The sequence below is a fragment of the Macaca nemestrina genome, chromosome 6 (genome assembly GCF_043159975.1).
Source record: "Macaca nemestrina isolate mMacNem1 chromosome 6, mMacNem.hap1, whole genome shotgun sequence".
NCBI lineage: Eukaryota > Metazoa > Chordata > Mammalia > Primates > Cercopithecidae > Macaca > Macaca nemestrina.
The window spans coordinates 38,540,195-38,610,819 of NC_092130.1; the positions used below are offsets into that span (position 1 = coordinate 38,540,195).

The 70,625-nt window shown below is 50.9% G+C and overlaps 1 protein-coding gene across 4 annotated transcripts; it reads left to right on the forward strand.

Annotated features, from left to right (window-relative positions):
• The first annotated feature begins 27,350 nt into the window (after window positions 1–27,350).
• On the forward strand, window positions 27,351–55,838 carry LOC105466972 (protocadherin 1). Of its 4 annotated transcripts, XM_011716227.3 has the most exons (6): window positions 35,703–36,440; window positions 36,526–37,388; window positions 40,495–42,690; window positions 48,791–49,010; window positions 49,964–50,002; window positions 51,782–51,910. In XM_011716227.3, exons 1-5 carry the CDS (start codon window positions 36,269–36,271, stop codon window positions 49,987–49,989), a joined length of 3,477 nt encoding a protein of 1,158 aa, XP_011714529.1. In that variant the 5' UTR covers window positions 35,703–36,268; the 3' UTR covers window positions 49,990–50,002; window positions 51,782–51,910. The 4 variants fall into 4 exon arrangements, with proteins under 4 accessions (XP_011714527.1, XP_024644004.1, XP_011714526.1 ...); XM_011716225.3 differs by lacking the exons at window positions 35,703–36,440; window positions 49,964–50,002 and adding an exon at window positions 27,351–27,533 and having other exon boundaries at window positions 51,782–55,838; XM_011716224.3 differs by lacking the exon at window positions 49,964–50,002 and having other exon boundaries at window positions 35,702–36,440; window positions 51,782–55,838.
• Window positions 55,839–70,625: the final 14,787 nt, after the last annotated feature.

The window sequence follows — 70,625 nt, forward strand, 5'->3', positions numbered from 1 at the left end:
CACCCAGAACTTTTTCATCTTGCAAAACTGAAACTATACCCATTAAACAACCCCCCTTTTCCTCCTACCCCTGGAACCTGATAACCACCATTCTACTTTCTGTCTCTATGAGTCAGACTACTCTAGGTACTTCATATAAGTGGAATCATATAGTAGTTGTCTTTTAGCGACTGGCTTATTTCACTAATGTCCTCAAGTTTCACCCATGTTTTAGCATGTGTTTGAATTTCCTTTCTTTTTAGGGGTGAATAATATTCCATTGTATGGATATATCACATTTTCTTTACCTATTCAGCTATCAATGAACATTTGAGTCTCTTCCGCTTTTGGCTATTGTTGAATAATGCTGTTATGAACACGGGGGTACAAATATGTCCTCAAGGCCCTGCTTTCAATTATTTTGGATATATATCCAGAAGTAAAATTACTGGATCATATGGTAATTCAATTTTTAACTTTTTGAGGAACCGCCATACTATTTTCCATAGCAGCTGTACCATTTCATCCTCCCACAAAAGCTCCAGTTTTCCACATCCTCACTTTTTTTCTTCCTTCCTTCCTTCTTCTTTTTTTTTTTTTTTTTTTTTGAGATGGAGTCTTACTCAGCCTCCCAGGCTGGAGTACAGTGGCCCATTCTTGGCTCACTACAACCACTGTCTCCCGGGTTCCAATGATTCTCCCATCTCAGCCTCCCGAGTAGCTGGTACCCGCCATCATGCCTGACTAACTTTTGTATTTTGGTAGAGACGGGGTTTCACCATGTTAGCTAGGCTGGTCTTGAACTCCTGACTTCAGGTGATCCACCTGCCTCGGCCTCCCAAAGTGCTAGGATTGCAGGTGTGAGCCACAGCGCCCAGCCTCTTTCTTTCTCTCTATTTTTAGTGGGGTATAGTGTGTGGTGATATTGCACTGTGGTTTTGATCTGCACAGGAATCTGCCTTTTTAAGTGAACTTTTTATTTTGGAAAAATTTTAGATTTACAGAAAAGTTACAAAGATAGTACAGAGAGTTCCTGCACATCTTTCATTTGGTTTCCATTTCCCCTAATGTTATCATCTTACATTACAATGGCACTTTGACAAAACTTGGAATCTGTTTTGTACTAAGCACGTGCGTGCGCACACACACACGTGCACATCACTTATACTCATTATTTATTTATTTATTTGAGACAGGCTTTTATTCTGTTATCCAGGCTGGAGTGCAGTGGTGTGATCTCAGCTCACTGCAACCTCCACCTGCCAGGCTCAAGTGATCCTCCTGCCTCAGCCTCCTGAGTAGTTGGGACTACATGCGCATGCTACCACACCCAGCTAGTTTTTTGTATTTTTCTGTAGAGACGGAGTTTTGCCATGTTGCCCAGGCTGGTCTTGAACTCCTGGGCTCAAGGGATCCACCCACCTTGGCCTCCCAAAGTGCTGGGATTACTGGCATGAGCCACTGCACCTGGCCGTGATTCTTACTTGCACTACAGTTTGAGAGTCACTAATCTAGGGGTCAGGAAAGTCCCTCCAGGGAAATACATTTCAGCTGTTACTTGAAAGACGAACATGAGTGAGTAAAAGGAACAGTGTGTGATCCAGGCAAAGGAAACAAACTGTGCCAAAGCCTGGGGGTAATAAAGAACTTGGAACATTTAAGGATAATCATAATAGCAGTAATAGTAATTTATTGACACTTACCATATGCCAAGCACTGGTAAGCACTTTAGAACATTATTTTACTTAATTTTTCACAACAATCCTATAAAGTGGAAAATATGATCATTTCTATTTTATAGATGAGGCAACAGAATTGAAAGAAGTAACTTGCCCAAGGCCACACAACTGTAATGTGGCAAAAGCAAATTTGAACTTAGGTCTTTCTTTCCTGATTCCTTTTCTCCCACTAGGCACCAGTAAATTTTATTCACCTGCTTGCAGCAAGAAGCAAACCCTTAAATATGTGGCTTTTCCTCCTTCTGGTCTACTCTTCCCACTCTCTTTTCCAGACTTCTCATCCTTCAGAGTTCAGAGAGGCCTTCCCATTCCAAAGCTATTCCTTAATGTTATTCTTTCTCATTGCATTGAAGACAAATTAATGAATAAATATAAATAAACAGCCTTAGCAACAATTTGCAATTATATACTCATTCATGCATTTATTTATTTAATGCCTATCTTTCCTGTTGTACTGTAAACTTCATGAAGGCAAGAATCCAATCGGTCTGGTTCACTTAGTACCAGGAGATGCTTACTAAGTATTTGGGGTTTTTTGTTTTTTTGTTTTTTTTTTTTTTTGAGATGGAATCTTACTCTGTCGCCCAGGCTGGAGTGCAGTGGCACCATCTGAGCTTACAGCAATTTCTGCCTCCTGGGTTCAAGCAATTCTCCCTGCTTCAGGCTCCCAAGCAGCTGGGATTACAGGTACCCGCCACCATGCCCGGCTAATTTTTGTATTTTTTAGTAGAGATGGGGTTTCGCCATGTTGGCCAGGCTAGTCTTGAACTCCTGACCTCAGGTGATCCACCCACCTCTGCCTCCCAAAGTGCTGGGATTACAGGCGTGAGCCACCGTGCCTGGCCTAAGTATTTGTTGAATAAATGAAGAAAGATAGGAACTCAAACATGTTTTGGATGTTGAATGAGTGACTTTTATTTTTGAGACAGAAGAAAATCAAATGGGTTGTTGAATATCATTTAAGATATGAACCATAGGTTCCCTTTTTCTCTAGCAAAAACCTCAACATTGCTGTGCACGGTGGCTTATGCCTGTAATCCCAGCACTTTGGGAGGCCAAGGCAGGCAATTGCTTGAGCTCAGGAGTCTGAGAAAGCCTGGGCAATGTGGCGAAACTCCATCCTTAGAAAAACAAAGCAAAACAAAAACAATTAGTGGGGTGTGATGGCACAGGCCTGTAGTCCCAGCTCCTCTGGAGGCTGAGGTGGCAGGATCACTTGAGCCAGGGAGGTGGAGGCTACAGTTAGACGAGATCATGCCACTGCACTCCAGCCTGGGTGACAGAGGGAGACCTTGTCTGAAAACAAACAAAAATCCTCAACCTCGTTTAGCCAACTGTCATACCCCATAGAAAGTGACAGTGGTTTTGATTCCCTGAAGAGACTGACCTGAGTCTGACTGACCTGAGCAACATCTCTTTGTTGAGAAGTTCAGATCTGAAGACAGGGGTGGGAAGTCTCTATTCCTGATGCAAAAGGACAAGAGTATCATCAAGAAGAAAATACCATCCTAACAACTTCAGAAAGTCAACTGGCTGCAAGGAGGGAAGGGGGCAAGTGACCTCCCCAGGTCTTTTTCTGCTCTGGGGTTCTGCTTTCCAGCATAGCACCAGAGTGTTAGCAGAGTGACCGCGCTGTAAGTGAAGGCTAACTGCTCCCTACTTCCCCTGGCTCCCCCAGTGTTAAATTAGCTTTATGTCAATACCACATCAGCAGCTGGGATGAATTATTGAAGCTCATTCATTGCAGTGAGTCCAGGTTCCACTTGCTTTATGAAATGGAGGTGAATGTGACCATATTATTTCTATTTGTCTTGTTACAGTCAGTATATCTTCAGTCTGTTGTTAATATGAAGGGACTCAGCCCTGGCAGGCAGATAATCCCAGCCTCTGCTTCTCATGAGAGCTACAGAGATAAGCATAGTGGGAGTGTCAGGGCACATGAAGTGGGAGGGGAGGAGTGCAGGCACACATCTGCTGGCTCCAAACTCACAGGGGTCTTAGTTATCACAATTTACATGGTAGTCCCCAACACCTGTTCATATACACAAAAGTACAAACAGTCAACACACACGTACACACATATATGCATATATACATTCAGTCTTAAAGGCACACTCACCAGGAGCCCAAGAACAAAAAATGTGGAGGGTGCCAACATTTTAAAGAATTATTTTCTCAAAGATTGTGCATATTTTAAAGCCTTCTCCTCCCCCCATCTTCAGCACCAGTCCTTCTCTAGAAGTGCTGGCTAGCTTGCCCCTGACTCTTGGCAGAGATGGCTGACCTGGAATGTCTAAGTTCATGAACAGAGAATCCACTTGTAGGAGGCTCCTGTGTGCATGTGAGAGAGCAGTCTTTCTACTCTGCTCCCCTCCAACTCCCTCCTGAACTGATGTATGCCTGACTTTCAAGATATATTTCTGTTGCTTGGCCCAGATACCAAAATTATCAGTTGTAGCTCTGCATCTATCCATATACACCTGCATTGACATTCACAGTCACAAACACACAGTCACACTCCTACACGCTCATGCTCACATACACTGCATACCCAGAGCCACGCCTCCTAGCCATATGGCTTGGTTTGAAGGCTAATAAGAAGGCCTCCTGACCCTATCTGCTGGTCACATGCCTCCCAAAGATTCCACTATTAAATATTTATCATTTTGGGAGTACTCAGTTAAGAATTAAGACGTCCAATCAAGGCAACACATCATAAAGTTATCATTGAACATTTTGGCAGGAGTTCACTTCTACCTAGGAAGCTTCTTTCTCCTTGACTAGCTGACTCTTACTCATTCTTCAGGTCTGATCCAGCCTCCCCTGCTCACCCCCAACCTCTTACTATTGAGGGATGGTAAGTTCCCCCATTATCCATGCTCATTACTGTCTGTCATTTTCCTTCCATGCACTGATTAAACCTGTAATTAAATGATTATTTGTGTGATCACATTTATATAGTTTGTGGCCCCAGTGGAAAGAGAGCTCCAGTTGGTTAGGAGTTGCCTTTTTCTCTGTTCTTCACTATACCCCCAGTGCTAGCACAATGCCTGGCACATAATTTATGTTAAATAAAACTTAAGTGGCTAGGTGCGGTGGTTCACACTTGTAATCCCAGCACTTTGGGAGGCCAAGGCAGGTGGATCACCTGAGGTTGGGAGTTCGAGACCAGCCTGACCAACGTGGAGAAACCCCATCTCTACTAAAAATACAAAATTAGCCAGGCGTGGTGGCACATGCCTGTAATCCCAGCTACTAGGGAGGCTGAGGCAGGAGAATTGCTTGAACCTGAGAGGCCTAGGTTGCGGTGAGCCGAGATTGCACCGTTGCACTCCAGCCTGGGCAACAAGAGAGAAACTCCATCTCAAAAAAAAAAAAATTAATTAAAAAAAAAATGAAGTTGGATGGTTTGGGGAAAGGACCTTAGAGAAGAAGGAAAACAGAAAGAAAATGTCAGAAGAGATGGTTCCAAATCCTTCTGATCTTGGGCCTCTGAATATCACCAGTATCTCCCTTTCTCACCTGCCAGGGTGACACCATGTAACTCTCCTGGGGCATGTTAAGATGCCCAGCAGAGGCCGGGTGTGGTGGCTCAAGCCTGTAATCCCAGCATTTTGGGAGGCCGAGGTGGGCGGATCACTTGAGGTCAGGAGTTCGAGACCAGCCTGGTCAACATGGTGAAACCGCCTCTACTAAAAATACAAAAATTAGCCAGGAATGGTGGCATGCACCTGTAGTCCCAGTTACTTGGGAAGCTGAGGCACGAGAATCGGTTGAACCCAGGAGGTGGAGGTTGAAGTGAGCCAACATCACGCCACTGTACTCCAGTCTGGGTGACACAATGAGACTCTGTCTCAAAAAAAAAGATGCCCCCCCCCAAAAAAAGATGCCCAGTAGAACTACACAGGGACAGCACTAGGACTGAAGCAGACAGAAACTTCTCAGCTGGAGGAAACAGGCTCAATGGGCATCCTGGCCTGGCCTGGCTCTGCACTTTTCCAGAATGTGACTAAGAGCTCATAGTTCTAGACCAAGCTTTGTGTGAGGAACCTTCTATTCCAGATGTTTTCTGGTAATTAAGATGGGAGATGTTTGTTTCCGAGAACATATGGTATTGATAATAATAACAAAAATACTATCAGTTACCATTTATAGAACGCTTACTATACGCCAGGCACTGGGCTAAGCACTTTATATATAGTTACACATAATTAATTAATCCTTAGAACCATCTTGAGAGAAAAATGTACTACTATTTCCATTTTGAGAATAAGTAATTTGCCCAACATCACACAACTAGGAAGCAACTGAACCAGGACAGAACTCTGAGGCCAAGCTTTTAACCAGCAGGATAGGCTGCCTTCTATTTAAGCCCCGAGATGCCAGACCACCTCATACTCACTCAACAGATATAAAGTGGTGCCCTTTATTTTATTTATTTATTTATTTTTTTTGTTTGAGACATAGTTTCACTCTGTCGCTCAGGTTAGAGTGCAGTGGCACAGTCTCGGCTCACTGCAAGCTCCGCCTCCTGGGTTCACACCATTCTCCTGCCTCAGCCTCCCGAGTACCTGGACTACAGGCGCCCGCCACCATACCTGGCTCATTTTTTGTATTTTTAGTAGAGACGGGGTTTCACCGTGTTAGCCAGGATGGTCTCCATCTCCTGACTTCGTGATTCACCAGCCTCAGCCTCCTAAAGTGCTGGGATTACAGGCGTGAGCCACCGCGCCCGGCCAAGTGGTGCCCTTTAATGAACTTGGGATTTATTTGCCATCTTAGAAGCTGCCACTATTTCCTTGTCTTAGAACCACCAGGACCCGGCTCCTGATTCCTGGAGTCACAGAAAAGAGGGGCCAAAACATCTGGATTTACAAGAGGAAGCAAATACAGGCAGCTGGAAGGCACCTGATCCTTGGCCTTCTACAGCAAAATACCCCTGGGTCCCTGGCCCTCCTGCTCGGAAGATGGGACCACTTTGAATCTTTTCCCTCTGTATTTCTCTTCTCCCAGTGGTGATCCTGTGGGCTCATTTGTGAATGATGATGGTCTTGAGGCAGCTGACAAGTAAGCCACAAAGGGCCACATAAACCATAACCAGCCAGTGTGAGAGAGAAGCTGCCACTGAAGGTGGGCCCTATTTACTTGGGGCTGCACTCGTGGCCTTATGTACAGCCACTTGCAGGAAGTGAGAGCTTCAAGCTTTTGACATTGGGTCGTGGTGTCTTCTGTTCCCCTCTCTTCCCTGTGTACTGACTTCAGCTTTGTCCCTTTAATGATTCTGAGTCTGACTTCCATGGCTTCGATTAGGTCTGGAATCATTTTAAGACTACTATGGGGTGGGTGTGGTGGCTCCAACCTGTAATCCCAGCACTTTGGGAGACCAAGGCCAGCAGATCACCTGAGGTTGGAAGTTTGAGACCAGGCTGACCAACATGGAGAAACCCCATTTCTACTAAAAATACAAAATTAGCCAGCGTAGTGGCGCATGCCTGTAATCCCAGCTACTCAAGAGGCTGAGGCAGGATAATTGCTTGAACCTGGAAGGCAGAGGTTGCAGTGAGCCGAGATCATGCCATTGCACTCCAGCCTGGGCAACAACAGCAAAACTCCATCTCAAAAAAAAAAAATGGTCCCAGACTCATGCCACTTAAACTTGGTCTGATACTTCCTGGCTCATCCTTTCAGACTGCATTTATTGTGGTGTTCTCTCTCCAGTCTGTGGACTCCTAAAGGGCAGGTTTGTATTGAATATGGTCAATTGGCATGCATCCTCTATTCTTATTTTCTTCTAGTGTGTTACAGGGACTGGGGAGCTGGAAAACATTTCCTTGACTCCCTTACAATTAGGCACACTTGTATGACTGGAAGACAGAAAGGAGGAAGATGCCTTCTTTCTGCTATTTTGGACTTTCTGTTGGCAAGCAGGATCCTGGAGACATGGGGTTCTCCTGCAACAGCCATTCAGCTTCCTGATCTCTGCTTTCTAATTCCTGGATGGCAGATCTCCGACAATGTGTTCTTTAACTCAACAGTTACAGTGGTGGCCTTTCGATTCCCCATCTTACTAATCATGGCAAACATTCGTTCTCCTGTTGCAGTTTTGGGAAGTCCATTCCACAACTCCTTTCAATGATTGTGTAAGTACTAATTCTCTACATTAAGTTCTCCTCAGTTCAAAATACCTAGAGTAGTTTCTGTTTTCCTGCACTGAACCAGGCCGTCAAATAGTTGTGAAATGACTCCTTGGAGAAATGAAGAAAAAAAAGTCAGTGTTGTGTTGGAGAGAGAAGATTTCTTTTCTCATCCACTTCTAGGTTCATTGCCAAGATTCCAATAATGTAAAACAGATTAAGAAGAGAAAAGCATGCAAATGTATTTAATATAAGATTTACATGACACAGGAGCCTTCATAAGGAAATGAAGACTCCCCCAAAACAGGAAAACTTGTGTATTTATTTAGGCTTGGGTTTGAGGAAGAGTAGAAGTGGTCACTCATGCAGAAGCATGATAGGACAAAAGGGGTGTGATCTAATGGTAATAAACTGGGGGTGGGGGACTTAGCAAGTCCTGTTCAGCTTCTTCTGTCTTCAAAAACAAGGAAGTCCCTTTTCTTCAGTATAGGGAGGGTATCTCTGGAATGAGGATTTCATGACCTACTTCAGGAAAGAAAGTAGGAAGAAGGTCAGAGAGTGACCTTCCCAAATTTTTTTCCTTTATTTTTTTTGAGATGGAGTTGCACTCTGTCACCCAGGCTGGAGTGCAGTGGTGTGATCTCAGCTCACTGCAACCTCTGCCTCCTGGGTTCAAGTAATTCTCCTGCCTCAGCCTCCCAAGTAGCTGGGATTACAGGTGCCTGCCACCATGCCCAGCTAATTTGTGTGTGTGTGTGTGTGTGTGTATTTTTAGTAGAGATGGGGTTTAACCATGTTGGCCAAGCTGGTCTTGAACTGACCTCAGGTGATCCACCAGCTTCAGCCTCCCAAAGTGCTGGGATTACAGGCATGAGCCACTGTGCCTGGCCAAACTTCCCAGGTTTTATGGCCTGCTTCAGGGAAGAAGGGAGAGGGAAAGGTGAGAGTGGCTCTCCTGCCTCTGCTGTTTTTTCAGATGCCAAGTTGCCATATTTTGCAGTACTGTGTCCTGAACCCCATCATTCTCCTGTCTGAAACTTTCCCAAGAAGTTTCACAGCCCAAAAATTGAGTTGGAACATTATTGCATAACCCATTGAACCATCTCTCAGTTCCAGGAATAACTCAGTCCAGTCAAATAGTTAATAGTTGTCTCTTATTCCAGTTGTTAGGTGGTATTGCAGGTGGGCTTCTACCAAAGTTAGGCCTCTATGTAGTGTAATCAATCAGGCATTTCATAAGAGGCATTTCTAGACAAGCAATAGAAAAACAAACATTAACAATTAGAGCAATCCATAAACTTGGTTTTTGAGTCCGGAAGACAGCCAGTCAAAAAAATTTCTAGAGTTGAGCTCAAAGCATCTTGAGATGGTGGAATGAGGACAGGCAGTGACAAGTTGATAGATTTTCCTGGTTTGCAGTTTGCATGAGGTGTTCTGATGAACTTTCTGAGTAGCCCATACAGCAACAGGTACAAAAATTATTCATATATGGCTGTTGTGATTTCTCTAAAGTCTATATGAAGTTGTCCAACTTTAGCTTGTAGGGCTTTGGGAAAAGGGCAGTTTTAATTTTTAGTGATTCTCAATCACAAGGTGGGAGAAAAATTGGAAATTGTTTGGACAGTGATAACCAGATATTGGAGGAAACTAGAAGAATTTAAGATTCGGTCCAGATTATAGGTAGATAACAGAACCTCAGGGCCAGGCACGGTGGCTCACGCCTGTAATCCCAGCACTTTGGGAAGCCGAGGTAGCTGGATCATGAGGTCGGGAGATGGAGACCATCCTGGTTAACACGATGAAACCCCGTCTCTACTAAAAAATACAAAAAAATTAGCCAGGCATGGTGGCAGGCACCTGTAGTCCCAGCTATTCGGGAGGCTGAGGCAGAAGAATGGCCTGAACCCAGGAGGTGGAGCTTGCAGTGAGCCAAGATCGTGCCACTGCACTCCAGCCCAGGCGACAGAGCGAGACTGTCTCAAAAAACAACGTCTGGGCGCGGTGGCTCACGCCTGTAATCCCAGCACTTTGGGAGGCCAAGGTGGGTGGATCACCTGAGGTCAGGAGATTGAGACCAGCCTGGCCAACATCGTGAAACCCCATCTCTACTAAAAATACAAAAAACAGCCGGGCATGGTGGAGGGTGCCTGTAGTCCCAGCTATTCAGGAGCCTGAGGCAGAATTGCCTGAACCCATGAGGCGGAGGTTGCAGTGAGCCGAGATTGCCCCACTGCACTCCAGTCTGGGCGACAGAGCGAGACTCCCTCTTAAAACAACAACAACACAAAACAAAACCTCAAAAACATGAACAGGACTAGAATTCAGTAACAGATACACTTTAGTTTTCTTCTGAAATGTAATTTTTAAACCTACAGTCACCTCTGTTTCTACCAAAGATGATCAAAATAAGATGAATTTGTTTGCAAAATAGGCCCAATCTCATTAAACTTAACCTTATTATTTGCATAAGTGCAGCAAAACACTGATTGCCCTATAGGCTCATTTAAGTTTGCTTTGCTGGAATTTTTCATAAGGAATCTCAAATTGGACTTTTAAAACCCCACTCAAGTCTAGGAAGCCAAACCAAGGACTTGTCATCATACTTTACCTATAATACCTACAGATTTGGGTGAATTCCTCTCTCTCTCTCTCTTTTTTTTTTTTTTTTTGAGAGGAAGTCTCGCTTTTGTTGTCCAGGCTGAAGTGCAATGGCACAATGGCATGATGGCACGATCTCGGCTCACTGCAACCTCCACCTCCCAAGTTTAAGCAATTATTCTTCCTCAGCCTCCCTAGTAGCTGGGATTACAGGCAACTGCCACCATGCCTGGCTAATTTTTGTATTTTTAGTAGAGATGGGGTTTCACCATGTTTGCCAGGCTGGTCTCAAACTCCTGACCTCAGGCGATCTGCCCGCCTCGGCCTCCCAAAGTGCCAGGATTACAGGTGTGTGCCCCTGGCTGAATTCCTCTCTTCTTGAAGACCCCAAAATACCCCGAGTTTCCAGGGCCTCTCAAAAAGTGGCATTACTTACTTACCTGTAAGGCATCCATATAGGGGAACTATGTAAGGGAACCATGTATGCAGACTACCAAGCCAGGTTTTTCTAAGAGGCTTTACTAGATCAATAAAGTCAGCCTTAGTTCCTTAAAGTATTTGGGTTATATCCGAAAATAGGCATTCCAGTCAAAGCCTTGGTAACATAGCCAATATTTCCAATGTGTTCTGCTACAAGGGGAACAGATTCTTTTTAAACTTATGCAAATAACTATATTGCCATTAAAAAAGGATATTCACTAATAGTTTCTGAATTCTAGAGGAATCAGGAAAGGATACTAATAGTTTCCGAATTCTGGAGGAATCAGGTAAGGAGAAAAAGTAATGATTTTAATTCTGTTTATGAAAGTATACTTTACCAAGTGGCTGTAAGCTATAGATAGCTTAAAAGTGAAAAAAAAAAAAAAGTTTTCTTAAATATGGAAAACAAAACATTAAAGAACCAGCAATGTTTCAGACAAAAAGTCATCCCCCAAATCATCCTCATTAGTTTATTCAGTCCTGTGTAATCAAATCTTGTTGTCTTTGATCTTGCTTAGCAGTTTCATGAATTTATCAGTTTCTTCATTAGAGTTTTGGAAATTCTTACCCAGTGCAATGGTGTGATTTTTAAGTTATCAGAAACTTGAACCTGCATTCTATTCCAGAGTACTTGTCAAGATCTTTTTCATGACTGTGCTTGAAGAAGAAGCAATTTTAGACAATAGTTGATTGCAAATACTTTCAGACAAGAATAAAAGTAAAACAACTGTTTGTGAACAACAACAACAAAAAAAACTGGCCATGGTTAAAAATATGAGAGTTCATTATAATAATAACAAACTTGATGAAGATTTTTTTTTTTTTTTTTTTTTTTTTTGGAGACAGAGTCTCGCTCTGTCACCCAGGCTGGAGTGCAGTGGCACGATCTCTGCTCACTGCAAGCTCTGCCTCCCGGGTTCACGCCATTCTCCTGCCTCAGCCTCCCGAGTAGCTGGGACTACAGGCGCCCGCCACCACACCCAGCTAATTTTTTATATTTTTAATAGAGACAGGGTTTCACCGTGTTAGCCAGGATGGTCTCCATCTCCTGACCTCGTGATCCGCCAGCCTCAGCCTCCCAAAGTGCTGGATTACAGGTGTTAGCCACCGCGCCTGGCCTGATGAAGAAATTTGATTATTCCTGTGGGATAAAACATTTTAACATAACTAAAATTATGACTGAAAACATTATATGAGAACATATCAAATTTTTAAGAATTTTATACAGTTTCTGGAACACACATTAATAATATACCCATACAGATAAAATTCAAAGAACGTTAAACATCATTTCTTAGTTGACAGTGTTTCCCATGCAAATTTAACATGTCAAATAAGCCAAATAGGCCGGGCGCGGTGGCTCAAGCCCATAATCCCAGCACTTTGGGAGGCCGAGACAGGCAGATCACGAGGTCAGGAGATCGAGACCATCCTGGCTAGCCCGGTGAAACCCCGTCTCTACTTAAAAATACAAAAAACTAGCCGGGCAAGGTGGCGGGCGCCTGTAGTCCCAGTTACTTGGGAGGCTGAGGCAGGAGAATGGCGTAAACTCGGGAGGCAGAGCTTGCAGTGAGCTGAGATCCAGCCACTGCACTCCAGCCCGGGTGACAGAGTGAGACTCTGTCTCAAAAAAAAATAAAAAATAAAAAATAAGCCAAATTATGGCTCACGTCTGTAATTCTAGCACTTTGGGAGGCCGAGGCAGGGGGATCACGAGGTCAGGAGATGGAGACCTTTCTGGCAAGCAAGGTGAAACCCCATCTCTACTAAAAATACAAAAAATTAGCTGGACGAGGTGGCGGGCGCTTCTAGTCCCAGCTATTCAGGAGTCTGTGGCAGAAGAATGGTGTGAACCTGGGAAGCACAGCTTGCAATGACCCAAGATCGTGCCACTGCTCTCTAGCCTGGGTGACACAGCGAGACTCCGTCTCAAAAAACAAAACAAAACAAAAACAAACAAACAAACAAAACACAAATAAGCCAAATTAGTGTAATATCTCTCTTTTTATAAGGAGAGAAAATAAATTATTTTGAGATATTCCAGAGGCCCTCTAGAAGCTCCCAAATTTAGATTGAGGTCAAAAAGATTTAATTTAGAATTTGATTTGGGAAAGTTTGTCAACAATATCAAAAGTTGTAAAACTATTGATTAAATCAGGTTATTTGTTATCTATTTAATGAAAGTGGCAATAAAATATTTTAAAGGCAAGTACAGAAGGTTACATAGTTTTAAAAACAAATCCTTAGTTCTTTTAATAGAGAGAACTCCATTTTCTTAAGTAATCGAAGACCTAGTAGAGCCCATGTGAAGCACCAAAAATTATTTTGATAGCTCACAAAACCTTTGTTTTCTATACCAATTACTTAAAAGGTAAAGAAAAAAACTTTTCATAATCTCTTATCAAAAGCAAACCAATATACCCCCCATCAAAAAAACTTTGTCTTTAACAGAAGAGACCAAATTCTGGTTTTGCATCAGTGTACTATTAATGCTAAGGCTAATTTTAAAAATTTCTTCTGAATACATCTATCCAGCCTCAGATAGCTTTGATCATACCAGATAAGACTCCTTTCCTAAGATTTCCTTCCTCAAACCCATTACAATCTTTTAAAAATATCCATCAAGCCGGCTGTGGTGGCTCATGCCTGTAATCCCAGCACTCTGGGAGGCTGAGGTGGGTAGATCACAAGGTCAGGAGTTTGAGACCAACCTGGCCAACATGGTGAAACCCCATCTGTACTAAAAAAACACAAAATGAGCCGGGTGTGGTGGCACACACCTGTAGTCCCAGCTACTCGGGAGGCTGAGGGAGGAGAATCACTTGTACCCAGGAGGTGGAGGTTGCAGTGAACTGAGATCATGCCACTGCACTCCAGCCTGGATGACAGAGTGAGACTCCATCTCAAAAAAAAAAAAAGTATATATATAAGATATATATGTATATATCTTTTATATATATATATATGTAAATATCCATCGACATTTCTTTCCCTACATTTTTCTCTTTCTCATTCTGGGAAGATCAGTTATTCTACTTTAGGACAGAATTAATTACTCGTTTTTCCCCTAACAGAAAAACATATTCTCCTGCCTTATAATTTTCCTTACCGAAAATGTATCTTATTTTCCTTGCATTATTTGCATAGAGTTTTTACGCTTTTAATTTCTAATAGTTTTAATTCCATATATTAATTTGAATTTTAAATTTTAGTATCCTCAATTTCTAGTGAAAACTAAGAAGTAAGCAATTGTGAACTGTCACTCCGGAGCTGGAGTGCAATGGTACTATCTCAGCTCACTGCAACCTCTGCCTCCCGGGTTCAAGCGATGCTTCTGCCTCGGCCTCCCGAGTAGCTGGAATTACAGGTGCCTGCCACCAAGCCCAGCTAATTTTTTGTGTTTTTAGTAGAGACAGGGTTTCACTATATTGGCCAGGCTGGTCTTGAATTCCTGACCTCGTGATCCACCTGTCTCAGCCTCCCAAAGTGCTGGGATTACAGGCGTGAGCCACCACGCCCGGCCGACTTGGGTAAATTTTCAAGAAATAAGATTCGTTTTTAAATTGTTGGTAAAAGAAAATCAGAAATGTCGACTGGGCGGGGTGGCTCACGCCTGTAATCCCAGCACTTTGGGAGGTCGAGGCCGGTGGATCACGACAGTCAGCACATCGAGACCATCCCGGCTAACACGGTGAAACCCCGTCTCTACTAAAAATACAAAAAATTAGCCGGGCGTGGTGGCGGGCGCCTGTAGTCCCAGCTACTCTGGAGGCTGAGGCAGGAGAATGGTGTGAACTGGGAGGTGGAGCTTGTAGTGAGCCGAGATCGCGCCACTGCACTCCAGCAGCCTGGGCTACAGAGCGAGACTCTGTCTCAAAAAAAAAAAAAAAAGAAAATCAGAAATGTCTTCAGAACTGTTAGCATTAAATATAATGCAGACACACATTTTTTTCCACTTGGGTTTACTAGTCAAACAAGCTTATGTTATCTCCACTTATATATTTAACTTTTAGTTTCTTTGCTTCTATGGTATTTTTGATACTTGCCTAATTTGTCAACAAGAAAAATAACTTAAGATGGTGGCTAGCTTTGTTTAATGTCTCATGAAATTTTCATGAGCAATTTAATTCAAGCATAATTGTTAAGAACAAGTGAATTAAATGAGATATAAGTGGGATAAAAGCTTATAAATAATCTTTTCCAACAACAATTATGTTTTATAAAACATTTCCAGTTAAAAATAGTTCCAAAATTTTTTTGGCAACTTCAAAGCTTAAAGTTATACTAAATTAAATTGAGTAACAAACATTTATCAAACGGGTCATTTCTATGTAAGAGATAATGCTGAAACATTAATCACTGAACATGAGTTTATCTACTTTTGCTTCTTATTTCAAAAGAACTAAATATATTTGGGTGTCAGTAAAAATGTCCTATGCCACATTGAAAAATTGTATTATGGAGATGCATATATTTCTAGAAATTATGAAATGGTGTTAATCTACACAATGTTGGTATGTGACAGTTCACAATTGCTTACTTCTTAGTTTTCACTAGAAATTGAGGATACTAAAATTTAAAATTCAAATTAATATATGGAATTAAAACTATTAGAAATTAAAAGCGTAAAAACTCTATGCAAATAATGCAAGGAAAATAAGATACATTTTCGGTAAGGAAAATTATAAGGCAGGAGAATATGTTTTTCTGTTAGGGGAAAAACGAGTAATTAATTCTGTCCTAAAGTAGAATAACTGATCTTCCCAGAATGAGAAAGAGAAAAATGTAGGGAAAGAAATGTCGATGGATATTTACATATATATATATATATAAAAGATATATACATATATAGGGAAGGGAAGGGAAGGGAAGGGAAGGGGAGTAAGAGTGAAACTCTGTCAAGAAAGAAAAGGGAAGGGAGGGGAAGGGAGGGGAGGGGAGGGGAGGGAAGGGAAGGGAAGGGAAGGGGAGAAAGAAAGAAAGGGAGAGAGAGAGAAAGAGAGAGAAAGAAAGAAAGAAAGAAAAAGAGAGAGGAAGGAAGGAAGGAAGAGAAAGAGAAAGAAAGAAAGAAAAAAAAAGAAAGAAAAAAGAAAGAAAGAGAAAGGAAGGAGGGAAAGGAAGGAAGGAAGGAAGGAAGGAAGGAAGGAAGGAAGGAAGGAAGGAAGGAAGGGAGAGAGGGAAGGAAGAAAATTTACCCAAGTCACGTAAACTCAAAAAAGCTTGGGGTTAGTTTCTGTTTCTTTCTTTCTTTTCCACACAGAGAGAGAGAGGGATGAGGTCACTTTGTTGCCCAGGCTAGTCTTGAACTATTGAACTCAAGGAATTCTCCAAGAGATTCTCCTGCCTTAGCTTCTGAAGTAGCTGAGACTGCAGGATCATGCCACTACACTTGACTTAGACTCTACATTTCTGAGAGTTTTAGGAATACTTCATATAAGCACTCATTTATTTCCAAACCAATTTGAATAGAATTCCTTTAAGGAATTTTATGAATAAATTTGATAATACTATCCAGAGGTAGGAAAAATACCAGCTATGCGTAACATACAAATACACATACATATGTAAACATAACAGACAGACGGCAAAGATCTTACAGCTTTCAACATGTTAGCCATGTGCCAGGTACAACAATTCAAAACACACTAATTTATAAAATAAATGGCTAGATCTAAATTGCGTTTTTGGCAGGTATAACAAGTTAAGATTACCTTCTCAGTTGTCTAAAGTTTTTTTTTGTTTTTTTTTGTTTTTGTTTTTTTTGAGACGGAGTCTCGCTCTGTCACCCAGGCTGGAGTGCAGTGGCTGGATCTCGGCTCACTGCAAGCTCCGTCTCCCAGGTTTATGCCATTCTCCTGCCTCAGCCTCCTGAGAAGCTGCGACTACAGGCGCCCACCACCTCGCCTGGCTAGTTTTCTTGTATTTTTTAGTAGAGACGGGGTTTCACCATGTTAGCCAGGATGGTCTCGATCTCCTGACTTCGTGATCCGCCCGTCTCGGCCTCCCAAAGTGCTGGGATTACAGGCTTGAGCCACCGCACTCAGCCTAAAGTTTTTTACTAATATTTGTGGAAAAGACTTTTAAGATTTTTTACTCAACTGGTTTCCAAGAGCTTTTTTTTTTCTGATGACAATTCCCTCCCTGAAGTTTGTATTTCCAAAAGGTAACTATTAGGTTCTAAAGAAGATAGGGTAAAAATTTGCAACTCGATGGCACAGAAGAAGAATGCAAGTTTTGGAGGCATATTTGTCTATTATCAGAGGTCAATCTTATGGAGGCTGTGGACTAATTTTAGGTGAGTGACTGAGGAGACATCTAGTGGCTATCGGCCTCCCAAGCCCATCTAAATAGACAAACATCCATTTTTGTTTCCAAATAGTATTTTTCTTTCTCTCTTTTAGCCTCAAGTGATTACTTTCAGGAGTCTCTGAGTCCCTTGAGAGCCAGAGACCTAAAGTTCAAGTAATCAAGGTTCTGGAGAGAGAAGGGAGAAAGGTGTCATATCAAGAATTCAAGGGAACTGAAAGGAAGACCAAAGTAAAAGGAGGAAGGAAAAGCAGAAGTAAATGGAAAGAAGAGGTCTTAGAGGAGCTCGTCTGAGGGGATCTTCAACTTCCCAAAGAGGCAATGAAGCTCAAGAAAGTGGGAGACACAGAGAGTTGGCAGAAAATATAGTCAGAAGGAGTTTGGGAAGAGGGTGAAGGGTCAGTCAACTGAGATGTTCCCATGAGAAAAGCAGGGTTCAATAGAACAGAAATGCCTGTTCAGAATATATATATTCTGAGCCAGGCGCAGTGGCTCATGCCTGTAATTCCAACACTTTGGGAGGCTGAGGCGGGCGGATCACGAGGTCAGGAGATAGAGACTATCCTGGCTAACACAAACCCCATCTCTTCTAAAAATACAAAAAAAAAATTAGCCGGGCGTGCTGGTGGGCACTTGTAGTCCCAGATACTTGGGAGGCCGAGGCAGGAGAATGGCATGAACCCGGAAGGTGGAGCTTGTAGTGAGCCGAGATTGCCCCACTGCACTTCAGCCTGGGCGACAGAGTGAAACTCCATCACAAACAACAACAACAACAACAACAAAACATATATATATATATATATTCTGGGTCGGGCATGGTGGCTCACACCTGTAATCCCAGCATTTTGGGAGACCAAAGCGGGTGAATCACTTGAGTTTAGGAGTTCAAGACCAGCCTGGCCAACATGGTGAAACCCCGTCTCTACTAAAAATACAAAAATTAGCCAGGTGTGGTGGTGCACACCTGTAGTCCTAGCTACTCAGGAGGCTGAGGTATGAGAATCACTTGAACCCGGGAAGTGGAGGTTGCAGTGAGCCAAGATCACGCTACTGCACTGCAACCTGGGCGGCAGAGCAAGAACTTTTCTCAAAAAAAAGAATATATATATATATATTCTGAATATCAAATATCAACTTTCTTTTTTTTTTTTTTTTTTTTTGTGAGACAGTCTCACTCTGTTGCCCAGGCTGGAGTGCGGTGGCGCAATCTCAGCTCACTGCAAGCTCCGCCTCCCAGGTTCACGTCATTCTCCTGCCTCAGCCTCCAGAGTAGCTGGGATTACAGGGGCCCGCCACCACCACGCTTGGCTAATTTTTTTTTTTTGTATTTTTCGTAGACACGGGGTTTCACCGTGTTAGCCAGGATGGTCTCGATCTCCTGACCTCGTTATCTGCCCGCATCAGCCTCCCAAAGTACTGGGATTATAGGCCTGAGCCACCACGCCAGCCTATCAACTTTCAATGAAACCAATTTCCTACCATAGAGCTCTTTAAAAAACAAATTAAAAGCTTTCGAATATCCTTTTTCTTATTTTAATCAAAGATAGCAATCAAGCGACTCAGAACCAAAACCAATAAGTCTTTCTTTTTTCTTTCTTTCTTTCTTTCTTTTTTTTTTTCTGAGAGAGTCTTGCTGTGTTGCCCAGGCTGGAGTGCAGTGGCACCATCTTGGCTCACTGCAAACTCTGCCTCCTGGGTTCAAGCAATTCTCGTGCTGCTGCCTCCGAAGTAGCTGGTACGACAGACATGCGCCTCCATGCCTGGCTAATTTTTGTATTTTTAGTAGAGGTGAGCTTTCACCATGTTGGCCAGGGTGGTCTCGATCTCCTGACCGCAAGTGATCCACCTGTCTTGGCCCCCCAAAGTGCTGAGATTACAGGTGTGAGCCACCGTGCCTGGCCCAAAACCAGTAAGTATTTTATGACTTAACCATGGATGAAAGAGATGTCCTCAAAAGAGGATACAAAAAGATTCAGTCCTCACAAGATCCAGAATCACTCCCAAAGATAGCCTAAAGAAAACAAAGGCCTTCAGTGCCACAGGTGGTAAAGGATGGTGTTTATGAAAATGGTTTCTCCAATTTCCCATGAAATGTAGAAATGTAGGACACTTCTAGTCACATACCCACTAATCTGTGACACCAAAATGGTGCTGCTGGGATGGAACTCTCCCAGCAGTAACCAAACAATGAAGATTAAAATGAGGAAAGCTAGGCCAGGTGCAGTGGCTCACATATCTATAATCCCAGCACTTTGGGAGGCTGAGGCAGGTGGATCACCTGAGGTCAAGAGTTCAAAACCAGCCTGGCCAACATGGTGAAACCCTGCCTCTACCAAAACAATACAAAAAATTAGCCAAGTGTGGTGATGCGTGCCTGTAATCCCAGCTACTTGGGATGTTGAGGCAGGAGAATGACTTGAATCCAGGAGGTGGAGGTTGCAGTGAGCCAAGATCGTGCCACTGTACTCCAGCCTGGGTGACAGAGCAAGACTCCATCTCAAAAAAAAAAAAAAAAAAAATTAGGTTTTTTTTTTTTTTTGGATTTAGGAAACCCTGGAATTAGGGTTTTATGGTGTACCTCAGGAGAAAAGGAGGAAGACGGTCAGAGGTTTTATGGCCCACTTCCCGTAAGAAGGGAGAGGGACAGGTGAGAATGACCTTCCTGCTTCTGCTGTTTTCTCAAATGTCAAGTTGCCACATTTTGGTGTAGTGTATCCTGAACCCATTACCAGTATGGTGATAGGTAGGAGGCCAGTTAAGCAAACACAAAAATACATTATAAATCAGCTTCTCATACTAACAACCAGTAAGCATTCCCATTCAGAATATAACAAAGACATCCAAATTCATCAAATCATACATATTAAATACATGTAGTTCTTTGTATATCAGTTATATCTCAATAAAGCTGTTTAAAACAACAAATTCCAAAGAGAGAGAGGCAGGGACAGAGCAGATAAGTAGGCAGGCAAAGAAATAGACTTGTATTTCAAGAGCTTAAATAGAGGGGATAGAGAGGCAAACAAGCACACAGTTCAAATGTAGGAGTTTGGAAGTCAGCTATAGCATTACCGTTGAATGTGAATTAATGTGTGTGTTCCTCAGACACACACACACACACACACACACATACACAGCATGACAGAATTCTCTTTCCTAGTTTGAAAATTCAGCTCTTTTTTTCACTGTGATGGCCCCAAATTCTACATTATGAAGAATAATGTAGCAGGTAAAAAAAATATATGTGTATTAGGAGGATAAGAATCAAAGTGAAGCGATAAGACATAAGTGAAAGAAGGAAAAATGGAGTGGGAACAATGCAGGAAGAACCAGAAGCCGGTGGGAGGGTAAAATGAGAGTGAACTTAAGTTGGAAGGAAGGAAGGAGGTAAATGAAGGGTGTTTGTGGAACAAATAGGCAAGAAAGTCAACTTCCTCACTCCTGGATAACTTACTGTCTATTGTACAGTACCTGCGAAATAGTAGGCATTAGATAAACATTGAACAGAAGAACAAAGTCAAGGATCCTGGGGGAGGCAGGATCACACAGTGTAAGGTATGTGTGTAGTAATAACTACTAACATTTACTGAGTTTTACCATAAGCTGTACACCCTGCTAACCACTTTACATGATTTATCACTTTAAATCCTCACCAACGCTCTATGAGGTAATTCATAGTACCCCCATTTAATAGATGAAGAAACGGAGACTCAGTTCAAGTAACTCATCCAAGGTCACCTGAGTAGTGAGTGGCAGAGTCGGGATTTAAATGTTGACTTGTCCGACGTCCAAACCAGTGTTTCTCACCACTATATTAAATGTATTCCCAACCAGGCACAGTGGCTCATGCCTGTAATCCCAGCACTTTGGGATGCTTCTGAAGCGAGTGGATTATTTGAGGTCAGGAGTTCAAGACCAGCCTGGCCAACATGGTGAAACCCGTCTCTAGTGAAATACAAAAAATTAGCCTGGCGTGGAGGTGCGCAGCTGTAATCCTAGCTACTCAGGAGGCTAAGGCAGGAGAATCACTTCAACCCAAGAGGCAGAGGTTGCAGTGAGCTGAGACGGCGCCACTGCACTCCAATCTGGGCGACAGAGTGAGACTCTGTCTCAAAAAAGGAAGGAAGGAAGGAAGGAAGGAAGGAAGGAAGGAAGGAAGGAAGGAAGGAAGGAAGGAAGAAAGAAAGAAAGAAAGAAAGAAAGAAAGAAAGAAAGAAAGAAAGAAAGAAAGAAAGAAAGAAAGAAAAGAAAGAAAGAAAGAATCCATTTTGAGTAAAGGGTAGGTCTATGCCCCTCTCCCTTAGCACCCCATACACATAAAAGTTTGGCGAGCACCACAAAAGACATGGTCCCAAACCTAGCCTATTAGTGAGGAGAGTACTAGGAAAGGAGGAATGGGGGCAGGCTCCCGGGCTGAGGAAGGACCATATTAAAGCCTCATCTTCAACAACACAAAGAAAAACAATTTGAAACTTAATCATCTCCCAGAATTATGATCCCTCCTCGCAGCGGGGAGCACATTAGCAGAGCTGAGAAATGATAATTCAGCAGCCCCCGACCCAGCAGGGAGGGAAAGAGGAGGAGGGAGGAGAGCCGGAGGAAAACAGAAACAGAGACATAGAGAAAGATGGGGAAAGCGGGCAGAGGCAAGGCCTGACCTCTCATGACTCTTCCTGCCCAAGTCTGAGACAGGGTTCCAGGAGAGTGGTCTGGTGGCACTTGGCCCTTCAATTATGCCCTATCTAGGGCAGGGGTCAAGGTGCTCCCTAGGTCACTTCTCAGCACCGATGGATCCCCACGTCCGGACCTGCATTCAAGCTCATCCGGGCCAGGCGTGGTTTAGTGGTCTTAGCCTGGATGGGGGAAAGCTCCCGAGCCACCAGGGCTGGCTCTGAGCGCCCGCTTGTCCGATGGCACCTAGGCGAATCAGCGGTCCGTCAGGACCCGAGGTGCTGGACAGCTCCCGGTCCCAGAAATGGTTCTCCGGAGTCCACCGGAGAGGTGGGGCGAAGTTGCCCCCGCGCCGCGGCAGTCCCCACCCTCCGGAGAAGCGCGAAGGCTGCTGGGAGCTCCTGGGGAAAGGGCTTGGGGTCGTGAAAGGGTCCCGATGGAGATCTGGTGCGGGCCTTGAGACTGGGGCCCCGGGGGCAACTTCTCCAGACACATTCCTTCCTTCTGAGTCGAGACCCCTTCACTTACTCCCCACACCACCCCCCGCTGGGGACAATGGCGCCTTCAGCCCCCAGAGATGAATGGGGCCTTTGAGAGCCGCACGCCAAGGGGTCAGCGGCGGCCACCGGGTCCCCGGGGGCTGCCCAGTCTCCCGATCAAGGAGACTCTGGCCAGGGAGAGTGGGGAGCTCTTCGGGGAAGAAAGGAATCCCATGGTCCCTTTCTTAGAGACTAGTAGACCCCGGAGAAGAGATTCATCTGGCTCAGGCAGTTTCTGGTAAAGAAGGATTTTAAGGGGGTGGGGAGGGAGGAACCCCCACTACCTGTGGCAGAGAAGGGGAGATTCTGTGCCCCTTCCTCAGGAGGCAGCAAAGCCAGCTACCAAGTTTTTGCTACCTCTTCTCCCCCAATCCACCCTCCATCCCACCCGGTTCCCCAAATCAGGGTCCCACCCTCAGTTTGCATGGGGCCCCTCCCCGCTTCTCTTGGTGCCCTTGTCCCTTCATCTGGGGCTGTCCCTAAGGCTTGGTCCCTCCTTCCTGCTCCTGTCTCCCCTCCCCTTCTTGCACTGCACAGCCTACCCAGTTTCTATGGAAACAGGCTGGGAAGGCACTGCCAGGAGGCCAAGGCCACTACTGCTCTTGGGGGGAGGGGAAGATAGAAATGGAAAGAAAGACACAGGAGGCAAGTTCTGGCCATTCCTGGAAGCGGGTGGAGATCTGTGGGGAGTGAGACTTCACTGCCGGAGGGTTGGAGCAGAAAGAGAGGTGTGATTAAGTGATGTGACTGAGACAGAGTCGAGGGGCTCTTCCTCATTCCCCCAATTCCCAGTGCTCCAGACATCTAGACAAGCCTCCTCAGAGGGGAATGTGGTGGATGAAGAAGGAAAAGAGACAGGTAGTACCAAGAGCTCTCCCCATTCCTACCTTATGTGAGGCTCTATCCTTTTACCCTTCCTGGGGACATGCCCACTTGAGAGGAGGTCTCCAGGGAACTAGAAGGCTCCCAAGAAATGAGAGGGAAAATTGGAGTGAGTGGTCAGGGATGTTCAGGAATCTCCCCTAGGAAGGTGAGCTAGAGGTGGGCAGAGGCCTCAGAATGTCAGCTACTTTTATGGTACCCCTCTCCAGCACCCCCACTGAGGAGTTGGTAGGGGCTGGAGACTGTCAGCTTCCTCCCGACTCTGTCCTTCCCATCAGTATGTTGGGCTATGAGAAAACAAAAGTGGCCTAGTGGGGGTTGGGTGCAGAGAAAGGGAGATAAGCCTAAGGCAAGAAGGGCCAGAAGAGGGGTGGGTGAGTGAGTGAGTGCAGATGCTTGTGGCTAGGGCAGGGAGGGAGCTTCTTAGAAGCTTCATCTACCAGCACCTGGGAAGTGATCCCCAGCCCTTACCCTCTCCTGATGTTCCCACCTCAGGCAAAGCTGCCCCTTGGACAGGGACTATTGGAAATCTCAGAGTCCTGGGATATTGTGCTGTGGGGGATTCCTTGGAAAGGGGCCCTCTAGGTTATCAGAACCTTCAGTAAAGCTTCCCTGGGGGAGAAGGGTAGTGAAACAGGTACCCTCAAGCCTAGGGTTTCCTGAATCTGAGCCATCGACTCTCCCTCAACCATAGTCCCCAGAACAGTCGTCTTGGTGTTTGCTTATTTTGGTTATTTTTTGATCAGATATTTTGGCACTGAGCACACTGCCTCCTGTTGCCATAGCAGCCGTGACAGGGGCTGAGGCACCGTGAGAAAAATACCAAAATTAATGAGTGAGCTAAAGTGCAGTCGAGAGAAAAACAAGGTTAAAAAAAGAGTTAAAACAGTAATGAAAACAGGCTTTCCAGCTTCACAGCAGAGCAGCTGCTGAGGCCTCCCCAGAGCAGCAGCCCCCACCCAGCCTAGGGCTCCTGTCATCTCCCAGACCTCAAGGCAGGACTCACTTGGCTTCCCCCACCCAGCTCTCACTGACCCAGCAACATCCACTTGGGGACCACCCTAGGCACAACAGTAGATCAGCTCCAACAGTACATCAGCTTCCATCTCAGGTAATATCTTGCCTTCCAGAACAGTTTGTCATCTCCTAGACAATAGAGTCTCAGCCACAGCCCCCACACAATAATGGTCCAGCAAAATTACCAGGAAATGGCCTCCTAGCTACACCCAAGCTTTAAAGTTATAGCTGCAGGCATCCCAGCTAGAGTCCTGCATACAGCAACAGCCCATCCACAATCCTGAGCAACAGCATCTTAGCTATAGCCAATCCCCAGTATGCTGTCATCACAGCTACAGCCCCAGGACCAATAGCAGCTCAGCTACAGTCCTATACACAACAGTAGCTCTGCTCCTATCCCAGGTAACAGCCTGTCTCCCAGGTACAGGCTCCTAGCAACAGCCTCTCATCTCCTAGGACCTAGGCAATGGATCCAGCTACAGTCCCATCTACATCATATTAACAGGGAACAGCTTCTCAGCTACAGCTAGTCTCAGGTGTGCCAGCCTCATATCTATAGCTTCAGGCTCAACAGCATATCAGTTACAGCCCTCCTTCAACATGCACACACACGCCCATATACACACAGCTTGGTGATAGCTTCTCAGGTAATCTTATTGGCTATAGCCTAGGCACACCAGCATCAGAGCATTGCAAGTGTCCCAACTACAATCAGAGGCAGCAGGCTTGGTGTTACAGTTCCAGGTCCTACAGCATCCTAGTTCACTTAGCCACAGCCCATCCCAGGTACACAGATATCACAGCAAGCACCCCAACCATTCCCATTCCCGGCATCACCTGGTTCCAATCCCTGACCACAGTCTCAGCTGGAACTCAGGCACCATCAGTTTCAGGAGCTTCCCCCAATGCTTCACTTGCCAAGCAGGTCCTCCTCCCACTTTGGTACAGGGCCAAAAGTCTGACTTCTCTCCTCTTCAAATGCCACCACCCTTGCTCCCCAACCGTCCTCCCAGTCCCTGCTTGCTCACCTGCCCTCCTTCCTGGGGAAAAAAGGCCCCAATTCTCATATCTACATTGCCCCTGACTCAGGGGCACAGAGCCCAGCCTGGCAGCTGGGGTAGGAGGGGCTGGGGAGTAGGGAGAAGAGTAGGCACACCCTGGTGCTGCTTCTCTGGCCCAGTTCTGCTCCTACCACTTGGTGCAGAATTTGAGTTTGATGGTGGTGGAGCAGGAAGGATGGAGGAGAACATCTGGGAGATTAGCATTTCCTGCCCAGCTCTGCGGCTGCTGAGCCTGCTCAGCCCTGAGCAAGGGAGGAGAACAGAGGAGCCTTTGAATGGCTCCCAGCAAGCAGACTGGGGAGGGTTTGCTGCATTGGGCAGCAGGCACACGCTGGGGGCAGGGAGACTGGGGCAGCTCTTCTGTGGAAGATTTCTTCTCTCTGGGCCACTGATTCCCTCCTCGGAGCTGTGCTCAATGATGTGGAGAGTATGAGCTTTCGTGAGACAGAAAGAAGCTACTTACAGGACAGACCCTCCCCCCTCTTTCAGCAGATTATCCCATCTCCCATCTAGAGCCCCGCCCCTGGGCTCCTGGGGCTGAGGGATAGAGCAGGGCCCAGGCCAGAAAAGGAGTCCAGTTAAGGGGGGCTGCTCTGGGAGAGATCTTGCACAGACTTTGCTGGCCCCCTTAGCTAGCCAGAGATTCCACTCTTACCCTGAAGAGCATCCCACCGAGAGAGGCCAGAGCTGAGAAGAGAAGGAAGTAGAAGAAAGAGGAAAGGCACAGAAGAGTGGTAGGAACAGGGAAATGGGGAAGGACAGAGATGGGGAGTCAGAGGCTATGGCAAAAAGGGGCCCAGCAACTGATCATCCCATAACGAGAGCCTTTCCTCACGCAGCACTAGGCCTGGCTAGGGATAGCTTTCCTCATTCTTTTGATCTCGAACACTCTGCCTGGGCATGCAGGCGAAGAAGGCAGGAGGTCCTGTTGAACTGGGACACTTGGCAGCCTGGGTTACCAAACCACGAGCGCAGGAGAGGGAGTTCCCAAGCTGCTCGAAGACCTCTAGATGGCGCCAGAGAGCCAGATCTGAATGGGAGAAACCTAGTATTGGAGTGTGTGAGACACTGCGTGTGACACCGTGTGTGATTTGGTGAGTGTGATTGTGATAGGGAGCGTGTGGCACTGCGAGGGCGTGTGACACAGGCCGTGACACCGCGCGGCCTCGGGGGGCAGGGACCCGGTGACTGTATAATGTAAGTCACTGGCAAATACGGGTGGCCGCAGCACTACGCCGCCCAGAGGGCAGGTAATCAGGGGACCCTCGAATAGCCTGAGCTCAGGCGCAGCACTTCGTCTTCAGCTTGTGTATCTTCCCCATCCTCACTCTAGAGCCCCCGGGTCCCATTAGCCTCCTCCTCCCACGGTCCCCTCCATAGCCCCACCCCCACGGCTTGCTGCGGCCACCTAGGCTGACCGCTCTGCGGCTTCGGCCAGAGGGGGAGGGGTGGACTTTCCCCGAGCGCAGTGGGAAGGGAGGGCCACACAGGGTGATCGGGGATCTGGGCGGGAAGAGGGTGGATATGGAGGAGCAGGTGCCCAGGGAAGAAGGCGCTGTGGGAGACACTTCCCTTGCCTCGACTTCCCAGGGGGCAGACAGAGCTGGGGACAGGTGTTTGAGTAGGGTAAGGAGGGGAATTCAGGAGCGGTCCTAGATGGAGGCTTGGGTGGGATAAGTGTAAGGTGAAGCGCAGAGGAGGGGACGGCCTGTGTACTGGGCCTCGGGTAGTGAAGAGATAGCAAAGGGAGGGGTCCAGGCTTTAGGGAGCGGTGCTTGGGGTCCCCTCCCAGCCGGACCAGAGCGGTCCCGAGCTCCACCTCTCGGCCGAAGGGGGGGCGGGGAGGCGGGCGGGCCGGGAGGGAGGAGGGAGGGAGGGGGCGGGCCGGGCTGTGCGCTCCGCTCTCTGCTGGCTCCGCCGCCGCCGCCGCCGCCGCCGCCGCCTCACACACTCGGGGAGCGGGAGCGCGGCGCGGACGCAAAGCCGCCGGGCTGCTGCGCCCAGAGCCAGCCGGAGCCGGAGCCCGAACCGCAGCGCCAGCCCCAGCCGTGCGGAGCCGCAGCCCGGGCCGGGGCCGGCGGCGGCTCATGGACAGCGGGGCGGGCGACCGGCGCTGCCCGGAGGCGGGTAAGGATCCGGTGGCGGTGGAGGCTGCAGCGGCTTGGGGCCCGAAGCGGTCATGGCCGGCGGGAGCTGAGGGAGGGGCGCTCGGCGGAGCGAGGCCGCGGGGGCCTAGCCCGAGCTCGGCGCGAGGGTGCTGAGGTGGGGGCGGCTGGGAGCCCAGAGTCGGGGATGCGGCCGAGGGATTCCGGTCTCCCAGGTCCGCGGCGAGAAGCCGAGGGAGGGGACCCCAGTCCCCGCGTCCCGAACCTGGGAGCTCTCAGAGAGACGGGGATAAGGAGACTCCAGGAGCGCGCGGCGTGGAGGATGGGTTTGGGGAAGTGCGCGGCCCCCAGTTTGATGGGGGGCTCTCGGAGGACGGAGCAGGCAGGGACCCTTATCCACAACACATACATACACACTTGTTGGGCAACTAGCTCGGCTCACTCAGCCGCTTCCAGCTTCCCGCGGGCACCCAGAGGGCCAGACCGTGGACATATATACACACATACATACATCCGTACATATGTGCACACAGACATACCTCCCGCACACCAGCGCCCACTGGGGCACCGTCACCAGCTCAGAATCCGCTTCAGTGTCTGCACGATCAGCAGCACGGACACGCAACCCGTGGCTTTACAGAGCAACAACACAACCGGGTGTGACACCCCGCGACGTGGACACACAAACACAGTCTCGTGCCCTCATGTACGAGTGTCACAGCCACAGTTGACTACACGAACCCTTCAAAACCTAGCCATCCCCCACATTCCTTTAAGGAACACACCCTAACATATATTATCTCACCCACTTCTTGGCCAGAATATAGGTACACAGCACAGGTCTCCTTGCACCCCTCTACTGCACCCACACAAACACACAACCCAGTATTTCAGCACAAGCTTGACGGCACACACCCTAACACAGGAAGTGGCACCAACAGCAGAGCCTCACAGCCACAAACACAGAATCCACTGCTTCACCCATCTTAACACTGGGTGTCACACACACCTTAAACCAACAGTGTCACATTACATTACACCCTGCAGCTCATACACACAAACACACACACTCCGTTCCTCTCCCTCGGAGTCCAGATTCAGGCAGAAGCCGCCGGGGTCGCTCGGCGAGCCCCAAGCGCCCCGCCACCTTAATCGCGACATTGTTATTGTAAATATCGGCACAGCGGGAAGCCTGGTTCCCTGCCGGCGCCTCCCCAACCCCCACTCCCGGGCCGAACCGGCCGGTGTTCCGGGAACAAACTGGACCTGGCTGGCCCAGCCATCCCGCCTCCCCAGGGCTCCGGGGCCCCAGGTTCATTTGCAGAGGGTGCTAGCCTGGGACAGTGATTGCGACCCTCTTCCGGACATTTAGCTGAGTTTTCTGAGCCATCTGGGTCTCCAGCACACCTGGGTCCCACACACCTTGGTGGGTCCCACACACCTTGGTGGGTCCCACACACCTTGGTGGGTCCCGCACACCTTGGTTCGTCTCACACCTGGGCGCTCCCTCCGCCTAGTCCGCGCTGTAGGCCAGTGTGTGCGCGGGCAGGCCCTGGAGCCAGAAAGAAGATCGCGGCAGGCACAGGAGCAAAATTTGTAGGCGAGGTGGTCTCGCACCCTTTCCCCCCCAGCTACCCTCTGTAAGTCAGACTTATGGCCTCAGTTTCCCCAACAGTGGTCGGCTACTATTTCTTCTGCCAGGAAAGACTGAGGGCGGCACTGAGGCCTTGGAGGATTGAGCGTAGGGTAAATCCCCCCTCCGCTCGCCACGAGAGGGTCGGTTTTATGAGAATGTCCCCGCCTAGCCGGGTTCGCGGCTTTGTGATTCCAGCGCCGGCTCCCTCCCTGCCCCCTCCCGGCTCCCGCTGCGCTGCTCGCGCCGGCGCCGGCTTGCGGGGGACCCCAGGCCGAGGCCGGAGATGCCGGGGAGGAGGGATTCCCCGCGGTGGCCTGGGTGCGGGGGGCTCAAGGGCTCCCCCAACTAGCCGAGGCGCGTTCTCAACACGCCGCGCCCTAGTCTTGCCTTGGGTTCCTGGAGGCCAGTTGCTGCCAGGGTGGGGGTGGGGCCACCAGAGCCCAAGAAACTGCCGCCGTCCTCCGCCACCCCCCAATCCCCGCAACACACACACACACACACACACACACACACACACACACACACACACACAGAGTCGGCGTCCTCTGGGAGGAGTCGCTCCGCGCGCTGGGTGTGTGCTGGGAGCGCCCGCTCACCAAGGCGGTGCGGACTGGGGCTGCTGGGGTTGGCAGAGTCCAGGACTTCGTGCAGGAGGACGCCGCGAGCCTTCTAGCACCTGTTCTGGGTCAACCCTCGGGAGCTGCCAGGAAAGGGGGCCACCCAGAAAGTTTTTATGACAACCCGGATGTCTAGCTGTGTTTGGGAGGGGGGGCGCGGGGGTAGTGGTGTTACTTTATTGACGTGAAGGTCTGGGGGTATTGGAACCTGTAATTACAACTAGACTAGGGCATGTGGTGGAATCGAGGGGAGAGGGAGACAGGCCCCCAGAGGTGGCCAGAGGCAGTGTGATAGGGAGGTAAGTCTGGATTCAGTTCTGGCCGCATTTAGTTTTTACCCCTTTTCCTACCCACCTCCAATTCCCAATTCCAAAAGGGACTTGAGCTGGAAGGGGGTGTCTTGCTGGTCTGGCATATTCTTAGCAGAGAGGCTGCTGCTGTGGCTACTTCTGCAGAGGAGCTGGGCAAGCGATAGTAACCTTACTGCTGGGAAGAAGGGGGTTGAAGGGCCAGGAGGGGGCCTACCAGGGTGGGGGAGGAGCTAAGTGGGAATCAAGGTTCAGGGAGGAGTGTGGGGAAAGAAGGAGAAGGTGAGGGCTGCCCCTTCCGTGAGCAAGCATAGGTGGTGCAGAGATTCTGTTCAACAATGTATTGAGCACCTTTTATCTGCCAGGGCCCATGGTGGGTGGTGAGGCTGCAGTAGTAAGATGCGTACCATCATTGCCTTCATAGGACTTACAAAGCAGCGAGGGATTGGCTTGTTTATTCATCCAACAAAGGGGCACCCACTGTGTGCCTGATGCTGGAAATAAAATGGTCTATTCAGCAATTGGAAGACTTAGAAAAAAATGATTTGTCCTTTACATGTGATGTAAATAGACCTTAATGTAACAGACCTTATAGGCATGAGATCTCATTTAATTCTCCCAAATAATTTCAAGAGGCAGGATTCATTATTTCCATTTCACAGTATGGAAACAGGTTCAGAAAAGTAAATTCACTTGGTTAACGTCACACAGCTAGGAAGTGGTGGAGCGAGGGTTCTAACCCCAACAATCTGACTCAAGCATGCAGGTGCCCAGAAGCCCTGCAGAGGCTAATAGAGGGTTGTGGGAGAGAGGGGAGAGGAGCTGAGGTCTGCACACTTGCTTTCAGTGGGAGGCTTCTGTTCAGCTCCACCCCACACAGCCCCATTTGCTTCCCCTCTTCCCCCAGACAGTCCCTTTGTCCCTTGGTGTTTTGTGCCCGCGGCATTGACCGTTGTGTAACAGTGCTGGAGTGAGGGTGGGGAGTCAGAGCTGACCTGGCTACTGGGACAGTCGTGGCTGCCTCTGTGTGTGTTTTTTCTCTCTGGCCACAGCACTCAGCAAAATGGACCTTAGTCCCCAGGGTGGGCTGGAAATGAAGTTTCCGGGTGAACCCTCACCTCTGTTCCCATCCCTTCCCAGATGTTGACATAGATAGTATTTCCTTCGGCTTTTCTGGGACTCCGTCCCCTTCTTATCCCTTACTCCTACACCCCTGATGACACTTCTGCTCCTCTATCTGAGGGACATGGGTCCCTGTGCCTGTTCCCCCTGAGGCTTCTCAGGGTCCTGGGTGCCCACGTCACTGGGGGGAGGTGGGGCACCATTGCCCAGGAAGGCAGTCAGGGCCTGGGGAAGGGCAGATAAGGCGCTGCATGTATCAAAGGCTGCTGTGTGGGACTAATGACTCCCAGTGCCCAACTGCTGGGGACAAAGTTCAGAGATGATGGGGGCAGGGGTGAGGGAAGGCCTCCTTATTGCTGCTCCTGCCCTTCCAGGCCACCCTGGCTCTCTCCCTGCATCTCTAAAGGCCCCTGTGTGAACAGCAGCAGCCTAGGAAGCCTGGGCTCATCCATTCCTTGACCCTTAGGCCCACTCTTTCTTATTCCCTACTTACTGGCCAAGGTTGGCAGTCCAAGAATGGTGGGGAGGTGGGTGTGACATAACAAGCATCAGATTCTAGCCTCAGATATTTCTGTTCCTTTCCCCCAGACTCTGGGATGTGAAGAGGCATTCTTATTTCTCAAGTCCTGGCTCTTCCACATACTACTTCTGTGACTTGAGACAGTTTATTCTTTCTCAGCCCGCATTTGATCATCTGTAGTATGGGAAGGAGTGTAATAATAAATAGTACCCATTTCAGAGGGTTGGGAGGAAAGAGATCATGTGTGTAAAATGCTTAGTACTGAGTAGAATCTTAGTGTTTGCTGAGATGATAATGAGTGATGATGATGGCAAAGGTGATGATAAGAGTTTGCAGGGGCTGGGTGCGGCGGTGGCTCACGCCTGTAATCCCAGCACTTTGGGAGGCCCAGGCAGGCGGATCACAAGGTCAGGAGATTGAGACCATCCTGGCTAACATGGTGAAACCCCATCTCTACTAAATAATACAAAAAATTAGCCGGGCGTGATGGTGAGCGCCTGTAGTTCCAGCTACTCGGGAGGCTGAGGCAGGAGAATGGCGTGAACCCGGGAGGCAGAGCTTGCAGTGAGCCGAGATTGAGCTACTGCACTCCAGTGCGAGACTCCATCCCCCCACCAAATAAAAAAGAGTTTGCAGTACCCGGCCTGGCGCGGTGGCTCACGCCTATAATCCTAGCACTTTGGGAGGCCGAGGGGGGGGCAGATCATAAGGTCAGGAGATCGAGACCATCCTGGCCAACATGGTGAAACACCGTCTCTACTAAAATACAAAAAAAAAAAAAAAAAAAAAAAATTAGCCGGGCGTGGTGGCACGCACCTGTAGTACCAGCTACTTGGGAGGCTGAGGCGGGGGAATTGCTTGAACCCGGCAGGCAGAGGTTGCAATGAGGCCAGATCGCACCACTGCATTCCAGCCTGGCAACGGAAAGCTTGCAGGACCACAGGCCCTTTCTTAACTCCCTGGAATTATCTTAAAGTTGTACCCAGATGATCCGACCATTGCATCACAATTGCTTGGGGGTTTCTCTAGGTCCCACCTCCTGAATAAAGATTCCTAAGGGTGGGGCCAGATAATCCTCATTTTGAAGGAACTCTCCAGATGCTTGAAGGGCCTGAGCCTCTTCAACTCCTTTCCCCACTGTGAGCAGCTCTCCCCCAGCCCTGTTTTCCCCACATTCCTCCTACTTTCTGGGACCTTTCCCCAGCCCCACCATCCTATACCTTCCTTGAGTTGGATATTATCCTGTGGTTCTCCTTCTCTTTCCAATTCAGAGGTTAGATACCACAGTCCTTAACTGGTTCTTTTGCTGGCTGGAGGTAAGGCAACTCCTAAGGGTGAGAAAGAGCATGTTGGGGGCGGAGGTAGTCTCACAAGCATGTGTGCCTGTTCTGCCTAGGAGGTTTGAAAGGTTATAGGGCCTCAGGTTGTGACTGTGAGATGGAGGAGGCCTGAGGTAGGGGCTTCATTCGTAGCTCTTGGAGTGGCCACACATCATTCGCTCTGACTGCCAGATCATGGCCCCCTGAATTAATTAGCAGCTAAAGTTTGTGAACAGTCATTTTTCCTGGAAAAATCTGCACCATGGTTTTATAAAATTCTTGAAGGAGGATGTGACCACAAAAGATTAACTATCTTAAATATCCCTGATCTGGAGAGAACAGAGGCAAACAGTGACTGCCTTATTTATTCTCTTGGTCAGGTTTAGGGTAATTCCTGTGGGCTTCCCACATAACGCCTCACCTGCCAAGACTTACGTAGAGAATTGGGGTGCACAATGATACCACCTTGTATATGCAGAGGAGGGTGGCAGCAGGACTCAGTCCCATAAGAAAATGAGGTTCTCTGGTGATGGTCCTTTGGGGATGTTTGGACTGGGGTTGAAGTAGTCAGATGAGCCTGTGTCAGGTCCATGCAGGTGGAGGGGAGGTGACTGGAGGCGGGGTGGATCCAAATGGGGTATCAGATAAATTCCTGCTTCCTTTAAAGAGATTAAGATTGCAACGGGAACAAACATTCACACCAATCTCATAACGGCTGGCCGGCCGCACACACTTTAGGGAGGGGCCTGTGCTTGGGGAAGGCCACACAGAGGAGGGGAAGTGTTTGATTTATCTAAGGACTCTGTGCATTCAGTGAACATTTGCTGAAAAGTCTGCTATGTGCCCTAAACAGAGAAGACTTACATTTTACCCCAGGAAGTTCTTAGTGGAGTAGGGGAATCGGGTAAGTGAGCAAGTGAAAGAGCAGTGGTCACACACCAGGAAAGGCTAAGCCCAGAGAGCCAAAATAACAACAGTCATTCAAGAGCTGCCGAGTGCCCACTGTATGCCAGGTCCAGGGCTAAGCCTTGAGGAGGTAAGAGCAAACAAAATAGAAACTCTCCTGCTTTCTGCTCACCATCTTGTAGCAAACACAGACAATTAACACATTTTCCAAACAGGTACACAACTACAATTGTGCTAAATGCTTTGAAGGAGTCCTTTGTTGAGTACCACATTTAGCCCACAGTATCTCAAACACCCCAGGAAATAGGTAGTATTATCCCCATTTTGCAGATAAGGAAACTGAGGCACTAAATCTTTGCTTCAGGTCATGCAGCCAGGAAGTGAGCAGCTGGGTTTGCCTCAGACCGTCTGATGGCACAGCCCTCGCTCTTCCCCACCCTGCTGCCTTACATTTGCCGAATGGTATACAGAAGCAACCAAACAAAATGAACAAATAGTCATTGAGTTAGAACCACTGTCATGGCAGATTGGACCAGTCTTGTTCACTTCTGCATCCCAGTGCCCAGGACAGAGCCTGGCATATTGTAAATGTCCGATAAACATTTGTTGAATGCATGACTGAGTCCCTACAGTGTACCCAGATGTGCAAAGGTGCATTGTTGGGGGGCAGGGGATGAGTGAGTGTACAGAGTACTTGTCCCTTCATGGTGCTTTGTGTCTGCCTGGAGAGGCAGATAACTCAGGAATAGGTGCACAGTACTGAAGCTGAACAACACAGGCGGGCGGTGTCCCAGTCAGCCCCATGATTCATTGCCTTGGGATTGGAGCAGACAATAAGTGGCTGTGAGTTGGAGGAAGGAGAGGTCACCGTGGGCAGGAGAGGACTGTGAAGGCTTCCTGGAGGGCCAGAGCCTGCCCTCAGTGCGATTATGTGGGGTGGGTATTCCAGGTGTGGGGAGAGTATTCCAGGTGTGGGGAAGGTATTCCAGGTAAAAGTGAGGAAGTGGGGAAAGGAGACTGAACCAGAAGCCTCTAAAGAAACTGCAGATCCAAAGATTTTGGATTTGAATAGAGGAGGGACTGGCCATGGATTCGTTGGAGAGGAGGGGGCATTCAAGACAGAGACAGTAGCTGGGTCTGACTGGGATCTGAAAATGCATGACCTCAAAGCCAGGAGAGATGGGCAGAAGAAGGGGGTTATTGTGGTGATGGGGGTGCAGCTTGTGGTTGGCTAGGGCAGAGGTTGGGAAACGCAGGTGTGAAGTAGGGGCTGGATATATGGGGATAGATGTCAAATAGGAGCCAGATGTTCATCCAGAGACCAGAGCGTGTGGGGTGGGGGAGTGGTCAGGGAAAGGCTGGTGGTGTCATAATCACTGGCAGCTCTGTCCCAGTTAGACCTGCTGGGCTCCCTGTTGCTAAGGACAGGCCAGGGCAGTTCCCAATGCCAATTCCAGGGCTAGTCAGCCCTGACCACAGTTCTGACCCTAATCTTGACCTGTGTTCCCTTGTACACACCTGCCCATGGTAGCAGGAGGGGGAGGAGAGGAGCCCTAGCAACCGTTCATGTGCTTGTGTGCACGCTCTGGGGCATGTGTGCACACTCTGTGGCCTGTGTGCACGCTCTGTGGCCTGTGTGCGCGCTCTGGGGCCTGTGTGCGCGCTCTGGGGCCTGTGTGCGTGCTCTGGGGCCTGTGTGCGCGCTCTGGGGCCTGTGTGCACGCTCTGGGGCCTGTGTGCGCATTCTGTGGCCTGTGTGCGCACTCTGGGGCCTGTGTGCACACTCTGGGGCATATGTGTTGGGGGAAAGTCAGAAAGGCTAACACCTACTCCTCAACCCTAACCACTTTCACAAGCCTTGCCCAATTCAAGCTGGCCTTTTATGGGGATGGCGAACACTGGGCACCGTGGGTGATTGTCAGAAAAAGAGGATTTCAGATATCATACCTCATACCTAGGCACTGACTTGGCATCTCATAATAAAGAGAAATGAGACATCATCCCCTCTCCCTCCAGCCAACCTTAATGGGGCCCAGTGTGAGAAGTCATGGTCCCAGGGTCTGGGTTGTGTAAGGAGGTACTTGTGTCTCTTTCCTACCATGCATGTGGGGAGGGGTGCTCCAATTGGGGATGCTCGAGGCCTCACCCTTCCACTGGCTCTCTCTCCCTATCTCAGTATCAGGGTAATTACCATCGGTGACTAAGGCAGGATGCTCGTGAGAAGGAGGTGTTGGGTGAAGCACAGAGCAGAGAGCAGGGAGGGAAAGAAGGAAAGAGGGCGGGCAGCCGGGCTCAGGCCCAGGGAGCGTCAGGTGGGTGAGGGTGTTCCATGGGCGGGAGCTGCTCTAAGCATGCCAGGCCTCTTACTGGCTCCTCCAGCTGGGGCAGACACTGCTGCTACACCCAGCTGTGGATGAGATTCAGGGATCTGAGTTTCTGGAATTGGGGTTCTGTGCTGGGACTGACTGCTCTTGTGGAGAATCGTGTGTCAATGGGAGAGGGTGAGTATGGGGCCAGCTCTGGGCAGCTCAGGGCCAGGCTTCTCTTCCCAGCTCATGGCCTCTGTTTTGCCTCTTCCCCTTGCAGCCCTCCTGATTCTGGGGCCTGCCAGGATGGGGCCGCTGAGGCACAGCCCAGGCCCTGGGGGGCAACGGCTACTGCTGCCCTCCATGCTGCTAGCACTGCTGCTCCTGCTGGCTCCATCCCCAGGCCACGCCACTCGGGTAGTGTACAAGGTGCCGGAGGAACAGCCACCCAACACCCTCATTGGGAGCCTCGCAGCCGACTATGGTTTTCCAGATGTGGGGCACCTGTACAAGCTAGAGGTGGGTGCCCCGTACCTTCGCGTGGATGGCAAGACAGGTGACATTTTCACCACTGAGACCTCCATCGACCGTGAGGGGCTCCGTGAATGCCAGAACCAGCTCCCTGGTGATCCCTGCATCCTGGAGTTTGAGGTGTCTATCACAGACCTCGTGCAGAATGGCAGCCCCCGGCTGCTAGAGGGCCAGATAGAAGTACAAGACATCAATGACAACACACCCAACTTCGCCTCACCAGTCATCACTCTGGCCATCCCTGAGAACACCAACATCGGCTCACTCTTCCCCATCCCGCTGGCTTCAGACCGTGATGCTGGTCCCAACGGTGTGGCATCCTATGAGCTGCAGGCTGGGCCTGAGGCCCAGGAGCTATTTGGGCTGCAGGTGGCAGAGGACCAGGAGGAGAAGCAACCACAACTCATTGTGATGGGCAACCTGGACCGTGAGCGCTGGGACTCCTACGACCTCACCATTAAAGTGCAGGATGGCGGCAGCCCCCCACGCGCCAGCAGTGCCCTGCTGCGTGTCACCGTGCTCGACACCAATGACAACGCCCCCAAGTTTGAGCGGCCCTCCTATGAGGCCGAACTATCTGAGAATAGCCCCATAGGCCACTCGGTCATCCAGGTGAGAGGCCCCCTCCGTATAACTGTCAGGGTGATCCACCATTAGAAATGGGAGCCCACCCAACCAGGTGAGCATTCCCTTCACTTAGGGGAAAAGCTGCCAGAATACTGTAGTGAGACCCCTTCTCCCCACACTCAGCCAGGGGAGCCTTTCCCATCCCACCCCAGCAGTGATATTACTTTCCTCTATTAGGCTACTTAAGTGACAGTGACGCAGCATATGAACAGTTTCCCCCCACCCCTAAGCAGACTCAAGCTGGGGAAACCTCTGAGAAGTGAAACTCCCGCCCTAGTCAAGTAGACCTTCTCTGCCAGCCCGGTGAGCTGAGTTGGAACAAAGGAATCACCGTTTATCCAGGTAGAATCTCTCCTGAGATGAGAGTATCTTCCCAACCAGGGACAGTTTCCCTTTAGCCAGATGAGGTTTTCCTGAAGCTGAAGGAAATAGCCTCATTTTGCCTCTTCCTGACAAAGTCAAATGAGATCATTTTAGCCAGGTGTTCTAAAAACACATACTGGGGTGTCTATATACCTGCCTCCTCCCTTAGGCATGGGGTGCCCATAGGTGTGGGGTGCTTGGCACAGTGGGGTTCAGTGGGGGGTCAGTTTCCTCTGCTGAAGTTCTCAGCACCCCTCCATGGGAACTGCCCCAGGCGCTGGGCAGCTTGATGGGGCTGGGGCCTGGGAGGGAGCAAAGAAAGCGTCCCTGCAGACAGGTGGGTGTATCTCCTGCTGTCATCTCAGCTCTGGCCTCCTGCCAGCCCCAGCTCCTTTCTCCTTCCCCATGGGCTGAAGATGCCTCTCTCTTTGATGTGAGGGAGCTGAGGAGGCGCGGCCTGCCCTGGACACCGTTACCCATCCTGGAAAACCCTTAGTCCTAGGTCCTCAAGTCGAAGTGGGAGATGGGTGGGAGTTTCAGCCTTTTTTTTTTAAGAGCCTGGTAGACCGGGACCTGGAAAAGGACTGAAAAACAAAAGGGAGACAGACAGTTGGGGATGGCAAATAATAATAGTCTAGGTGCCAGGCACCGTTCTAAACACATGATGTGTATTATATCATTTAATCCTTAGAGTACAAGGTAAGCATTATCCCCATTTTGCAGATGAGAAACTGAGCCCATACAGATTAGAAAACTTGCCTGATATCCTACAGCTAATGAGTTCAGAGTCCACCTTTGCCACAGCCAAGAGTCTGGCTTCAGAGCCTAGGTGTGTAACAGCTTTACCACCTCCCAGTGAGGTGAAGCGGGAGAGTAGGGCATAGAGTAAGCAGGGAGGTCAGCAGGGCTGAAAAAAGAGGATGGAAGAAAACGGGCTGTGGGAATGGGGCAGAATCAGAACCGAGCAAGGATAGAAAGGAGACAGAAGCCAAGAGTCACAGACAGAGACAAAGGGAGGTGAGACAAGAGGCAGATAAGCTGGAAGACCAATCTAGAGGCAAGGGAGACTGGGGATCCTCATCATAAAGTTAGTGACAGGTAAACTGGGGTGAGGGGAGGAGAAACTGTTAAGGTTTGGCACCCAGAGATGTGAGCAGAGACCAGGGTACCTGGGGAACCATTGCCCAGGAGTCTTCACTGTAGCAAAAGCCCAGACAGGAATAGCTGGAGTTCCCATTCCCAAGGAGGAGAGGACTGGCAGTGGCTGGAGGGCTCACTCGATGCAGTGCCCACTACTGCATTAGCACTGATTTTTCAGAGGCAGGCGGGTAGGAGGGTAGAGGTTGGACAAGCAAAAAGAAATAAATGCTATTTAGGGAGCACTTTCCCTGTGTCAGGCATTTTTACCTGTATTATCCCATTTGATACTCGCCACAGTTCTGTGAAACAGGTTACGTTATTATCCCCATTTCACATGTTCCTAGACTGAGGCTTAGGGAGATTAAATAATTGGCCCAAGGTCACACAGTTACTTGGGAAGTGGTATAACTGGGATTTGAACCCAGGACTCTTCTGTTTTGTTACCCCAGAGACTCTACCAAGTTATGCTTATTCTCCCCTCACTCCCCACAGCCATCACATTCTGTCTGGCTGTGACCTAACTCCAGCCCTCATGTTTCTCCCTGCCCAGTAGTACCCCATGGCCATTCCCACCTGGGTCCTCTTGCCCCATTACCAACCGTGTTTGTATAGAGTTGGGTCGAGTGCGCGTCGGAGTTGGCGTGGGAGGGCGTGCCCGCTGACTGCAAAGGGACAGACAGTTCATTGTTTGATGCTGGGAGCCCAGCCCACTGCCAGCAGGCTCTGTGGCCTGCATCAGCCCCTCCCTCCTGGCTGCAGGCTCAGGCCGAATTCCTCGCATTGGTGCCTCGCCAGCCAGTGCCAGCCAGGAGGAGAAGTTGCTGCTGAAACAGGTTTCCCCGGTTTGACAGAGCGGTGGCTGGGGCCCAGCCTGGAGGGCTTCTCTGACCCACAACGCTACCTGACTTCTTTCAAAAGAAATACCCCAACCTGGGGCCTTCAGGTGGGCATGTGAGTCTTTACTCATGTGTGCAAACACACATATGCACAAACACATATACCTTCTCTCACAAAAATCACACATAATCACACATTCTGACACAGTCATACACATACAAACATATACCTTCTCATACAAAAATATCACACATAATCACACATTCTGACATAATCATACACATACATGTGTGCAGGCGTGCATGTAGTGCACATTCACAGGGCCACACACACCACCTCTACTATTCACACCTCTCCATCTCTTCAGGAGGGTTCAGGCAGGGTTCATTGGTGAAATGGCGTCCCTAGTTCTATTGGATCCTCATCCTCTCCTGGTATTTTTGTGGACCCACACAGCAGTGACAAGTGAAGTTTAATTCTGCCCTGTCCCATCTCCAATAGTTGCCTGTAGCACTGTTGAGGATTTGCAGGCTGCATCTGGGCTCTTCAGGAAAATAGGTTAGTAATGCCTGCCAGAGTGTCCGAATTGGGAAAAGGCAGTACACACATGGCTTCTGGAAAGGGAGCGATGTTGGATTGGCTGTGTCTGCCATGCTTGTTGGAAAGGACATTGGCAGCACATATGCCCCTTTATTTGCTCTCCCTGATCTAAACCGTCTCTGTTCTCCTTTTTTTCTCTCCTGTCCCATAGGTGAAGGCCAATGACTCAGACCAAGGTGCCAATGCAGAGATTGAATACACATTCCACCAGGCACCCGAAGTTGTGAGGCGTCTTCTTCGACTGGACAGGAACACTGGACTTATCACTGTTCAGGGCCCGGTGGATCGTGAGGACTTAAGCACCTTGCGCTTCTCAGTGCTTGCTAAGGACCGAGGCACCAACCCCAAGAGTGCTCGTGCCCAAGTGGTTGTGACTGTGAAGGACATGAATGACAACGCCCCCACCATTGAGATCCGGGGCATAGGGCTAGTGACTCATCAAGATGGGATGGCTAACATCTCAGAGGATGTGGCAGAGGAGACAGCTGTGGCCCTGGTGCAGGTATCTGACCGAGATGAGGGAGAGAATGCAGCTGTCACCTGTGTGGTGGCAGGTGATGTGCCCTTCCAGCTGCGCCAGGCCAGTGAGACAGGCAGTGACAGCAAGAAGAAGTATTTCCTGCAGACTACCACCCCACTGGACTACGAGAAGGTCAGAGACTACACCATTGAGATTGTGGCTGTGGACTCTGGCAACCCCCCACTCTCCAGCACCAACTCCCTCAAGGTGCAGGTGGTGGACATCAATGACAACGCACCTGTCTTCACTCAGAGTGTTACTGAGGTCGCCTTCCCGGAAAACAACAAGCCTGGTGAAGTGATTGCTGAGGTCACCGCCAGTGATGCTGACTCTGGCTCTAATGCTGAGCTGGTTTACTCTCTGGAGCCTGAGCCAGCTGCTAAGGGCCTCTTCACCATCTCTCCCGAGACTGGAGAGATCCAGGTGAAGACATCCCTGGATCGGGAACAGAGGGACAGCTATGAGTTGAAGGTGGTGGCAGCTGACCGGGGCAGCCCTAGCCTCCAGGGCACAGCCACTGTCCTTGTCAATGTGCTGGACTGCAATGACAATGACCCCAAATTTATGCTGAGTGGCTATAACTTCTCAGTGATGGAGAACATGCCAGCGCTGAGTCCGGTGGGCATGGTGACTGTCATTGATGGAGACAAGGGGGAGAATGCCCGGGTGCAGCTCTCAGTGGAGCAGGACAATGGTGACTTTGTTATCCAGAATGGCACAGGCACTATCCTTTCCAGCCTGAGCTTCGATCGAGAGCAACAAAGCACCTACACCTTCCAGCTGAAGGCGGTGGATGGTGGCGTCCCACCTCGCTCAGCTTATGTTGGCGTCACCATCAATGTGCTGGATGAGAATGACAACGCACCCTATATCACTGCCCCTTCTAACACCTCTCACCGGCTGCTGACCCCCCAGACACGTCTTGGTGAGACGGTCAGCCAGGTGGCAGCTGAGGACTTTGACTCTGGTGTCAATGCTGAGCTGATCTACAGCATCGCAGGTGGCAACCCTTACGGACTCTTCCAGATTGGGTCACATTCAGGTGCCATCACCCTGGAGAAGGAGATTGAGCGGCGCCACCATGGGCTACATCGCTTGGTGGTGAAGGTCAGTGACCGCGGCAAGCCCCCACGCTATGGCACAGCCTTGGTCCACCTTTATGTCAATGAGACTCTGGCCAACCGCACGCTGCTGGAGACCCTCCTGGGCCACAGCCTGGACACACCGCTGGATATTGACATTGCTGGGGATCCAGAATACGAGCGCTCCAAGCAGCGTGGCAACATTCTCTTTGGTGTGGTGGCCGGTGTGGTGGCCGTGGCCTTGCTCATCGCCCTGGCGGTTCTTGTGCGCTACTGCCGGCAGCGGGAGGCTAAAAGTGGTTACCAGGCTGGTAAGAAGGAGACCAAGGACCTGTACGCCCCCAAGCCCAGTGGCAAGGCCTCCAAGGGAAACAAAAGCAAGGGCAAGAAGAGCAAGTCCCCAAAGCCCGTGAAGCCAGTGGAGGACGAGGATGAGGCCGGGCTGCAGAAGTCCCTCAAGTTCAACCTGATGAGCGATGCCCCTGGGGACAGTCCCCGCATCCACCTGCCCCTCAACTACCCACCAGGCAGCCCTGACCTGGGCCGCCATTACCGCTCTAACTCCCCACTGCCTTCCATCCAGCTGCAGCCCCAGTCACCCTCGGCCTCCAAGAAGCACCAGGTGGTACAGGACTTGCCACCTGCAAACACATTCGTGGGCACCGGGGATACCACGTCCACGGGCTCTGAGCAGTACTCCGACTACAGCTACCGCACCAACCCCCCCAAATACCCCAGCAAGCAGGTAGGCCAGCCCTTTCAGCTCAGCACACCCCAGCCCCTACCCCACCCCTACCGCGGAGCCATCTGGACTGAGGTGTGGGAGTGATGGAGCAGGTTTACTGTGCCTGCCCGTGTGGGGGCCAGCCTGAGCCAGCAGTAGGAGGTGGGGCCTTGGTAATAACACTGCTGCCTCACCCAGACACAGGGATTAGGCTGAGTGAAGATTAAGGGAGGGTGTGCTCTGTGGTCTCCTCCCTGCCCTCTCCCCACTGGGGAGAGGCCTGTGACTTGCCCTGAACCAGCTGCTGGGCCTTGTTTGTTGGGGGTGGTGGGCAGGTGAGCAGAAGTGGGGAGGGAAATGAGGAAGAAGTCTACTCCAAACCTAGGTCTCTATGTGAGACCAGCCCTAGGTGCTTCTCTAGGAGGGAAACAGGGAGACCTGGGGTCCCGTGGATAACTGAGTGGGGAGTCTGCCAGGGGAGGGGACCTCGCCATTGTGCCTTCTGTGTGTATTGTGCATTAACCTCTTCCTCACCACTAGGCTTCTGGGGCTGGGTCCCACGTGCCCTTGACCCTGACAATAAAGTTCTCTATTTTTGGAGTTTTGGTTTCTTATTTTCTGGAACTGAGAGAAGAAGCGAGAGAGACTGGAAGCAGCCCTTTGTCCTCGGGTCCTACCTCAATTTCCCCTTCCCTTCTCTTTGCCTCTTGCCATATCCTAGACCTGCCCACTGTACCCCACACTATCTTAGCCTACCATCTTGCCATCCACCCCCATGTCCCTATCCACCTCTGGGAAAGTGGCCTTCCGATCAGCCTTCAAATGGAGGTGTCTGGCAGTGTATCCCCTTGCCCCATGTCTATAGGGCTTTCTTCCTAAGAATGACCCAGAAAGGGTGGGTGGAGCTGTACCCAAGTCCTGCCCCATCTGAGGCTTGATTCTTCCAACCTGCTCAAACAGTTGCCTCTGACAGACCTCAGACTGGAGCACCTGGCAGGGAATAACATTCAGCCTTCCTGCCTTGAGTGAAGGCAGAGAACCTCTTGATTACACCAGCCACCTTCCCCCAGGGCAAGTCCTTCCCTCAAATCCCTTCCCCAGCCCCTTCATCCCAACAACACTCAACACCCAGCAATTAGCTGGCTCTCCCCTGTGTCTCCCCACCATGATCACCAGCCTGGCCTGCAGGGAGCGGGGCCCAGGGGGAGGCAAGGGAATTCCTAAGTTCTTTTCATTGACCTGCCCTGCACCCCTGCTCTTAGGGGGTTCCCTGCTCATGAGCAGAGGCTTCCTAGTTCTGCCTTCTGCCTGTGATGCTACCTCCCTCCCCTCTTTCCACTCCTTGCTTTGGCCACCCTGGGTTGCTTGCTCTCACTCTCTCTCTCTCCGTCTCTCACTTCTTGCTCTCCTGGGTCTGCCCTGTCTCTGGTTGTGCCTGAGTTGGAGGAAGGCTAAATCATGGCTGAGGGGCCTCAGGCCCTAGGGGAGTCTCTGAGGCCAGAGGCAACCTATCTCCATGGTGACTAAAGAGGCTTGAGACACTCCCAAGAGGACCAGGCGCCAGCTCTCTCCTCTGATTCCATCCACAAACTCCCCCAATGTCCTGGGGGGGGGCCCCAAAGTAAAAACTCCTGGGGTCCTTGGAGGAGTGGGGCCTGGGGAAGTGAGATCTAACCATGTCGTGACCTCCAACAACTCCTGACCTCCCATTCTTTCTCTTCCTTTTCTGTCCTTGCTGGCATTCCTTCCGTCTTTCTCCTATTCCTTTAGCATCTTCATCTCTTTTTCTTTCCCATGGTCTGAGGGATTGTCTCTTACTCAGCTCTAATCCAACCTAACTCATCCATGGAGCCACATTGAATGTCTTCTCCCAACATTCAGATACAACCAAACCACACCACCTGTTGTCAGCATCAACACACATAGGCCAAGTTTCCACTGAGTACTCAGCATGGTACTAGACCCTGATAAAAAAAAATGGCCATACTTATACAAGACAGACAAGTGAACGATGAGGCAATTGAGAGCCTTAAGAGTCGAATGAGAAGTGCCCTACTAAAGCTTTTCCTAACTTATTCCATGAAACTACTTATACTACTACTCACTTCCTTTTTTTTTCTTTCTTTTTTTTTTTTTTGAGATGGAGTTTCACTCTTGTTGCGCAGGCTGGAGTGCAATGGCACAATCTCGGCTCACTGCAACCTCTGCCTCTCGGGTTCAAGCAATTCTCCTGCCTCAGCCTCCCAAGTAGCTGGGATTACAGGCATGTGCCACCACACCCAGCTAATTTTGTATTTTTAATAGAGACAGGGCTTCTCCATGTTGGTCAGGCTGGTCTTGAACTCCTGACCTCAGGTGATCCACCCACCATGGCCTCCCAAAGTGCAGGGATTACAGGTGTGAGCCACTGTGCCCAACCCTCACTTCCATTTTTTTGAGTCCTTACTAGGTGTGAGGTACCATGCTAAGCACTTTGTGTGAATTAGTTCAATCAGTGCTCATAACTCTTTTTTTTTTTTTTTTTTTTTTTTTTTTGGAGACGGAGTCTCACTCTGCCACCCAGGCTGGAGTGCAGTGGCCGGATCTCAGCTCACTGCAAGCTCCGCCTCCCGGGTTTACGCCATTCTCCTGCCTCAGCCTCCCCAGTAGCTGGGACTACAGGCGCCCGCCACCTAGCCCGGCTAGTTTTTTGTATTTTTTAGTAGAGACGGGGTTTCACCATGTTAGCCAGGATGGTCTCGATCTCCCGACCTCGTGATCCGCCTGTCTCGGCCTCCCAAAGTGCTGGGATTACAGGCTTGAGCCACCGCGCCCGGCCTCATAACTCTTTATGATATGGGTCATTTTAATATTCATTTTGCAGAAGTGAAAACTAGTGATGCAGCCAGATTCAAACACAAAGCAGGCGGGTCTCCTATTATCTATTATGCTATAAAAAAGGGGTTCTGTGGGGAAGTTAGTTTTGGTAGTAAGAAATTCACAATCACATTAGCCCATTAAAGGCTCTGCAGAGTCCTCCAAAAAAGGGGGAAACTGCTAGACATTTTTTTTCTTTTTTCTTTTTTTTTTTTTGTGGCAGGGTCTTGCTCTGTCACCCAGGCTGGAGTGCAGTGGTGCAATCTTGGCTCACTGCAACCTCTGCCTCCTGGACTCAAGCCATCCTCCTGTGTAGCTGGGACTACAGGCGTGCACCACCGCATCTGGCTAATTTTTGTATTTTCTGCAGAGACAGGGTTTTGCCATGTTGCCCAGGCTGGTCTCAACTCCTGGGCTCAAGCGATCTGCCCACCTCAGCCTCCCAAAATGCTGGGATGACAGGTGTGAGCTGCTGTGCCCAGCCCCAATTTTGTTTACCTCTTGAGTTTTCTGAATTTATTTTACCATACTGCCCCTCCCTTCCTTTGACCAGCACAGTGTGGGAAAACTTACACAAGACATGGAGATGGGCTTCTGGGAGGAGAAAGTCAGCTTGTCAATGATGAGCAGGATTAGGGCAGGGTCCTAATCACAGGGTCTCCTCACAGGGTCACCGTGTGAGCAAACTCCTGTGGCAGGAGTGAACCAAGTTGGAGGGAGGGAAAGGGCAGAAAAAGGAATATTCTGGCAAGAATGGAAGGCATAAGAGAAAGCTGAAAGAAGAGACTGGAAGAACTGTAGGTTGTAGAGGACATAGGTGCCCTACCAAAAGTTCTTCAGAAGGAAATAGTCCCTGAAAGCTCATGAGTGTTTTAGATGAACTGAATTTTAGAAAGTTCACTGGAATATATGGTGGGCTTAAAGGGCATAGAGATGAAGGTACAGGACTGAACCTTTTAATTTGGACTATGATGGTGGCAATGGGGGTGATGGATGGACGGATTTGGCCAAGGTTAGGGATACAGGACCCACAGGATTCAAGGGATAATTGGATATGGGGTAAGGATGGGGAATGAGGGGAGAGCTACCAGGATTCCCAGGTAGACATCAGCCTTCTGAGTCTGGGTGATAGGATAGTGATGAGATCATTGACCATACAGAAGCTAATTGAAGAAGAATTTGGTTTCAGACATGTTGAATCTTAAGGGCCAGTAGCCAGAGCCAATTGGAAATAATCAGTAAGTGTCTAGAGCTTCAAGACTCAAAGAGTTTGAGAGAGATTTTTTGATCTGGGCTTTTATAATTTGATAGTCATAAAATTAGAGGGAACATTAAGTGTTGGGTATAACCCAACCCTCCATTTTACGGAAAAGAATCATGGGAAAAGAGACCAAGCAACTTGCTTAGTAGGCAGGACTGAAGCCTTCAATTACCAGATATGGGTTCTGCAGGGAGGTGAGACTGCTGGCCAGTATCTTGAAAGAAAACTGGAAAGAGAAGCACCAACAACCATATAGCCCCGTGCCTCCCAGACCTCTCCTGGACCCTGTTCACCTCTACACCAGGTGGACTACACTCCTTTATGGCCTCCCGGCCCCAAATGTCCATATCAGTTTTGGGGACCTTATCAGTCATCACCCAGACCCTTCAGTGTTTCAGATCAATACAAGGATTCCAAGAACGGTCGCTTATTCCTGAAGATGAGGTGGGAGCCATCTTCAGGAATGGGGATAGTGGGGAGGCAGTTCTGAGCTACCTTCCCCACAGCTCCAAAACTCCTGTCCTGACAGCCTCTTCCACCCTAGCTGCCTTGAATGGGGCTGTTAGGAGGGTAAGTCTACAAAGCCGGGGCCACCTCCCCTGGCCATCTTCATAACCTCCTATCCAGAGTTATAGAGTAAGACAAAGCACTGCCAAAGTCTTGGAGGATGGGAAGGAGCGTGGAGACTCATCAGCAGAGCCCTGGGCTTGGCTGTTTTCACCCCTGGCCTCCAGGGGCCCTGGGTCTGCGCCCTCCACAACTCCTAATTTCTGGTTGGCAGGAAAATCTGTGGCAGTCCCAAGTGGGTATTTGGGTGGCTGGCTGCTTGTGCCAAGTGCCAAGTTGAGGTTGCCAGGTTCCAGGGCTGATCGTTAACCTGTGGCAGGCATACAGGGCTGCTGGCTGGGAGCAGCCTGTAACGGTTCCACTCCCCTGACCCCTAGTCCCCAGTCCCCAGTCCCCAGTCCAAGCCTCCAAGTCTGGCTCCTCATGCCAGCAGCCCTCCCAGAAGCTACTTCCTATTTCCTGGAAGGAGTCTCCCTTTGAGACCAGCTTTCCTAATCCCTAATGGGTGCCATGCCCTCCCCCCATGTCCAGGCTCCTGGCAGAGCCCTACCCTCTCCAGTGAATATTCTATTTCCTGATGGGAGGATTGGGTAGTTTCCATTGTTCTGCTTTGTCTCCTTCCCCCAGGTGCCCTGGTTTGTTATCAGGCTCCTCCCTCTTTTTTCCACTCCCAGGCCTCTCTGGAGGGGAGTGAAGTGGGGATGGGGGGCTGAGTGGGAGGGGCCACAGCAGGGAGTCTTCAGACTGCTGCAACATCACAAACCAGGGATGAGGAACAGAGGATAAGAAATGAAAGGTTGTCCCCTCATTTGGAAGGAGGCAGTGGCAAGAGCAGTGAGACAGGTGAGGAGCTGGAGTTTGGAGGGTGCTGTTTGGAAATGAGGGAACTAACTGTTCTGGTATTGGTGAGCTGTTTGGGAGTTAGGAGTCTGCTGCTTTTAGGAAGCTGTTCTAGAAATTGCAGGCTATGCTGGTGTTTAGAGGCTGACCTGGAATTAGGGGAGTCGGGTAGTATTATGCTACTCTGGTATTGGGCTCTACACTGTATTACAGGCCATTCTGGGATTAAAGGGAGGCTTTGCCAATATTGGGAAGCTGGGTTAGAACTAGAAGGGTTGTGCTATAACAAGTGGTTGCACTGGATGAGGGTTACTGGGGTGGCATAGGGGCTATAATAACACTGGGGCCTGCGCTGTATTGGGACTTCCAGTATGTGGACTTGGCTGTACGAGGAGCGGTCCTAGAACTCAGGAGCAGTCTTTCACGGAGGCCTGTGCTTTCGGGAGGAATGTGCTATGCTAGGGCCTGGGTCTCTGTCTCTGTTGGTTGCTGTTGAGGCCTGAGTAGGATGGTGCTTGGCTTGTACTAGGGCCTGGTATGGTGGTGGGCCCTGTGGGCAAGCTGGCTGGGCAGTAGTGACAATCTCTCTCCCTGCAGTTACCTCACCGCCGCGTCACCTTCTCGGCCACCAGCCAGGCCCAGGAGCTGCAGGACCCATCCCAGCACAGTTACTATGACAGTGGCCTGGAGGAGTCTGAGACACCGTCCAGCAAGTCATCCTCAGGGCCTCGACTCGGTCCCCTGGCCCTGCCTGAGGATCACTATGAGCGCACCACCCCTGACGGCAGCATAGGAGAGATGGAGCACCCCGAGAATGGTGAGGCACAGCACCATGGTCAGGGCACCCCAGGAATGAGTGGAAGCCTGGGAATGGTGACAAGGCCTTAAACAAATCCTCTGTGTATTGAGTTCTTGTGTACTCAGTCATCATCACCGTGCTGAGGGCTTTCAGGTATACACGCATTTAATCCCCAGAACCACTCTGTGATCTGAGAACTTTACGGCACCCACTTTACAATGGAGGAAACTGAGGCTTACAGAGGTTAAGTCACTTGCCCAGAGTCATACATCTAGAAAGTGACAGGTTTCTCTGACTCCAAAGCTATTGCATTCAGCACCATGTTTACACGGCCACTTGGGAACAGGGACCCTGAGTGTGTTGACCAGAAAGCTCACATAATGGTGAGGAAACCTTGAGAAGGTGGGTGGCGGTCCTCTGAACGGTGGGAAGGCCTTGAGAATAGAGATTGGGCCCTGGATGCTACGGGGAGGGGGGGGTCAGAGAACAGAGTGACAATCTGCTGGGGAAAGGAGTGGGAGAAGGTTTGGCACCTCTTTGAGGAAGAGCAGCAGGAGGTCTGGTGAGGAGAAAGGCCTGTCTGGGAGGGATTTGGAGGGTGATGGCAAAATGGAGATGTGAGCTCGAGCAGAGGTCGGCATGGGAATGGATGGTGAGGTGTGCCGTCAGAAAGTGTGTGTGCAGTGCGTGTGCATGTGTGAAGGTGTCCATGGCAGCCTGTGGAGGGGGAGAGTGAACGAGCTAAGCCAAGATGGAAAGATTCTCTAACTTGGAGCTGTCCTCAGGTCTCACCCGCTCCCTCAACTCAAAGCCTCCCCTACCCACGAAAGATGGGAGGTTTTCCTCCCCTGCCTCAGGTACAGGGCCCTTGTCTAACTTCCCAGGCCCTAGGTCTCAGAGTGTCCTCCACCCCCACCCCGCCCCTCCATGCGTGATCTCATGCCCATCTCGTCCTTTTTGTGCCCGCGCAGAGCCGGCTGGCCGGAGCAGGCCCTGAGGCAGAGTGCCAGGTATGTGGGAGCTGCTCTGGGGTCTGGGGTCTGTGGGACTCTGCCCAGCACCCAGCCTCGCCCACCCAGTGCCCATGCTCTGCTCTGAGCCATGTTGGGTCCTTCAACTCTGCTCTGAGCTGTAGAGCCTTGGCACTTTGAGGGTTAACAACAGAGCTGTCCCCTCCTCACCTGGCACTGGCAGGAGGCCAAGCCAGAGTGGGTGGTGCCAGGGGAGCCCCTGTCCCAGGCAGTGTTGCTCAGCCATGTCCCTGGGGGGTGGGGGGGGGCACTGCCTGGTGCTGTCCCTGAGCAAGGGCAGGACAGGGACAGCTGTGACAGGAAGTGCTCATGGCCCAGCCGTTCCCATGGAGATCCCCGCTGCCCAGCAACTACACCGGCTACTGCTAATGTCAGGCAGCCAACTCCTGTTCCCGTGGGTGTTCTGGGCAGGGAGCCGGGGCAAGGCCAGGGGTGGTGGCTGGTTTAGGGGCCAAAGTGAGGTGGGGAGGGGCTGCATGAGCGTGCTTGTGGATGTGAGTGTGTGCTTCTATGTGAATACCCCACATAGAAGCTTGTCCCTTCCCCCTGGGTTTAAAGCAAGGCCTTGCTGGAGGAGGGTGGGTTCAGGACCACCGGGAGCATGTGAGGCTTGAGGGGGTTCTGAAGGAAGTGATGTGCCCAATTTCATCTGAGGATAGGGGTGCCCAGTATAGTAGATTTGTGCATCCATGCCTATCTGTGTGTGTGAGAGAGGGAAAGAGAGAGAGAGATTGATTGTGTCCATCAATTCAGTGAGGATGGGGGTTTCCTCAACCCCACCTGAGGATAGATTTGCACGTTTAAGCCTGTCTGGAGATCGATGAGGCAGTATGTTTGTGTACCTGTCTGAGGACAGATTTGGTGGGTGTGTAAGAAAAGCACTGTGGGATAGGTGACGCTGGAAGGAATGTGTCTATTTAGGGCTCTGTGGCTCACGCCTGTAATTCTAGCACTCTGGGAGGCTGAGGCAGGCGGACTGCTTGAATTCAGGAGTTCAAGACCAGCCTGGGCAACATGACTAAACCCCATCTCTACAAAAAATACAAAAAATTATCCAGGCATGGTAGTGCATGCCTATAGTCCCAGCTCCTCGGGAGTGTGAAGTGGGAGGATCGCCTGAGCCTGGGAAATTGAGGCTGCAGTGAGCCAAGATCACACCACTGCACTCCAGCCTGGGTGACAGTAGTGAGACCCTGTCTTGAAGGAAAGAAAGGATAAGGCCGGGTGTGGTGGCTCATGCTTGTAATCCCAACACTTTGGGAGGTCAAGGCAGGTGGATCACCTGAGGTCAGGAGTTCAAGACCAGCCTGGTCAACCTGGTGAAATCCCATCTCTACTAAAAATCCAAAAATTAACCAGATATGGTGGTGGGCGCCTGTAATCCCAGCTACTTGGGAGGCTGAGGCAGAAGAATTGCTTGAACCCAGGAGGTGGAGGTTGCAGTAAGCTGAGATCACGCCATTGCACTCCAGCCTGGGTGATGAGAGCAAGACTCCATCTCAAAACAAAGAAAAAGAAAAAAGATAGATTGGTGTGTGTGCGTGTGTGTGTGCATGTGCGTGTGTACAGTAGGCCAGTAGGTCGATGGTGGGAGGGCATGTGTCCATTCGAGGGTGTGTGTGCCTGTGAGTTCAGTGGTCAGGAAAGGGCGCATACTCCTGTCCTGAGGCGGGGTGTAGATGCCAGTGGGAGGCCATGAAGCAGAGCTTTGCAGAGGCTGTATGTCTGACAATTGTTCTTCCCCGTTTGCTCCTACAGACCTTCGCCCTTTGCCTGATGTCGCCATGACAGGCACATGTACCCGGGAGTGCAGTGAGTTTGGCCATTCTGACACATGCTGGATGCCTGGCCAGTCATCTCCCAGCCGCCGGACCAAGAGCAGCGCCCTCAAACTCTCCACCTTCGTGCCTTACCAGGACCGAGGAGGGCAGGAGCCTGCGGGTGCCGGCAGCCCCAGCCCCCCGGAAGACCGGAACACCAAAACGGCCCCCGTGCGCCTCCTGCCCTCCTACAGTGCCTTCTCCCACAGTAGCCATGATTCCTGCAAGGACTCGGCCACCTTGGAGGAAATCCCCCTGACCCAGACCTCGGACTTCCCACCCGCAGCCACACCGGCATCTGCCCAGACGGCCAAGCGCGAGATCTACCTGTGAGCCCCCTTCTGGCCGGCCGGCCCCCTCCCCCAGCCGCCGGCCAGCTCCCAAATGGGCCCATTCCAGGGCCTCACTCTTGACCCCTTCAGCGTGGACTTCCTGGCCAGGGCCCCAAGTGGGCGTATCACTGGCCTCATGACCACGCTGGCCCTTCCCCCATGCAGGGTCCAGGTCCTCTCCCCTCCTTTCCATCTCCCAGCCCCCAGGGGCCCCTTCCCCTTTATGGGGCTTCCCCAGCTGATGCCCAAGAGGGCTCCTCTACAATGACTGGGCTCCTTTCCTTGACTTCCAGGGACCACCCCCTCGATTTGGGCAGATGGTGGAGTCAAGGGTGGGCAGCACACTTCTAACTCATTGTTACCCTCATGGCCGACCAGGGCGGGGATAGCACGCCCAATTTTAGCCCTGAAGCAGGGCTGAACTGGGGAGCCCCTTTCCCTGGGAGCTCCCAGAGGAAACTCTTGACTGCCAGGGGCTCCCTGAAGGGCTTTTGTTACCAAAGGTGGGGTAGGGACGGGGGTGGGAGTGGAGCGGAGGCCTCGTCTTCCCGTGCTGCTCCTGGGCTGGCCCACCTGCCTGCCACATGCCCACGCCTAGTCCCATCTGGGCCCCCCTTCCCTGCTGGTCATGCAGTGTCTGTATATAAGGACCTTGGAATGACGTCCCCATTTCTGCCTGATTTGCAACTTTTCTTGTTGATGTTGTGTTGTCTTGGGGGACCCCTCTGGGGGGGGGGAACCTGCCCTGTGCCCCCTCCTCCCTGCCGCAGTGCCCCCCAACCCAGGCCTCTATTGTTCCATGTTGTAAATACCCCTGGGGCCATGGTGGGATGGGGGTGCAGGCCAGGGAAACAACGGGTGGGTGGGGGTGGGGACGGGGGGAACATTTGCCTATCAGCAGAGCTGGGCTTTTATTTAATTTTTTTTAAAAATACAAATCTCTATTTTTTTGGAACTGTTGCGCTGTGCCCTGGGGGGGCATCCCCGCTCAGGCTGGCCTCCCACATCCAGATGAGCATCACAGAGGGGCCCTGAGGCTGTGGGGGGCAGCTGGACAGGGGTGGGATGACTGTGCCTCTGGCCTGGTTGGGTGAGTTGGGAGCAGGAAGGTTTGCTCAAGGGGTGGCTGGGTGCTGCTCCTGATATAGGGGGCCTGAATTCTGCCCCCTCCCTGCCCTCCCAACCCCCAGCCCCTGCCATGACTGACCCGTCAGCCTGTAAAACCACCATTGCCTTGATCTCAGGGGGTGGGAGGGCTGCCTCAGGGCACCCTGGGCTCCAGGCCCCCTTCTTCCAGTTGGGCTTCCCTTTGCCAGGGTCAGGGGTCCCATAGGGGAGGGGGTAGGGAGGTTGGGGGGCAGAGAAGCCCAGTCAGCCATGATGAGGTGGAGTTCTCTTCTTCACCTCAGGGGGCCAGGGTGTAAGGGGCGTCCTGCAGAGCCCCCATCTCCCGCTGTGGCCATCTCAAAGCCTCAGCCCCTCTTCCTTCCAAACCCCCACTGCCTTGGCCCATACCTCTCCAGCTCCCTAGGGGCCCAGGCTGGGAGGCTGGAGACTCAGGGTATGGCCCTTGCTTGACTTAGTCTAAGCTTGGGGAGGTGGTCCAAGATTGGGAGGGGTGGGTACAGGCTGCGGGGTCGTCTGGTGCCTTTGGGAGCTGTGCTGCTGGGGTCTTGACTCCTGTACAGAGACCCCACCCCCACCCAGGAAAAGCCAGGGGGCTGAAGAATCACCCTATTTATCTGCCCCTTACCCCTAACTTGGTTTGGGGTGACAGTGCTAGGAAGAAGAGCATTGTTAGGCTGGTAGCCCTGGCATACGCAGCCCTTCTATGGAGGGGAAGGGGTAGAATGGGATGGGGTGACAGCAACCAGGTCTAGGGGTTGGCCAAAGGCTCCTTTCCCTTGGGGAAGCCCAGGAAATGGGCTGGGGGCTTGTTAAAGAGACAGCCCCTTTCCCCTGCACAAATGGGGCAGGTGCAATAGTCTTGGAGTTGGTAGTATTGGGTGCCCTGCTGGTCGAACAGCAGCCTCCAGGATTGTCCTGGGTCCTGGAGGTCAGGATTTGGGCAAGAAGATTGTATGAGGCCCATTTGCTTGGTGGAGAAAGTGGTCCAGACAGGTGGCTTTCCTGGGGTCAGTGGACTCCCACTGGAAGCTCCTAGTGGCCTGGGTACCTTGCCCTGGTCTTAGAGACCCCTGAGCACTGAGCGGAAGAGCAGAGGAGCATTTTGCACAATGGAGAAGCCAGAAGAAAGAGGGTGGCCCAGATGGCTAGGAGGGCTGAGAAGCCCTTCCCACAGGCAAAGAGAGTCCCCAGCCCCCTGGTTGGGGCCAGGGCACTGGGTCTGTCACTAACTGGGCACTGGAGAGATGAAACCAAAGGTGGGCAGGGGATGGCGACAGCACTGGGGACTATCCCTGTGGGTCCTAGGTCTGTGAAGCCCCTCCCCAATGCCTGTGTCGCGTACAGTTTTATGTACCAATAGGCGACATTTGGCCAGAGGAAAGCCCCCCTCAAACCCAGCCTGACCCAGTCTGTGTCTTCCTAGAGGGGACCTAGTCGGTCCCCATCCCCCTACTTCAGGGCATGTCTCTTGGTAGGGGTAGGGTATATGGGGACATATTTCTCTCCTAGCTTCCCTGAAGCATGTCTCACATCCCAGGGTGGGGAGAAGTTCTCTGGGCATCCCTCACCTCTGGGGGCTCTCTAGGCCCTATCTCTCCCCTTGGGAGCCTCTGGGGGACATGTGTTCCCGCTGAGGACCACAGGAGCATGTCTCCCCCCATTACCCAGGCTCTCTGGGGAGCCTGTTTTCCTCCCAGGGTTCCTGGGGGTACTTAAGGCAAGTCAGTCTGGGGCCATCTCTCTTCCCAGGGAAGGGGGCTATCTCTGAAGCATGTCTGGGAAGGGATGTTTCTGGCCCTGCCCCCATCTCTTCTATGGGGGTTTCTCTGCCCTGCAGCACTTTAGGATGAGGCTGGGCATCGCTGAGTTGTCTTTTCTCCTAAGAGCCCTGGGATACCTCTCTCTCCCGAGGGTAGGGCCTCTGGAGCCATTTCTTCCCTGGGTCGGGGCTGTCTCCGGGTGTTGGGAGGGCTTGTGTTGGCCATGAGAAAGTCTCTTAAGGGGCGTCTCCACTGGGGACTTCTCTGGGAGGGGGGACTGTGTCTCGCCCGTGGGGTTTCGGGCGGGTGTGTCTGCCCATGGGGAGGGGAGACTGTGTCTCCTCTCCTCAGGTTATCTAGTGGGGAGGGGGGCCGTGTCTCTCTCGTGTGTAGGGGGGTGGGGGTCGGGGTGGGGGGTTTTGGGCGCGTCGGGTGCCCACATTGGGGTCGTGTTTCTCTTGGTTCGTGCCACTTCCCACCGCCTCGCTCCTCCCGGGAAGGGCCCCCGCCCCGCTCCACCCCATCCCTGGCGCTGCGAGCACAATCCCGTTGATTTGTAATGATTTCTGTCTCTTTCCGTCTTTCTCTTTCTCTGACCCCCCCACCCCCACCCCCACCCCCACTCCCACTCCCACTCCCCATCCCCGCTGCGAGCATGCGCAGGCACCGCCCCTACCCCCTCCGGTTCGGTTCGTTTCCGGTTTGTTTGCTGAGCTGTCAATGAAAGACCCGTGTAATTATTCCCGAGCTTTACAATAAAAGTGTGAAAACCGGAGCCCACTCCGCTTCTTCCGGGTCCTCGGGCCTGCGTCCCGTGGAGAGTGGGAGCTAAATCTGGAGACCTTGGAAAGGGCTGGGGGACGCGAGGGACAAGAGACTGAGACCCGCACTGGTATTAATCGGGGATGGGGTCGAGCTGACGCGTTCTGAGGACAGACCCCTAGTCCATACACCTCAAAGAGACCCCTGCCGGATCCTCTGGGCCCGATCTGCTGTGGGCACCCCCTCCCCCAAGAACTCGGGTGCAGGACGGGGTGGGAGGTGACCTCCGGGGAGGTTTTGTGCTGCGCTGCCTTCTTCCCCGGGCGACCCCAGGACGTGCAGTCGTTCCCGGGTGTATCCATTACCGCTCCCCACTCTTTGGCAACGAGTGTGAATTGCGGAACTGGATGGGATAAGGGGCGGGAGACATCTCTCTGTCTGTCGCGTTCTCCCACGCTCAGGAACGAGGGTTGGAAGTCGATTTAGGGGAAAGGAACAGAAAAGGTCTCAGCCTTGGTCTCCGACTGCGCTCCCCTCCCCCCTTCCGGGTTCGACCGGCCCCGGCCTCCTCCGTCCGGCTCCCGGGTAAACACCGGCTCCGGAGAGGTCGGAAAACAGAGACCGGATCAGCCGGTTCCTGGCCCCGCCTCCCAGGGCGCTGCTCCCTCCTCCGTCCCTCCCCCCCCACCCGCTCCGCGTCGCGCGCTTTTGCTCGGCCAGCGTCCTCGCTCCCTAGGCCGGTACTGTGTGGGCCTCGCTCCGGACCCCGAGGTCGGTCCAGCCGCTGGGATTAGCCGACCGCAGGGACTAATCCCGGATGAGCCTCGTGTAAACCCGGATCGACCGCGGGGACGGCGGGGGTTGCTGGCACCCCTTCATCCGTTCCCAGACGCGGAGCATCGCGGGGCCTAGAGCCCAGCCCGAGGCTCCTTGCTGCTTTCGGAGAGACCCGAGTTGTATCTGCAGTTGGGGGCGGAGCGGGGCAGGAGATGAAGAAGGCAGGGCCGGGATCTGACGCGCCGAGAGCCTGGCCGCGGGGTGACCGGGGTGTGGGGCGGAAAGGCAGAGATCTCTCGGGCAGTATTTGAATCTACGGGGTTAACTCAGCTCCCTAGCTCAGTCTGCAACCGAAGCTCCCTACCTATCCTTCAGTTACAGAATCACAGACCCTCCCCCTACCAGTGGCTGTGGCAACCCTTTCCTAAACCTGAGGCCTCACCTCATTAGAAGAGGCGCTGAATCAGCGGGGGAGGGCCCCGCATTGCCTCCACCCCTGACTTGACCCTACAGTGGAAGGTGAGGAGTACCTTCTGTTAAGGCCTAGCCCAGGAAAAGGTGTCTGAAGTTAAGGAAGTTGGAGGAGATGTGGTGGCCGACTGGGTACCAGAATCCTGTCACTGGTTGATTTACTCATTCTACAAACATTTCCTGAGCCCCTCCCATGTGCCAGACCCGCACAGGGTACTGGACCCCAAGAATGACACACAGTCTCTGTGGGAAAGGCAGACAGGTAAACAATGACCACATCTTGTGTTTGGCCCTGCCTTGAGCCGGAAATTCTGGCAGGAGACCCAAAGGCGCTGTCCTCTCCAAAGTCTACAGGCTTCCTGGAAGGGGTGGTGCCAGAGCTGAGTTTCAAAGGGCAAATGAGGGATAGGCTACTGAGGAAGGGGTCAGCCTTGCAAGCTGAGGAGGAGTGTGTGCCAGGGACTGGAGGTGGAGGAGGAGGTGAGGTGGCTCAGGACAGGAGAAGCTGGAGAAGAAGGCAGGGGCCAGAACTAACGACCTGCTGGTCAATTTAAAGTGCTTGGATTGAGGGATTGGGGAGGAGCCACTTACAGATTTTAAGCCTATAAAAGAAAAGGTCAGATTTACATTCTTCCAGATTCTGTGTTCCTCCCTTCGCTGCCCCAGGTTTCTCTGGGTTTGCTTGGGTTGGGAGTGGAGATAACAGGCAGACAGACAGGAAGAGGAACCACGTGCAGTTTAGACTGGTTAAGAATGGTCCCTGGCTGGTCAGGGTGGCTCACACCTGTAATCCCAGCACTTTGGGAGGCCAAGCTGGGCAGATCACGAGGTGAGGAGTTCAAAACCAGCCTGGCCAACATGGGGAAACCCCATCTCTACTAAAAATATCAAAATTAGCTGGGCATGGTGGTGCGCACCTGTAATCCCAGCTACTTGGGAGGCTGAGGCAGGAGAATCGTTTGAACCTGGGAGGCAGAGGTTGCAGTGAGCCGAGATTGCACCACTGCACTCCAGCCTGGGCAACAGAGCAAGACTCCTCGGAAAACAAAAGAATGGTCCCCATTTTCTGTCACACTTAGAGTCAGAGAGACCTATGTTAGAAATTTGACTATACTTCTTTCTAGTGGCATGACCTTGGGTAGGTGGCTGAACCTCAGTTTCTTCCTCTGTAAGGTGGGAATAATAGTGCTTACCATCACCAAAGGTTATTGTGGGGCTTCAATGAGATAATTTGTCCACTTTTTTTATCACACATCTAGCACCTACTAAGTGGCAGGCACTGTGTCAGGTGCTAGCATTATGGTGCTGAATAAGACAGGCATGATGCCTACTCTCTCTCTGGGAACTTGCATTCTAGAGGAAAAGACAGACAATAAACAAATAAATGAGATAATTATAGATTGTGTTAAAGTGCTGTGAAGGAAACAAACAGTGGGACATGAAGGAGGATAACTGGAGGTGGGGGAGGGGAAGGGACTGATTTACCCAGCCTAGCCAGGGAAGCTTCCATGAGGAAACCTGAAGGTTGGCCAGTGTACTCCAGCCTGGGCGACAAGGTGAGACCCTGTCTCAAAAAAAGAAAAAAACCCTGAAGGTTTAGAGCTTGGCAAACTGCAGGGAAATTGCCTTCAAAGGCCCTGAGGTGGGAGAAAAGAGCATTGCCACAGTACTGTAAGATGCTAAGCTTCCTGAGGGCAGTTACCTGGGTCTCTTTTCTTCTAACCTTCTGGGCAAAGTGAGTAGAAATGGAGGGGAGTTGGCCGGGTGTGGTGGCTCACACCTGTAATCTCAGCACTTTGGGAAGCTGAGGCTGGCAGATCACCTGAGGTCAGGAGTTTGAGACCAGCCTGATCAACATGAAAAAACCTCGTCTCTACTAAAAAAAAGAAAAACAAAAATACAGCCGGGCGCGGTGGCTCACACCTGTAATCCCAGCAGTTTGGGAAGCCAAGGCAGGCAGATCACAAGGTCAGGAGATCGAGACCATCCTGGCTAACATGGTGAAACCCCGTCTGTACTAAAAATCCAAAAAAATTAGCCGGGCGTGGTGGCGGGCACCTGTGGTCCCAGCTACTAGGGAGGCTGAGGCAGGAGAATGGTGTGAACCCGGGAAGCGGAGCTTGCAGTGAGCCGAGATCTTGCTACTGCACTCCAGCCTGGGCGACAGAGTGAGACTCCGTCTCAAAAACAAAAACAAAAAAATTAGCTGAGCATGGTGGTGCATGCCTGTAATCCCAGCTACTCAGGAGGCTGAGGCAGGAGAATTGCTTGAACCCAGGAGGCGGAGGTTGCAGTGAGCCGAGATCACACCATTGCACTCCCGCCTGGGCAGCAAGAGTGAAACTATGTCTCTAAAAAAGAAAAAAGAAATGGAGGAGAGTTTCCATCTTGCTGGGCCAACCCACTTCCCCTCCAACCTCATCCCCTGGAGTAATATTGGGGAGATGCGGGCTTCATCAGTCAGCCCATCTGTCCAGCTTAATCTTCCAGCTGTTCTATAGCTGCCCCCAACCCCCCTCCCAGTTTCAGGACAGGTCTCAGCACACTTTTTCCCAGTGGGTTCTGGAGTTCCTAGTCCTCTTGGGCAGGAGGGGCAGGTTAGGGCCCCTCCAGAATCTGCCAGTCCAGATCCTGGATGAAACAGAATTTAGTATCCGACTTGCAGGGGCCAAGGGGAGGATGTTTCCCAGATGAAGATGAGCAAGGGCTTTAGGGGCTTAGGCCTTTTGGAGTTTCCCCTTGGCCTGGGTCTTGCTTCAGGGAGGCGGCCTGGATCCCTGTCTGGTTCCCCCTCAAAGAATGTTTCCTGGAACATGGATGCATTTCACATACAGCCGCCCGCCCCTGCTGCAGAGCGCACACAGCTCCTCTCACACACACTCACCATCCAGCTGCACCGTGCATCTCCATGGCAACCAGTAGGCCTGGTCCATGGATGTTAGAAATAAGTGCCAGAGGAAGAGGAGAGAGAGAGGGAGAGGGAGAAGGGGAGAAAGAGAAATAAAGAGACTTAGAAAGATAACCTCCCAAGGAGAGGCCTACCCTTTCCTTACACCCCTCGCCAGGAAGACGTGATTCGGGCCCTGAGGATGGAGGAGCTCAGGGTGGGGACTAAGCAGTAGATTAGGGGCTGTCTGGACACAGGTAATAGGGCACAGTGGGCAGTGAGGAGTGGGCAGAATAAAAGGAACTTTCTTGACGGTCTGGAGTCTTGGGATAAGAATACTTGGTCTAGGTGAAAAAGGCAGATGGGGGTGGGTGGGTAGGGGTGGGAGATTTGGGGAAGCTACTTTCTCTTCTTCCCGGTCTAATTGACTGTTCAGTCCAAAACCACCTCTTAGTCACTTAGTCTAATTAGAATTGTTCTGGAGAAGACAGTGGAGGAGGGGAAGGAGAAGCAGGGGTGTGAAGGGGGAGGGTGGGTGGAGACAAAGCTGGGTGAAGGTGGGGGTGGGAGTTCCTTCCACCACCTGCCATCCATTCTATCGCCACCCAATGGATGGGGTGGGCTGTGACAATACAGGCTGATGGGTCACTCTAACAGCTCCCCAGCTGCCACTAGCACCCCCTCACGCCCACTTGCTTTTTACTCTGCCCCTTCTCATCTGTCTCCATGTATCTCTGTCTCTAGCTCTAGCTCTCACTCTCACTCTCTCTCCTGCTCACCCTGTCTAGCTCCTCACCTTCCTGTCTCCCCTTCCTGGGAGTCTCCTGACCTCTGGCCACCAATATTTGTCTATGGAACAAATAAAGGATATAGGATTGCTGATCTGGGCCGATCCACTGGGGAGTGGAGGAGGAGCAGGGGGAGGGGATTATACTGAGAGGAGCCCTGTCTTTGGGGAGAAAGAGAGAGTAGGGTGGATGCTGGCCTGGCATGACTCCCCTGGCCACCCACCCACACAGGTCAGGCAGTGTGTATGTGTGAGTTTGGTCTTGAGCTGGACGGGCTGACTCTCTCAGACAAGTTACTTAATCTCTCTGTGCATCACTTTTTCTAACTATGAGATGAGGATAATACATTCCAAAAATGCAGTGTGGATTTAAGGTGAGAATGCACGTAAGTTGCTTAGCATGGTATATTGTAAGGGCTCAATAAATGGCAGCTTTTATCATCACTCCAGACTCCTGTCCTTTCTCTGGGGTCCTTCTGGAGCCAGGACATCTGCATCTTCCAGTCCCCTCCTCCTGCTGCTGCTTCTCCATTCTTGGGGGGCCCAAATTGCCTCTCAGTTCCCGGACCCATTGCCCTTGCCCGCCTCCCAGGGCTACTCACTACAGTGTCCCCATGCAGGGGATGAGACTGGGATCCTGACCTCTGCCTACAAGGTCTGGAAGGACACACCTGTCCTCCAGCTTAGGGTCTGTTTTTCCCTTCTCTGCAGGCCTCAGAGGGGAAGAAAGGGGACAGCCATACATGATGTAGGGGAAGCGTACTTGCTGAGAGGGACAATAAGGGATGAGCAGCGTCCAGAAGCCTAAATATTTCATGGGGCTGCAGCACTGGGAAGGGCAAAGTCCCTGAGCTGTGTTTGTGCATATGCGCGTGACTCCACATGGCTTGGAGCGGTTCCATATGCCCAATGCCCTCCTTACCCCCCAACCCTCAAAATGCTACACTCAGGAAAGCTGCTCTCGCGAACCCTTTCCTGGCCAAGATCCCTCCAAAACCTTCCCAGCACATGTATATTTCATTTCCTATCGCTGTAGTAGTTCCTATGGCTTTTAGGCTGTTTGTTTACACAGTCATGTCTTTTTTTGCCCCTGTGTTCAGTGTTCCGCCCACCCCCCAGGGATAAAAAAAGACACGACTCCCAAGGACTGGTACCCTTAACCCTCCTTCCCTCACCCTTATCAGGAGACCCCTGTAGCTGGAAAAAGCTGGTGGGTTGGGAGCAGGGGCAGAGGTTGGGGTGGTAGGGAGGAGGCCGAGGTCTCCTGAGTTTATATCTCTGTCATGGTTGACTAAGGAGGAAGGTGTCCAGCAGAACAGGTGGGAATGAGGGGGACAGCTTCCGAGTCTAGTGGCTTCCATGCCCCCTGCTTGCAGATGAGCTGGGGGACTGCCTCTGCCAAACCTCTGCCTCAGGGTAGTCCCTGTAGGGCTGCCGTCTATGACCCTTTCCTGACAGCATATCTAAGGGAATAGAAGGTGTCTCTCTCAATCTTGGTCAAAGGCCCCCCTTGTCCCTTTCCTTGACCATATTCCAATCTATGATTATTTAATCTTTTTGTACATTCAATTTCTGCCTCTTCCCACTAGAATAAAAGTTTGCAGGAGGCAAGAACCTTGTTTAACTTATTTACCACCACCAAAAATATTTGTTGCATGAATACATGAATGAGTGAATGGAAGGAATTCTGCTTGGAGATTCTGTAGCCAGAGCAAGAAAAGGGAGGGAGAAGGAGGGCAGGCCCCAGATGAGTAGGGCTGTAGGTGAGAACTGTGGGGAAAAGAGGGAAAGAGGGTTAGAAGGTGAAGAGAGTGGGTGGGATGGGTTGGGAGGAACAATGGGGAAGAGGAGGGACCTGGGATGAAAGTAGATGGAGCTAGAACCAGGAGGCATGGACTTTAGGGGAAGGGATTCAGGTCCCCAGAGGCCCCAGAGGCAGGGGCTTTGGGTAGGAGGAAGGCAAACCTGGAATAGGGAGCCAAGGACAGGGTGTGTCCTTGGCAAGGGCAAGGGGAAACCTGAAATTCAGGTCGGGGCCACAGTGAGTAGAGTGCAGGGACCCACCAAGAGCAGCCGAGTCATAAGGATTTCCCAGGGCCTGCTGGGACTACCAATGTCCCTACAACTCACTCATCCCCAGATCTCCTCCCCTTGCCCTTCTAAGCCCATAAACAGGAAATGCCCCAGGCTGGGCTGGCCAGGCTGCTCTTACAGAAAGAGCCAGGGATCCTCCTCTGGCTGGGAAGGGTGCACAAAGCCACAGGGGCTCCTGACCCTTTGATTACTCATGCTCTACCCAGGGAGGCCCCTTTGGAAGCCTCGTCTTCCCAAATCAAAGGTGATGACAATATTAACTCATTAGCACTAAGCCCCTAGAGGAAACTGGATTTGAGGGGTAATCTTTTCACAGGGCCCCACATTGTTCCTTGGCCCTCTCCCCAGCCCAGGGGCTTCCTGAGAAGGCAGGCAAGGGACAGGGGAGATAGCCTGGAGGCTGCGGGGTGGGGAGATTCACCTGAGAAGCAGTGTCTCCCCGGGAATTGGCCAGAGTGGCTATGTGTGCAGGGATGGGGGTGAGGGAGCAGAGGAGATTGGAGGTGTGCACCTGCGGTGGTTGTCATGGTAACCTGGCCCAAGGGGGTGGCCTCTCCCCCAAAGCCCTATAAAGCTTGGAACACAAGAGTGGAGACACACATACACACACACACACACACACACACACATACACACACACACACGGTTTTGCAGAACTCTACTCCTGGGTTCTCTCTACTCCTCAGCTGCCCCTCTTCTCTCTACTTCCTGGGTGAGGCTGACACGAGGGAGGGGGCCTTGGGAAGAGGATGTGTCAGGGCGCCAGCAAGGGGAAAGCCCTCCATAAGGTGGGTAGGGGGTGTGCTTCGCAAATGTGTGGGTTCGTGTGGGATTATGTGTGCAGCGTAGCTGGGTGGTGTCCCCGTATCCGCAGAGGACATGTATATACCCAGGTGACCCAGTCCCAGTCCTGCAGTCAGACCACACAGGAGAGGGATTTGGGAAGGATGATTATTAACAAAGACAACACTAATCACAGTTATCTTTAATTGAGAGTTTATTAAGTTCCAGCTATGTGGTTGTGGTAAACATTTTACAGGCAGTGTCTCATTTGATTCCCACAACAATAGTACAAGGTAGAAACTATTAGCCCCATTTACAGATGAGAAAACTGAGATTCTAAGAGGTTAAGTAACTTGTTTCAGGTGAAGGAGCTGGAAAGAGGCCAAGACTCTGTAGGAGGGGAGGAGGCACAAGACAGGGGTGCCAGCTGCTGAGGCCACTAGTCCTGTCCCCAGGCCCCAGGGTCACTCATGCCCATGTGTCCCCATGCTTCCTGGCAGGACTGATCTGGTGCCATGCCAAGAGGCAGGGCTTGGGAACTTCAGATCCTGGTGCCTGCCTGGACTGAGCCAGGCTGGTCTGGGGCAGCTGAGGGCACCTGTGAGAGTGCAGGGGTACACCAAGCAGCGGGCATTGTGATTGGCACGAGCCAGGGGAGCGACTGGCAGCCTTGTTCCTGGTAAACACGAGGAGAGGTTACTTCACAAGGAAACAGTAATTAACTTTAATTAGCACCTTGCATCTCAGAATATTATTAACATCTCAATTTCTCTAATCAAGACAGCAGGAGAGGGGCGGCATCTGCTTTGCTGACTCCTTCCTGGCCATGCTCCCTGGCTTGGCTTGGGTTCCTGCCCAGCCCCCACCCCCTGGAAGGCGCCCAGGAGTACCTCCTCAGAGGTGAGTTGCCAAGGGGAGCCTGGGCTGAAGGGCAGAGAGCAGGTACAGGCCAGGGACACACCAGCCAGCCCCAGCAGATGCAGGGCAGCAGGGCAAGGGCAGGGCTCTTTACCTGCCATCTTATCTTTCCAAATAGACTCTAAGCACCGAGGACAGCGAGGCTTCTGTTCCCGATCCCAGGAATACACATGGCTGCCTTTCTATTTTCCCTTCCTCTCTTTCTTCCTTACCCCTTTCCTCCCTCCCTTCTTTCCTTTCTTTGTTTCTTCTCTTCGCTCCTTCTCCCTCCCCTCCTCTCTCTCTCCCTTCTTTTCTCTTCTTTTTCCCACTCTCTCCCTCACGCTCCCTGTCCTCTCCACTGGAATTCTCCATTTTAACAAGCATTTATTAAGCAGCCCTTATAGGACAAGGGCCCTGCTCCCACAACTGGGGGTACAGTAATGGGCATAGGATAAATCCTGCCCTTGGGGAGTTTAGAATCCCACAGGAGAGATAAGGCTTGGGTATAAAGAACTCTCATCTGGGCTTCATACTGACAGGCATCATAATGGCAGGGCAGATAAGGGGCTGAGGGGTTGTAGGAGGGAGAGGGACATAGGAGGGACCAGGGCCCTAGTTGTGGGGCACCAAGGCACGCGGAGGGCAGCAGGATCCAGAGGCAGCGAGGACATTTGGTGCTGTTCAGCCCTCTTTAGAAGGCCATCACAAGGGAAGTCCCTGAGGGTGCAGAAAGTAACTCTCTTCATTATACCCACCCTCAATGGCTGTTAACCCTGCCACGTGTCTGATATTAATAACTGACTGTCCTCCTTTGTCTAATTACAGCGGCCTGCTGCTTGCACAATTTGTTATTTATTTGGCAATATCCTCAAGGCTATCTCCCTAGTCCATCCAATTTGTATTTATTGAGCACCTACTATGCCTGGAGGGCTGAGTCTGCCCTGGAGTAGGCTTCCAGTGCTGGAGCTCCTCTCTACAGAGACTGGAGGGATCAGGAGAGAGCTGCCTACAGGCCTGGGCATTTCAGAAAAAAAAAAAACAAAAAACCACAATACATACACACACACACACACACACACACACACACACACACGACACACAGAGAGAGGAACCTGGCAGTGTCAGCAGGAGGTTCCCTGTAGGGAAGAGTCTGGTTCCACATTGGCCTCATCAGCACCCCTGCCCTGCTGCTGTATGTGTGCCCATAGTGTCATCTTTGGGCACCCTCCCACAACTCCATGTCTATTTTTATACCGTTTAGAGGATAGCGTCAGAAGACTAAAGTCCAACTATAAATCTTGTCCAACATTAACCCAGAGGGCAGGTTAAATGTTTAGTGGAGACCCCAATCTCAAACCCACCTAGTTGGGACAGCACACACCATTTGATTTTGTTATTTACCTTGGTTCAGAAAACTGATCCCACATCAAGTTGCCAGGTGCAAAGTGGGACGGGTTATATCTGACCACCCAGCTAATGTGGGCCATAGAACAGGGATGGGCATTTGCTTTTCCTTTGCTGTCACTCTATTCCCCAGTTATGATCGACTTTCCTGGAGGCCTACAAGATTTTACTTATTTAATTCTCATAGTCACCTTAAAAAGTGGGAATTATTATACCCATCTTACAGTGGGGGAAACAAGACAAAGAGATGAAGTCACATAGCTGGTAAGAAAGTGAAAGCATGGTGGGACAAGAACTGCTGGATCACTTCCTCAGTTTTGATCTCCACACTTTATTGGGGGACCTCCGTCCTCCTGGAGCTTGAGTGCTGTGGAGGGGCGATGCTGGGCATGGCCCCTGTCCTTAAGGAAAATCACTTGCCAGTTAGAAACTCTAGCTCTTGGCCAGGCGTGGTGGCTCATGCCTGTAATACCAGCACTTTGGAAGGCCAAGGCAGGTGGATCACCTGAGGTCAGGAGTTCGAGACCAGCCTGGCAAACGTGGCGAAACCCCATCTCTACTAACAATACAAAAATTAGCTGGGCATGGTGGTGGGCACCTATAGTCCCAGCTACTCGGGAGGCTGAGGCAGGAGAATCACTTGAACCCAGGAGCAGAGGTTGCAGTGAATCAAGATCGCACCACTGCACTCCAGCCTGGGTGACAGAGCGAGACCTTGTCTCAGGAAAAAAAAAAAAATTTTAGCTGTCCTTCTCCCTCTCTCTCTACAGTTCCTCCCCACCTCCAGCCCCAGCTCCAGCTCCAGCTCCTCAGGGCAGGGGGCTGGGCCTCTATAATTGTAGAGTAGTCCGCACAGGCGGGGAAGAATCTGAAGTTTCCAAAGGCCTTTTTGGTGTTGATGATTATGGTGATGACGAGGCTGCACGTCTCCTTCCAAGACTGGGGCCTTTCTTTGTTTCTCTCTCCATCGAGGTCTCTCTCTCTCTGCCCTGAGGACTGGTGTTGTCAGAGGACCAGCATTTGCTCCTCTTTTGGGGAGGAAGGCGAGGGACTTGGCCAAAGTGAAAGCTGGGGAGTCAGCCCTGCGGCACCTTCCCGGCGCTGGGCTCGGGGTAGCGCTGATGTGATCATTAGCATAATATTTGCATAAGGAACAATTGAGGAGATTGGAGTTGAGCCTCAGAGGAAACACCTGCAAAGAACAGTGAATGAAAGCTTCTACCCCCACCCTGAGATGTTTCCTACAAACCCCCCAGGATTGGGGAGGAGGGCAGGAACCCAACGCGACTAAAGATGATGATGATTGGTTGGAATTCCCAGAGGGCCTACTAAGCGCTAGGCACTGAAGTGAATGTTCTATTTCTCTTGATAAAATGTGCTACCCTGGGTGGTACATTTTGTAAGCCCCATTTTACAGAGGAGGAAGCTGAGGCTCAGCTTCCCACCCCAGTCATATAGACTATGTTAGTGGTATGGTTGCGCTTTGGAATCAGGTCATGTGACTCAGTGCTTTCCACCTGTCACAGTGGGACAGGGTACTCTGGGCTGACCTTCAGGACCAAGATCCAGTCTCCACGGGTTCTGGGGGATCCTGGGAGGCTCCGAACCAGAGCCCAAAGACAGGCTCCAGCACACAGACACACATGCTCGTGCACACATGCCCAACTGCTTTGCCTCTCCCCGACCCTGCTTCTAGAGGCAGAAGAGCTGGCTGACTTGGCCCATAACCAGGTTAGCCAAGATCCAATTAGCTAGTTAGCGCAGGCAGAGCTGGGGGCAGGCAGGGCGCAGAAGAGCAGGACGGATGGGTTGGGTAATGTGCAGAGACAGCCAGAGACAGTGGCTCCGCTCTAACCTGATAAACAGCTCCCAGCATCAAGGTGCCCCGCCTGGTAGGCTGAGCAGCCTCGATCTGGGGTGGCTGGTAGGGGTGCTGGGTCAGCCTCTGATCCTCGTACCCCATCACACACACAGTTCACAGCCGCTCAGCCTCTGGCCTCCCCTGAGCAACCCTCACTCCTGCTCTGTCTCCTTCCAGGGCTGGGAGGCAGGCAGCTTCTGGGAGATATATTTTCATCCAAATGAGGTCAAAGTAGAAAGCTGGGAATATCTGTCATCGTGCAAGAATGGTATGGGTGCAACAACCACCTCAAGGCGGGAAAGTGGGGGCAAAGCTGCTGGAGGAGTTAATGGGGGAGGTGAGGATAACAATAGCCACTATTTATGGAGTTGGCTGAGTCAGGCATGCTGCAAACCATTTATGTGTACTATCAGGTACTATTAGAATCCCCATTTTGTAGATGAGACAACTGAGGCTTAGAGCAGTTTAGAAACTTGTTCAAGCTCATATATCTGTCACGCTGCTGCCTCAGGCTCAAAAGTGCCACACTGCAGACCACCCCTGAAATTAGGTCTAGGACTACCAGTATTACCGATAACAGTCCTACTTGCTTTTGTATCTCACCTTAGAGTTTTCAAAGGCTTTTTGGATTTATGCTGATGACAGGCCCATAAGGTAGATGCTTGCTTTCTAACATCCATTTTACAGATAAATGAAATTGAGGCTTGGAGAGGCAATGTGACTTGTCCCAAGCCTCACAAGTGGTAAGTAACAGTCAGAGCGTGAACCCAAGGCTGGGTCTTTCTTTCTCTTTCTTTTTCTTTTCTTTCTTTCTTTCTTTCTTTCTTTCTTTCTTTCTTTCTTTCTTTCTTTCTTTCTTTCTTTCTTTCTTTCTTTTCTTTCTCTCTTTCTCTCTTTCTTTCTCTCTTTCTCTCTTTCTCTCTTTCTCTCCCTTCCTTCTTTCTTCCTTTCTTTGTTTCTTTCCTTTCTTTCTTTTTTTGTGAGATGGAGTCTTGTTCTGTTGCTAGGCCAGAGTGCAGTGCTGCAATCTCAGCTCACTGCAACCTCTGCCTCCCAGGTTCAAGCGATTCTCCTGCCTCAGCCTCCCGAGTAGCTGGGACTACAGGCGTGCATCACCACACCCAGCTAATTTTTATATTTTTGTAGAGATGGGGTTTCATCATGTTGGCCAGAATGGTCTCAATCTCTTGACCTCGTGATCTGCCCGCCTCGGCCTCCCAAAATGCTGGGATTACAGGCGTGAGCCACCGTGCCCAGCCTTGGGCCGGGTCTTTCTAAATTCTAGTCTAGTACTCTTGAGAAGACAATGGAAAAAAAAAAAAAATTCCCATCCCAAAGTCAAGGTGGGTCATGTATCTGTTTAGCTGCTTATCACAAGCTTATTGGAAGCTAGCTGTGTGCAAGACACCATGCTGGGCATGGCCATTCAGGGGTAGAGAAAGCAAATGGCTTCTTGCCTTTATGGAGCAATGGAGAGGAAAGCCCTGAAATTCAGTGTTTGGGGACTTGGGGCTGCCTTGGTCAGGGGATTCCAGGGAATGAAAGGCCAAAGAAAGATATCCTTTCTTTGCCTCTTACGGCACCAGACCATCTCTGGTTTGATTTCCTCGTGTTTTTCAGAAGCTGCACCTAAAGTCAAGAAAGTTAAGTAACTTCTCAAGGTCACACACAGAGACAGAAATGCAAGCCAGTTCTCCTGACTTTAAGGCTCCTTTCCGGTCAGCCTGGAGCTCCCTATTAATGGCAGGATGGGGACTTCCTAACTCTACAAGCTCTAAGTTCTGTCTGATGTCTTCTCACTACCCAATAGTGAAGGAACAGATGTGTGCCACCCATGCCCAGGTGAAGGCTCTCCATTTTCCTCACTCTGTGGCCTGGTAGGAGAATCAGCTGAATTCTTGCTGCTTTGGGTAATCTGGGGCTTTGGGGTCAGGAGCTGGGAGGTGCACATGGAACACAGCAGAACAAGAGGAAAGCCTACACCTGTGTGGGACGTAGCGTTTGGGCCATTCTGCAAGAATGTATGTGCACATCTGTGTTGCTCTCTGTTTCTCTGATACCAGCACTAGAAGGGTTAAGACGTCCTAGCCCAGGGGATGGAGAAGTTGTCTGCACAGGAAGCTTCTCTCGGAGTCCCAAAGGCCTGGGGGAGGGGGAAGGGGAGCGATTTTCTCATCTCTTTCCCAGGCTCCTCAGCCTCTCTGGAGACCCAGCTACATGCCGGAGAGGTGGCCCTTGACCCGTCCCCCTCCAGAGGCCCTCCCCAGCCTGAGGAAAGTCTGATCCCGCACAGGGCGCTGGGGCACTGGGAGAGTGGGATCCCTCCCAACTTCCTCACCTTGTTTTTTCCCACCATCTCACTTATTCCTCATTAGTGCCTACCCCACTCCTGTCCCAAATGCACCATATTCAGACCCTGAACTTCTTCCCCCACCCCAGTTCCAGGCCCTCAGTTCTCTCTTCCAGCCCCCGCATTTGTAATCTTCTAAAAATAAAAGCCTGTGATTCAAGTAGGCAACTCCGGAAATATACAATCCAGCCCAGGCATCCGCTGGGTGGGGGACAAGGAAGGGCCCACATACAGAGAAATACCCAGACCCAGTTCACCCCGCCCAGGTAAACACAGGAACACAGTTCCTGAGGAGAAATGCGGCAGAGGGAGGAGAATACTGCCAGGTGGGGCTCTTGAACTAAGGTCCCTAGCAAAAGAGCCTGGGGTCTCCTCGTGGCCTCCTGTCTGTCATCATAAGCCATTGCTCCCTCCTACTTTCTCAGCAATGGCTTAGAGAAGTGGGAGCTGCTTCCCCCAGCCACCAGCCCTCACCGTCTAGAGTCT

Bases quoted from the DNA above. Each gene is read 5' to 3' on its own strand.
- LOC105466972 (XM_011716224.3), top strand. From the start codon at position 36,269: ATGGGCGGGAGCTGCTCTAAGCATGCCAGGCCTCTTACTGGCTCCTCC. The intron at 42,691-48,790 runs GTAGGCCAGCCC...CTCTCCCTGCAG, and splicing joins CCAAATACCCCAGCAAGCAG to TTACCTCACCGCCGCGTCAC. The intron at 49,011-51,781 runs GTGAGGCACAGC...TTGCTCCTACAG, and splicing joins GATGGAGCACCCCGAGAATG to ACCTTCGCCCTTTGCCTGAT.